The 72,089-nt window shown below is 33.5% G+C and overlaps 4 protein-coding genes and 1 pseudogene across 5 annotated transcripts; 3 read left to right on the forward strand and 2 right to left on the reverse strand.

Annotated features, from left to right (window-relative positions):
* Positions 1 to 7,677: 7,677 nt before the first annotated feature.
* On the reverse strand, positions 7,678 to 8,500 carry LOC124820501 (pectinesterase inhibitor 4-like). The gene has a single exon (XM_047292207.2). The coding sequence runs from the start codon at positions 8,466 to 8,468 to the stop codon at positions 7,818 to 7,820; it is 651 nt and encodes a 216-aa protein (XP_047148163.2). The 5' UTR covers positions 8,469 to 8,500; the 3' UTR covers positions 7,678 to 7,817.
* A 16,682-nt stretch (positions 8,501 to 25,182) lies between these two features.
* Positions 25,183 to 27,110, forward strand: LOC124819536 (pectinesterase-like). The gene is made up of 2 exons (XM_047291082.2): positions 25,183 to 26,172; positions 26,272 to 27,110. The coding sequence occupies exons 1-2, from the start codon at positions 25,266 to 25,268 to the stop codon at positions 26,964 to 26,966; spliced, it is 1,602 nt and encodes a 533-aa protein (XP_047147038.2). The 5' UTR covers positions 25,183 to 25,265; the 3' UTR covers positions 26,967 to 27,110.
* Positions 27,111 to 28,120: 1,010 nt separating this feature from the next.
* On the forward strand, positions 28,121 to 37,463 carry LOC124819537 (pectinesterase pseudogene; annotated as a pseudogene).
* A 3,830-nt stretch (positions 37,464 to 41,293) lies between these two features.
* LOC124819533 (NAC domain-containing protein 7-like) lies at positions 41,294 to 45,840 on the forward strand. The gene is made up of 4 exons (XM_088109123.1): positions 41,294 to 41,850; positions 43,732 to 43,915; positions 43,993 to 44,268; positions 44,910 to 45,840. The coding sequence occupies exons 2-4, from the start codon at positions 43,756 to 43,758 to the stop codon at positions 45,518 to 45,520; spliced, it is 1,047 nt and encodes a 348-aa protein (XP_087965249.1). The 5' UTR covers positions 41,294 to 41,850; positions 43,732 to 43,755; the 3' UTR covers positions 45,521 to 45,840.
* Positions 45,841 to 50,839: 4,999 nt separating this feature from the next.
* On the reverse strand, positions 50,840 to 55,589 carry SKS1 (SKU5 similar 1). Of its 2 annotated transcripts, none has more exons than XM_088109122.1 (9): positions 55,311 to 55,589; positions 54,268 to 54,377; positions 53,904 to 54,174; positions 53,660 to 53,798; positions 52,634 to 53,000; positions 51,902 to 52,267; positions 51,737 to 51,815; positions 51,279 to 51,466; positions 50,840 to 51,181 (listed from the first exon to the last, which is right to left on the reverse strand). In XM_088109122.1, exons 1-9 carry the CDS (start codon positions 55,449 to 55,451, stop codon positions 51,073 to 51,075), a joined length of 1,770 nt encoding a protein of 589 aa, XP_087965248.1. In that variant the 5' UTR covers positions 55,452 to 55,589; the 3' UTR covers positions 50,840 to 51,072. The 2 variants fall into 2 exon arrangements, with proteins under 2 accessions (XP_087965248.1, XP_047147034.2); XM_047291078.2 differs by having other exon boundaries at positions 51,267 to 51,466.
* Positions 55,590 to 72,089: the final 16,500 nt, after the last annotated feature.

Genomic DNA, 72,089 nt, shown 5'->3' on the forward strand with positions numbered 1-72,089 from the left:
TTCTTGACAAGAAAACTTCTAAGAGTTCTTACATCAACAAAGATATTCCCATACAATTTATTCTACAAAATACTTTTAAAGTGAATACAACAAAAGTCTTTTAGTTCTTCATCTTGTAGCATCATCAAAACCATAATATTTTCAAGACATCAATGCTCCTCATTGGTAATACATATACCATCTGACAGGACTAGAAGACTCGACCTAAAGTTCGTTTGATTACAAAACGCAACATGAACTTCCAAATGAAACAAACAAACAATTCGAAAATCAGCAATACTCGTTAAAGATGACCACAAACCCGACCCATAAACCCAAAGCATACACAATTCAATCTATATTTTGGATTGAGATGTAAAAAATTTATTAGATAGAGAAAGTATGTGATCAATATGATTTTATCTTACTTAATTTCTAGTTAATATCTATTTGTTTTTCATAATTTGTTTTTAGCGAAACATAATTTTGCATGTGATTGAAGAATAAGAGAACTTTTGTTATACATTTATGTGTCAACAAATATTTGAAATAATTTTATAAATTAAATGTTTAGTGGCGTATTTAAAAGTTTAGATACTACTTGAAGTAAAATTTATTTAAAATAGACCTATTATGCATAGACTACACAATGACTATTTGAGTTTAGGCAATGTTGAGATTTTCATGTAAGATTAAGTTGGTTGAGAGACATATATAATGAGTGTTGTGAAAGCCAACGGTGGAAGTATGTCACACGAGCTTATTTGTTGCATTTTGTTGGATGCATAATCTTCTTGAATAAGAGCACCACACCACATACATCTATGTGTCATACTGATTGCTCTTTAGAGACCTCTAGTCATGTTGCAAATATGCATGAAGATTTATTATACTTGTGCACATGTACGAGCATCTTGGAGATATTAGTTTTGCATAAACAAAACATTTGGCTGGATATCTGACTCTTGTACAATATATATTTTATAAGCACTTCGATTTCATTTATTGTTTCATTGTTGAAATACATTTTTACATTTTTTTTATAGAGTTGGATATATGAACACTTTCCTAAGATGAAAAAGAAATAATTTTATTAGATAGTTATGATAAGGCTAGAACTTTGGCGATATGTTTTGTGATGGGGAGACAAATTTCCAATATATATGAGGTTAGGGCATAATTAGATCCATTGGCATATGATGGGGTCATTTAGGTCTTATGCATGACATTGAATTAATCATTCGTGTCAGGTAATTTCTCTATTCTTTGGCTTCATCAAGGTAGGTTGCTTCATTTTATTTTGGTATGAAGCTCTGATTTACTTGTGATTCTATAAAACTTAAAGGATACTATTTCATCTTAGATACCAAAACCAAACCACTTACAACATCACATGAGCATAAAATACAACAATAATAACTAAAATGAAGATCAACACCAAATAAATAAATATAAAAAACAACAAACTATAAAATAAAAAATTAAAAATTAAAAAACTAATTTCAAAATTCAGATCCTTTCCTAACCACATTCAGATTTCGAAATTCGAAACACTCTTAAACCTAATTTCAAAATCTGATAAATTTATTGATCAAATTTCAAAATTTGGTGGATCCATGTACCAGATTTGGGTTATCAGAATTCAAAATTCAGTCAATAGAATTTTTATAACAATTTTTTGACAATAAATTACATATTACTATTTTATTGGTCTGTTTAAATTTATTTTTTAAAAAATATCGAACATTTATGAATCACCACGTGAGTGTTGTAAAAAAATTGTCAAAAAAACATTTTTCTAAAAAAAATTTACAAAATCTAGCCAATTATCGTTGGAAAACTCGATAAAGAACATAAACAACAGTATACATGAAATACATACCTTTATTTTAAACGATTACTGTCTTCTAATACCCAGAGGATATCTGCTTCAACTAAAAGCATCATTGAACAATAACTCCTTTCATTTGTGAAGAAGATAAAAAGAGAAGACATGAACTTAGTGAAGAAGAAGAAAAGACTTGGGGTGTGCTAGGAGAGTAAATAACAGGCAACACAGTGGATAAACAATACTTATCTAATTAATTTTATATATATATATATATATATATATATATATATATATATATATATGTATATATATATATATATATATATAATGTGTAGGGTAATGAATATTATAGTGAAAATTGCGGGTGCAGGAAAAAAACGTGGGGTGCAGGAAGAAGCCCCATTAGTCTATAGTAAAGCAAAAGCCTGCCCAAAAAATGTGGAGTTGTCCCTAAATTTCAAGGCCTTCTTATACCATTCTTATATTAAACTCCAAATGATCTTTATTTTTATTTTTTTTCTTCACAATTTTATAGAAAAGTTCGTGAGTGTTATATGCCAACACCAACTTTGGAACAACTAAGTGGCATCAGAATGGGAACCTTGCAACTGAAAAAAATAAAAAGTCAAAATAAAAAAAGGGTCGACGACACAAATAATACTTAAACAACCAAGTATATAATTTGTAGCCATATCCAAATTTCTTTATATAAATGAAAAGTTATGTTTTATAATTATAAAGATAGAGTATTTGCTTAGCTACGATGTCTTAGAGTTCGTATAAATAGGATATATGTTGTTCAAGTTACTGCGATTACACAATATAACATATGATAGTTGAATGACGGAAACACTATACATATTGTTTTTATACGGGTTGGGACCTTTCAAGCTCCATTATATACATAAATATTTACATTCTACTGATTTAAAAAAAACACACAATATGCATCAATAGAAAAAAGGAAAATGATAACTTTTAAAGTTGTTGTGTTATTTAAAAAAGTGTTATTATTTATATTTTCAAGGATCGTGAGAAAAAAAATAAAGAAAGTATAAGGTATTCTAAGGAAATTCAAAGATGAAAATAATATAATTTTAATATTTTAAGAGTGATTATGGGAATGAAAAAAGTTAAACGAAAATAAAAGTTTGAATGAATATTTTAGTATATTGTGTGGATTAGTGAATCAAATGAAGTCTCATGGAGATATAATCAATGGTTGAAGTGTTGGTAACATTTTTATTAATTTAATTGAACAATTTGATCTGATTGTTATAAAAGAAACTAAGAAATTTAAATCTCGATTTTTTAATGGTTGATAAGGTCATTTAAATTCTGCTACCAAAGATTTAAAAAGGTTGTGTGACGTTGACATTACAAAAATATTGAATTCTATCCGGGTTATTTTTTTTATTTTCGACAGTTTTAATTCCTGGTATATACATTTTTCATGGTTTCAATAACTGCCAGTAAAAACAGCGTCAGTAAATAATTACCGGCGGTTTTCACGAAACCATCCTTACTTATGGGTTTTTTAAAACCGCCTAAATTTGTTAGGTGTGGTTTTTCAAAATTGCCTAAATTTGTTGGGGTTAGACATCCAAAATCGCCGGAACTGCAAATCATTTTAATTTTTTTTATATTATTGAAATTATTTTTATTTAATTTTTTATATTATTAAAATTATTTTAATCCTTTTGGAGGACATACTCCTCGTGAGAAATTCCGGCTCTGGTAGAAGTTTTTCAACCTTTGTTTTTTCTTCTAGAGCCACCAAGAGTAGTAGCCAACGACCACCGCGAGTTCAACGCCTCGCCACCATTAGATCGACATTCGCTGTTCAGCCACCGCGCTAGCATCCATGGAAGCAACAACCAATCTCAGATCACACCTTCATAGAGACTCTGACCTGCAAATCACAAAAACACATGGAAGCAACAACCAATCAAATTATATTAATTTTTCAAAATTGAAACCTAATTGAAAAGAAAAGAATATTAGAAAACCAATTTAAATTTTTTTAACAAAAGGACCAAAAAGTGTATTTAAACCTACAAAAAACTAATGTTAAAAAAAGGTAATTTGACTAAAGATAACTCAAAGAAAGATAAAACAAATTTAAAAAAATCTTATTAGTATTTTATTTATTATTTTTATTAATAAATATTTTTATTATATTATGATCCATTGTTTTCTTTGATAGTATTGGCTTTATTATTAGTATTAAATTTATTGTTTTGTTATTATTAAGGCTGAATAATATTTTTTATTTGTAGTAATGATTTAATATTTTTTTATATTGATTTTTGACTCAATATGATATGTATTTATGAAGATTCTGTCGTAATATATTTTTAAAAATGACGATTTTAAATGACCGTTATATTAAAACCACCACAATATACATGATTTTTTGTTAATGTCATACTAACGATGATTAGTCGATATATTCTACAATACAATCACCACATGTATGGTCAAAAGATACGAAAGAGAAATGAAGTTAAGATTGATCCGATCAAAAACCACATTTAGTTAAAAATAAATAAAAATAAATTATTAAATCATTAAAAGCTTATCATTAATTTTATCATTGGGATTTTTTGTTTTATTGTTATTATTTATTATTCTATTTTGAATTTACTTTTTGTGATTAACATTTTCATTTGTATTATAATAAAATAATAGAAAAAGGAAGAAGTGTGTCAGAACCATTAAAAACACACCTAAAAACCCTCTGAACGGACGTCAGGTGTCAAGCGGAGGAGATCCGAAAATCAGATAGTGGAATGCAGGTGTCAGCAGGTGAGCGGACGTTCGTTTGACGTGGGAAGCAAAACTGAGTTTTTGAAAATTTACGTCACACTCTCTGCACGCACCTTCTTCTTCAAACTCTGAAATTCTCATTTCTCCTCCTTCTCTCTAAAAGCTCTCCCTTCTCTCTACCAAAACTCTCCCTTTTTCTTCTCCGATCACCGTTCAGGCACCGTAGAAGCACTTCCGACGTCTAGAGCTTCAGTTTGAACTGAACAGTTTCGAGTTCAGAACTGATAAGTTCTTTTTCTCGCTAGCCGTTCGTTATCTGGTACAGGCAAACCAAGTTCTGGTTGCATGATTTCATCTTGTCTGAGCCATTGTTGATCTTCTATTATTTGGTTTAGTTTGGAGAATTTTTGAACGTTAGGGTAGAAGAAATTGTAGTCAGGCGAGCCTTAATTCTGTCTTTAGGACGTTTGTTTACGCTCAGAGGTAAGGGAAACTTATTTAATTTAATTTGTATGTTTACTGTGCTGCATGAACGTTCGTTGAGTTGCTAAATTAAAGTGAAGTATGATTGTTGTGATATATGATGGTTGCTATGTTCTGATGTATGAAATATATGAAATTTATATGATATGGATTATATGAAGTATGAAAATTGATTATGATATGAATGTATAAAGTTATGAAACTATGTGTTAAGAAATGAGTTGAATATGAATGAATTCTAGATATGAAATTTCCCTATGATAGTGTACGTTCGTCACTGAACGGTCATTGACCGTTCGGTAATACTAGAAATCTTGGTTAAAATTGGATTCTTTCATTTGGAAAGAATCTTAGTTGAGGACGAGCGTCTTCGTGTGGTAGTACTATGCTTGAGAGTTCGGCCAATCATAGTTGTATCTGGGTATTCTGTGATAAACTTAAATTTGTAAATATATGTATTTGTATATTTTAGTTATTCTTAAACACTATTCCAATAGTATCTTATTATATTTATCAAGCTTTCTATTATAAGCTTAGTAGTGCTCGGTCTCACACCAAGCGCTCGTACTGAGTAGCGCTCGGTCTTATAACAAACGCTCGTACTCGTTTCTTGTATGATCTATCTTGATGAAAATAGCGTTCGTCCAACTTCAATAGGATTTTTTTCTCTACCGTGTTCGGTCAATGACTGACATTCGAATATCTTGATATAAATTCAAATAAACTAAGTATTCATAAGCATTCGGTTTCTTAATGTGAATCCTTCTAAGTATTATTCTCTGAATGTCTTGAAGTGTCTACATCCATTGGTTCCGGCTTAGAGCCTTAGTACTTGGCATGGTTCTTTCGGTGTTCGGTTGGAATTCTCAAGGGTCAGTTCATCTAATTGGCTCACTTTTTAAGTAACGTTCGTTCTAGTCGTTCCTGTTATATATGATTATACTCGGTTTCTTTCTCAAACCGATAGTAATCCCCTGGTCTTATTCTATTCTAGAATTGGAGAGCTCTCTGTCTCGTTCCAAGTGTTCGTCCTCGTTCTGAGGGAGGATTGAACGTTCGGTATCTGATGTCCTTAATAATCTTTGAACAAAGATGAAATTGAAATGATTGGAAATGAAAGATAAATTTGAGATGATTGATAATGAAAGATGAAATTGAGAAGATTGATAATGAAAGATGAAGAAAATATGATATGGATGAAATGTGTTGGATTATGAACGAGCGTTCCGGGGAGGAACGACTCATGAATGATTATTGAATTTGTAAAGTATGAATGTGGGCATGCTAAGCTGGCGGTTCATCCTGATGTTCTGTGAGTACTCGTCCTCACGTAGATGAGGGTAGGTCATGTGTGGGAACGGTAGGAGGTCCTAGTCTTTAGGGGTACTTTGGACAGATAGGACTAACCTCGGGTGGCAGCTATTGAGGGCATCCCAGTTACTACATCACCCAGGTGTACGAACGCCTATAGCTACACAGATTTCATACAGTCCGGACAGTCAGTCTAGTATTATGATTTATATGAAACATATGATGAATTATATCTTGTATGTTTGATTGTGTGAAAATGTATGTTTATACATGAATTAAATTACATAAGCTTACCCTGTGTTTCCTGTCTTGTCATGTTTTGTACATTCGTCTTTGTCATTGCAATGATCATCCGTGTGGATGTGAGCAGAAGGAGACGAGCTTCTAGAAGAGGCGCTAGAGGAAGAAAACCTAGTTGAGGTAGAAGTGAAGACCGAACAATAGGACGTTCGGTCAATATTTTAGTTTATAGTAGGGTGGTCGTTCGATCACCTCCCCTTTTGGCTGATATGACCGTTCGGTATTTTCTTTTGTAAACCGTTCGGTCAGAATTGTAATCCTGTTCAGTTTTAATTTCTCGGGCTGCTTTGTAAGGTCGTTCGGCCATAATCGTACGTTCTCTTTAGTGTAAGACTGATCTGAATTATTATTAAATGTGATTATTCTATTATATAGTTTTAAACTGTATTTTTGGAATGTTACAAAGTGCCATAGTTATTTTGCATGAAACTTCTTATCACTACAATTATATTTCTAAAATAATTTCACATTTTTTTTTCTCAAAATCCTCCCATTTTTTTTCTTTTTGTTTACTCCCTATCAAATATAGGAACAAATGTTGAATTCTTAAGGAGGACATATTTAAATATATAAACTATAAATAAACACACTTTTATATTAAATTCGGGGCATAAACCTCGAAGACACACTTTTGGTTTTAACTCTAACAAACAAAATTTCCTTTGTTTATAATAAAAATCATAAGAGATTGTCACATAACTATATGTATAAATTAAATGACTCCATAATTTGCAGCTTAAGGAACAACATTGTCTTGAAGAAGCTCCATAATCCTCTAACATATACTCCCAATAATTTAATCGGAGTTGACTTTGCTTATCTTTAAAGTATAGGATTCTAATATTCTTCAACTTCTTTAGCTTAGTTAAGTTTTCTTCTCTGATTCAATGTGACAAGAAGAGATTGTCACATAACTCTATTTTAATATATTATGCTGAACTTACCATTATTGACAGAACATGCTGCACGCTCAATGCATAGTTCATAGGAAAATTACCATACACTGAACACATAAGTTTTAAAGCAATTTCATCAAAAAATCAGTTTAAATACAATCAAAACATCACAAACAAAATACAATTGAAAACCCTTTTCAATCAAAGTAAAAAAGGAAAAGAAAAGAAACTTATTGTAATGCTAATAATCAGTACAAATTGTTGTTGATGAAATACAAAGCATTGCTGGTCTTCCTTGCCACATCCAAAACAAGGTTTCTGATTTTTTCTGTGAAAGTTGAATCCACATTCATCTCATCAAAGCCATCTGAGCAAGTTTGGTCATCGGTGATGGAAGCACTCACCCATGTCTTTATGTTGTTGATCTGAAACTTTCTGTCAGCACCATCCAAATGGCTCAAGGAATCAAGGGAATCTTTGAGCTCACCAATGGAGTCCTTCACATTGCCAAAGCAATCTTGCACCACTTGTTCGGCAATCCCTGTCATGTTGTTTTTCTTCAGAATCTTTGATATGGTGGAGGATGCACTTTTTGCTGCCTTATATGCCAGGGAGAGAGACACAGTGCACAGCTTCGTAGGATCTGCTTCAATTTTTGCAGCATATGGGGATAAACTGCTGTAGCATATTGATGGATATGTGGTTGAGTTGCAAGAGGTTTTGATGTAGTTTTTGAAGCTTTCTGTGGAAGTTTTTGATGGATTGCTTGTTTCTCTATAATTGATCTTGGTTTGGCTGAAGTTGGTGGAGATGGTAGAATTTTCACAAGCTGATGAACTCGTGCTAGGTTTGGCTACAAGAATGAATGCAACAACGGTTAGAATTTGGAAGAAAGCCATCGTTTAGATCTCAGCTCTTTCTATTTCTTCTATGTTTTAATGTTCTCTTGACCTTCATTTGCATGCTTTTTATAGGTGTATTTCTTTGATTATTTTATAAAGGAGTGAGACTCAAGAAAATGTGCCGGAATATATGAATTCTTCTATTATAGTTCATTTTTCAAAAGTTTAGCAACATAAGTTTATAACTCAGGAAAAATTATAATATAGGTTGAAATTTTAAACTTATTATTATAAAACAGTGTAATATTTTTATGCATAAGGAACTTTTCATGCTTTCACTGTAAAAGAGTTTTCCTCTTTTTTTTTTTTTAAAAAAGAAGTATAATATGAATAATAACTACTCATAATTGAGTAAATTAAAATTTGAGGTGAATATATCATGTAAAAGTGAGATAATAAATATTGATTTCAAGTTAGTTAGAGATGGTGTAATGCATATATTTTATATTGTTATCTTATAGGCTGTTGGTAATTTTTTTTTTTATTATTTCTTCCTTTAAAGTATGATAAATCCCTTTTACATGTAAGTCTTCGTGACAAGAGTGAATATTTTTTTATTGTTTTCAACAGAATCCAAACAATGACAAGTTATAATAAAATAGTGTGATTCTATGTAATGAAATCCTCATTAATAATTATATGGTAATTTATGAGGTTTATAGGATACTAACAGAGACAATACTATCAATATCAAAATAATCAATTTTGTAAGAACTGAGAAATTCAGAGAAAGTGGGGAAGACATGTGTATGCATCTGAGTGGACCGATCGGTTTTGACGGTAGTATATAAATGAACTTTTCAAAATTTCGTCTCATTCTCTGCATGCACTTCTTCTCTCCAAACTTCTGAGTTTTTCTTTCTCCTCCTTCTCTCTACAAATTCTCTCTAGATTTCCACTGATTCAAGCCGTGTTGTTCTTCCAACAGCTCAAATCTGAGTATCTCTGCAGTTTGGAGCTGTTGAATCTTCTCTCAGTTACCGGTTTAATCACTGGTAAGTGGTTTCTCTTGTCCTTGGTGTTTTCTGCACGTTTCAGTTGCATGCAAGCTGTGTTCTGCTTGCATGTGTCCTTCTTCACCTCCTCTGAGTGTAATTCTTAGTTCTGGTTCGGTGGATGGTGTTTTCTCACTAATCCAAAGATTTGTAGGTTGTGTTTGTGCTTGGGATAGCCAATTCAGTGAAGGTTTTTCTTTGGTCCAGCTATTTTAAGATAAGGGAAGCTAAATAATTTAACTTTTATGTTTATATGTTTGTAATGAATTATATGATTGATTGAAATGCATGTTGAATTTTTGTTTTCGATTGAATGTGAGGACTGAACTTTGTGGAATTGGGGATTATTATGCAGAAAAAGTGTTCAACCAGTGTCAAATTGAGGAAGTGAGAGGGTGAAAATGAGTGTTTGAGGTTGTAAGTGATTTTTGGCAGTGAGATGAGTTTGAACAAGTACATTGTGACCTATTAGAATCATGTTTAGAGGATTAGAAGTTGGGAAAAATATTTGGTTTTGGGTAAATTCTAGTGTTCTTCGTAATTCTGCAGAATTTTGCAGAATTATGCAGAAAGCGGAGTGTGCACAGTTGGTCGTTCGATCTTGGTCAAGCGCTCGGTCTTATACTAGCAGTTATGCTAGTGTTAGCACTCGATCTTATACTAGCGGTTATGCTAGTGTTAGCGCTCGGTCTTATACTAGCAGTTACGCTAGTGCTAGTGCTCGGTCTTATACTAGCAGTTATTCTAGTGTTAGCGTTCGGTATTATATTAGTATTTGGTTTAGTCTTGGTATTCAACCTAGTTTTAGTACTCAACTTTAATATAGTGTTAGGTTTTCCCTAGTAGTCGGTCTTCGCCAGTGTTCGATCAATTGTTAGGTCTTGTCTATTATAGACCGTTCGGTTCTGTCCTGGGTGGTGAGAAATTGTTCGGTCTCCAACGTTCACAGAGTTTTCAATCTTATGAGTGAGTATATGATTGATGAATGACATGCTATGTTAATTGATGAGGATTTATGTTTTCAAGTAATGTGGAAGAGAATTCCAAGGAGGAATGTCTCGTGGATGGTATTTGAATTGTAAAGTATGAATGTGGGTATCGTGTTAAGCTGACGTTTATCCTGATATTTGTGTTACTCATTCTCAAGTACAGAGGAGTAACTCATGTGTGAGAATGACAGGAAGTCCTTTAACCTCAGGGTATCGAGGTAATCTTCACTGGACTAACCTTGTAGGGTAGCTTGATGGGAGTCTTGTTGTTTCATAACCACAAGTGTAGGAACGCTTGTAGCTACACATTCATACAATCTGGATGATCAAGTTAGGTGTTCGGTCTATGCATGAATTATGGTGTTCGGTTATAACTACTTGATTATTTGATTTGTATATGCTTACTTGTATTCGGTTTTGGTATGTTGTAGTGTTCGGCCTTGCATTGTTTGGACTTGTGCGAAATGTATGTATGTATATACAATTAAATTACATTAACTTACCCTTATTTTCTGTTTTTGTCCATGTTTCCTATTCGGTTCTTCTTTTGCAATGATCACCCTGTGGGTGTGAGCAGTTGGAGAGGAGTTCTCGGTGGAGCAGTCCTTGGAAGGAGAGGACCCCTCGGCTTAGTACAAGACCGCTCGGTCTTGTGAATAGTTTTGTATGAACCGTTCGGTTATAATCCTAACTTGGTAATACCCGTTCGGTTATGTGCATAGTTTTGGAATAGTGTAGGACTTTTTGTAAAGTTTTAAATTTTATAGTTATTTTGTAATAACTGTAAGGTTAACTTTATTTCCAGTAACTGTTTTACCATATTATTAAATGATGACACCTGTATATAGTTTTATGTTATATTTTTGAGATGTTACAAATTTTATTCTCATTTGTAATTAATATGTCTTGATTAATAATCAATATTTTAAACAAATAAAAAATGTTTTACCCATATAGTAGTAAAGTGGCAAAGCACTCTTTTTTATATCTTTAATTCTTATTTAATTTTTAATTCATTAGTAATTATGGTATTAAGGAAAATAAAAATATCCAGGACTATTATTTTATTTCTTGAATTTTATAAATAAAAGCCCAACAATGTAGTAAAAAAAGAGTACCTGTATTTGAATGATTAAGTAATTAATCAAGAAAATCCAAACATTTAATATCTTAAAGTTCACTTCCCATTAATATGAATATGAATATATTTATATAATAATTAAAAATAATTAGAATAGAAAAAAATAAACGAATACATTTATCAATTATGCTGCTATATTTTACATCTTAACTCATATTATTATATTTATAGCCGGCATTTTAGAGGCTAAAATGAGACAGATAAGCACTTCCAACATTTACACGACACGTATAAAATTTCGAGAGTTTGAAAAGTCCTTAACCAGATTAACGTGCAGGCATTTCACGTTCGCATGCGTGAAACGCTGCACAAAGAAAGGAAATTAAGGCTTTTTCGATCACAAAATTTTCACTTAATAATAATTATTATTAATAATTTATTAATTATTTCAACAATGTGGGGGAGTGATGATGAACAAAGTTGTGCCTTGCGACTTCTTTGTCCTCTTTAATTCCATTCAATAAAACAAAATAATTCACTCTTTATATTTCTTGAGTTTATGATTTTTTTTCACTTAGAATTAAATTCGAAGATATTATATATATACTATTTCAAGTGTTGATAAAAAAAATAGTGTGTTTTATCAACAATTGTAATTAAAGCGTTGGTGATCGGCCATAATTATGAATTTGATTAAAGAAAAATAAAATACGTGCCTATATGAATTTAACCTAATTTAGCTTCGTCAGCTAAGGCTATAATATAATAGCAAAGTACCAAAAGTAAATATTTTAAAAAGGAAAGTCAAAATACTTGCTGCTAATTAACACATGCGTCCCCCTTTGATGTAGGTTGCCTTTTCTCTTCTTCTTGTTATTCTTGTTTACACACTGTTTTCCAGAACAAAAAATGCAAAAAGTGGAAACTAATTGATTTATGTCACGTCACCATAAAAGCACTGCTGAGTCACCTGTCAGCTTTCATAAATGCACCCACTACACACGTTCAGTACATTAAAAACCCACTATACGTTCCATGCATGCACGCCACTTGTCAAAATGGAAACTTCTGAAGTCAGTAGTGGGGGTGCAGGTGTCGACAGGGGAGACGCTAGTCCGTTTGAAAGTGGGATTGAACAAAATTGATTTTCTGAAAAAAAACCCTTTCACTCTCCTGCGCGCACCTTCTCCCTCCCAAAACTCAGATTTTCCTTTCCTCCTCCTTCTCTCTAGAACCCTCCTCCTTCTCTCTTCTGTAACTTACCATTCTCTACTCCGATTACTGTTTAGGCACCGTAGAAGGATCCCCGTTGCCTTGAGATTCCACCAGAACCGAACACTTTAGAGTTCTGAAACCGGTAAGTCCGTTTCCCTTCAAACTGTAGTTCTTGTGAGCATGCACGCCCAAACTCTGGGTGCTGGAATTCTTTAGTTAAATACTGAACCGTTTCCATCTATCTTTGATGATTGATTCATAGAGTAGTAAGCGTTGCGGGTAGAAGGAATTTGTAAATTTACAAGTCAAGTTGTGCATTGTAGGACGTCTGTTCACGTTAGAGGTAAGGGAAGCTTATTAAATTTAATTCCTATTGTTTGCACTGTACTGTATGCACGTTCTGTGAATTGTATGAAGTAGGATTTATGATATTTGATTTTTGGTATATGAATATGATCATGAGTTGATGTATGAAAATGATGAAATGTACTAGGGTATGATTAAACTGAAATATGAGATATATGATAAGATGAATATTCGAAAGTATATGCTGAGAAATGTGTAATGTAAATGAAACTTTGATTATGAATTTTCTTATGATATTGAACGTTCGTCATCGAACGGTCTTTGACCGTTCGGTGTTGTTGCCAAATTCATTTGAAAAGGAATTCTTTCATTTGGAAAGAATTCTAGTTGAGGACGAACGCCCTCTTGTATTAGAGCTACGTTTGAGCGATCGGCCAAACATAGATATCCTGAGTGTTGTGTGAGAACTTGAGAAGCTTATAAATATACATTTGGACTCTTAGTCAATTGGAATTCTAATTTCACTATCGTTTAACTCCCTACTACTTTCCTTTATTATGAACTCAAATCAGCGAAGGGTCTCGACCCAAAGCGTTCGTCTTAAGTAGCGCTCGGTCTTATACCGAACGCTCGTTCTTTCCCTTAATTACCAAACAGGTAGAAATAGCGTTCGTCCAACACTTCAATAGCGTTCGTCCAAAAGTTCAGTAGCGTTCGTCAAAAACTTCGATAAATATATATTACCGCGCTCGGTCATTGACTGGCGGTTGGTCTCTTTAATTAAATCGTGCTCGGCATAATTATCTAAACCATTTGTGGTGTCTCTATCCATTTGGATTCGACCTAGAGTTATTGTACTTAAATTATTCTAAATATTATTCGAATTGTTCTAGAATCAGTTCATTTAACTGATTCAAGTGGTCACAACGTTCGTCATCGGAAAGGTGTTAGTTGTCTCATGGTTAGTAACAAGGATTTCTCTCTATCGTGTTAACGTTCGTCCTCATTCTTAAGAGGGCTGAACGCTCATCCTTTTAGGGAACCAGAACAGAAGATGGAAATGATATTAAGATGAAATATTAAAATGGGTGAACGGTAAAAGTGATGAAATTATGGTTATGGATTTTGAACGAGCGTTCCAGGGAGGAACGACTCTTGTATGAAAGTTGTAATGGTAAAGTATGAATGTGGACAAAGCTTAGTTGGCGATTCATCCTGATGTTCTGTGATTGCTCGTCCTCACGTAGAGGGGAGTATGTCATGTGTGGGAACGGCAGGAGGTCCTAGTCCTTAGGGGTACTTTGGATGGAAGGGACTAACCTCGGGTGGCAGCTGATGATAAATGCCAGTTACTACACCACCTGGGTGCACGAACGTCGTAGCTACACAGAATTCATACAGTCCGGACAGTCAGTCTAGTATCAGGAATTGATTGAGTGAATGAATTGATTAAAGCATATGTTATGACTTATTTGATTTGTTTGATATGTTATGAAATGTATGTTTTACTTGAATTAAATTCAATAAGCTTACCCTTCGTTTTTCATTGTGTTGTCTGTATCTGTACGTCCGTCTTGTCCTTGCAATGATCATCCGTGTGGATGTGAGCAGAGGGAGATGCATCTCTGGAAGAAACGCTTGAAGAAGGAATTCTGGCTGAAGAGAATTTAGTGGAGATTGAAGTGAAGGCCGAACCGTAGAACGTTCGGTTATATGTTAGTTTATCTAGGTTAGCGGGCTGTTTTAGAGCGAACGCCCTTTTGTTTATGATCAATTTTGGAACGTTCGGTATTTTTCTCAATTTTGTAAACCGTTCGTTCTTATTACTTATTGAACGCTCGTAAAATTGTATGTAACTATGTAAGGCCGTTCGGCCAAGAGCGTACGTTATTTTCCTTACTGTAAGACTGAATTGATATATTAATATATGTGAATATTCTATTATATGGTTGATGACTGTATATTTTGGGATGTTACAATTTACATTTGTAAATTTTAGTAATATATAAATTAAATATTCCACGTTTTCGTAATTAATAGTAAAAAGTGTAAATAAGTATGAAAAGAGAACCAGTTTAATTAAGATAATGAACATTAAAAATTTAGAAAAAAAAACTAATTTAAAATACAAAATAAGAGTGATGTATTAAGCATTTAATTCTATAAAATTATTTACAATATATATATATATATATATATATATATAAATAAATGTATATATATTATTATATATTTGTTCTCATGCTAATTACATTATTTATACATTATTTTCTTAGTTACATATTTTTTAAAAATCAATAAAATTTAAAAACATTATTAGATGTTTTGAATATCAGTGCAGAAAGGGGAAACGACAACGGTTCTTTTAGGCCATAGACAGCGGTTTCTGAACCGAGGCATATCTAGGCGAGGTAAAAAGTGATAGCCTATTTGCCTCGGTTCTTGGACCGAGACATAAAAAGACATAATTTTGACTCGGTTGAAAGTTAACCGAGGCCGTAGGTTCTTTTTTTTTTATTCATTTTCTTCTTTTGTACACTAATTTTCCAACGATCTTATTCACGTGCACCAGCATCCACTCTACTCTTCTCATACTCTAGTGCTGCACATTTCCTTTTTGTCATTTTCCATGTGCCTTTGCTGTTGTTGTCCATCACGTACACACATTTCTGCTGGACATTCTACTCATTTCTTTTTGGACACCATCCTTTGCTGGCCGGAGCTGGAGCGTGAAGTGTAGTGTGCTTGACTTCCACCATGCCACCACACTCCTTCTTCTTCTCCACGGGACACTCTTCTTCTCCAAAGTTGGCGGTTGCTCTCCCTTCTTCAATCACCATTCAAAAACATCATCAACCAACCGATCCATCTTCTTCCAGCCGCTCCATCTTCTTTTGTAATTGATCAAGAGCAATCCAGAAGAGAGAACAAATAACTGATTTCAAAATTAACATACCCAATTGAACATCCGAAGGAGCAATTTTAACATACCCAATTCAATTCAAGATCATAAGGAGCAATCCAGAACAGATAACTGATTTGAACATACCCAATTCAAAATTAACATACCCAATTGAACAGATAATTGATTTTAACATACCCAATTCAAGAGCATCCACTCTCCGAGCTCTCTTCGCACTCATGTAAGTCGCACACCTTCTCTGCATCTTCTCTGCATACCCAATTCAAGCATCTTCTCTGCACTCTCTCATTCCGATCATCGCCACTACACGCACCTTGAAAGTGTCCGGAACCTTCACATGTGCCACCTCCACAAACCCCTCTCTGCTTCCACACCTGGACAAATTGCTCTTCCGCATGCAACCACCCGACCCGTCTCGAAGAAACCACTCCCTCTCGGACCTCGGTTCGAACCCCGACAAACAGTCGCTCCGCCTGAAGGTTGATGCCTCCCCTTCTCGCAGAAACGCCACCGCTGCAGGACGTCCTCGCTGCGACCTCGCTACAACCTCGCCGCCACCTCGTCGTGCCTCGTCGCGCTTGCCGCCAACATTGAGTCTGTCGTGGTGAAGAAAGAGAGAAGAAAGAAGATGGAATTTAAACCCTTTCAGGAACCTCACCGCTGCAGAAACGCCATCGGTCCAGGATCCCCTCGCCGCCACCACGTCGCCACCTCGCCGCGGTCTCACTGCGGTCTCGCTACGACCACGCCGCGACCTCGCTGCGATCTTGCCGCCACCTCGCTGCGACCTCGCCGCCACCTTGCTGCGACCTTGCCGCCACCTTGCTGCGACCTCGCCGTAGTCGCCGTACTCGCCACACTCGTCTGCCGCGGTGAAGAAGCTTTATGCTGCTTCTGGGTTTCGTAGAGGATGTTGCTTCTAGGTTTCGTAGAGGAGAGAAAAGAATGGAGATATACCCAAGTCGAAATTAGGGTAAATTACCCTTTTGATTTCGGAATATGCCTCGGTTGGTGAGAGGACCGAGGTAGTTGGACAATTTCAAAAAATTACAGGAACATTAGGTTTCGGTTTTGCTTTTAACCGAGTTAATTTTGCTTTTATGCTTCGGTTCTTTTGTAACCGAGGCGTATAAATTCGTCAAAATTTCAAAAATGCCACCGCCTCTAGATATGCCTCGGTTTTCTAAAAACCGAGACGTATAACCCGTTTTCATATCTCTGATTTGCACTAGTGTATGTTTGACAACTTAAAGTGAATTTTCATAATATTAAAAAGAGAGGAGTGAGCGTTGAGAAATAAATTCTAAAAAGATATTCTTTAATCCTTAATTTTAGTTTTATGATATATCTTTCACTTATGCTAGGCATTATAGTTGAGGAATCCGATGAAATATACTGCAAAAATATAATGTATTGGTTAAAAGCTCACACAAAACAAAAAAGTTAATGTTAACATAATCATAGGATTGACTTTGGATTACAAGTTTCTTAATCAATTATATTATTTGTTGATATTAGTAACTGTTGGAAGAAAGGTAATAGCAATGGAATACAGAGAAAAAAAATATTCAATTGTATTCAATGAAATGAACAATTTTATTACATGATAAGCTCTACTTATGGTGCTTACTAACTGATATAATTAACGGAGCATATAGAAACAAATGATACTTTAATTAACTCTAATAGTAACATATGTTAATAACATAATAAATTATGAAAATTAAAATGAATTATATTTCAATTGATTGTTTTAATTAAACTTTCTTCAATCTCCATATTTAACTTGTAATATTTGTTTCCACAAGTCCTTATTTTAAGTTGCAAATCACCATTTTCAATTGTTAAAAGTGCTTCGCTGAATAATCTCTTTTACGTCTATTCCTCCAACTTCTTTTGGTCAACACAAACTTGATCATCTCATCCGTGCTATTTTCTTTTCTTCTAAATTCCCACCCACACAAAAACTGTCTTCATATTTTTCTAATTTTCTTCAACACAAGTTTTAAGACTTTGAAGAAGGATAAGAAGAAAAGAGGGAGGGTTGTGATTTCAAATGTGATCAAATTTACTCTATAGCAATAAAGATATGAATGTTTTGTTTTTTCCAACATGTCAATATCCTTTTTATGTGTTTTTGTCATTCAAAAAATGTTTTTATTGTTAGAAAGGCAGATAAAAGGATTGAGTGCGCTATGTGACCGAAACCGAATGGTGTGAGAGAGCAACCGAGAGGCGTGATCGAACAACGTGAGTGAATGAACAAAGTGTGCGACCGGAACAATATTAGTGAATAACCGAACAAAATAAGAAAGAATGATATAAGCACAAACAGTGTGAGTAAATTTCTAAATTGTATTATCTCATCATTTGAACTAGAGGTGTAATATATTTATACACACAACATATAACGGCAAAAGAGAAACAAAATTAACAGAACTTCAATGTTCTAACTATAGGAGGCTTGAGTTATATATTCCCGACACTCTCCCTTAATTCAAGCCTTAAGAGATATAACCCCAATTTCCTTTCTCAGACACTCAAGTCTATCAATCTTTAGTGCTTTTGTGAATAAATCCGCCCATTGCATTTCAGTCTTGTAGTAGGCTAGTTCAATCTTCCCTTTGCTCACCATGTCCCATAAGAAGTGATATTTCACTTCTATGTGCTTGGTCCGACCATGACTCACAGGGTTTCTTGCCAGATTTATAACATATGTGTTATCCATTCTCAATTGCACTGAACTCTTCTTGAGTAACTTTAGTTCTCTCAATAATTCCTTAAGCCAAATTCCTTGGCATGTGGCATAACATCCAACTATGTATTCAGCTTCACAGCTGGACAAAGCAATAACTGATTGTTTCTTGGAGCACCATGAGATAGGTGCTTCATTTATGAAGATGTACCCGGACGTGCTTTTCCTTTCTACTGGATCCCCACCATATTTAGAATCAACATAACCTATGAACTTCAATTCATTTTTCTGTCTTCCAACTTGAAACAGTATTCAATGATTAGATGTTCCTTTGATATACCTCAAGATACGTTTGGCAACGAGCATGTGGCTCTTCTTTGGTAGGCTTATGAACCTGCTCATCAGTCCAACGCTGAACAACAAGTTTGGCCTGCTGTTGCAAAGAAAACGTAGTTATCCAACTATCTACTCATAAGTTGTCTCATTCACCTCCTCTTCGGCCTCATCTTTTCTTAACTTGGTATTGACCTCCAAAGCACTTTTAACCACATTGCGTGAGGTCATTTTGAACCTTTCAAGTAGCTCTCCAAAATATTTCTGCTGATGCATGACAATTCCAGCAGTAATTTGAGTGAACTCCATTCCTAGAAAGTATTTGAGCTTTCCAAGGTCAGTCATCTCAAACTCGGCTTCCATCATCATCTTGAACTCATCTATTTCCTTCAAGTTTGATCTTGTTACCAATAGATCATCAACATATAAACAAATTATCATTATATCTCCTCCAGGACTACCTTCCACGTACAATCCATGTTCTACAACACATCTTTCAAAACTGTCATTGATGAAGAAGGAATCAATTCTCTTTTTCCAAGCTCTCGGGGCTTGTCTCAAGTCGTACAGGGCCTTCTGAAATCTATACACTTTATGCTCCTTTCATTTTTCAATAAATCCTGGAGGCTGCTAAACGTAAACCTTCTCTTTCAGGGGTTTGTGCAGGAAGGCTTATTTTACATCAAGTTGAAACAATGACCATTCCCTTGTGTAGGCCACTACATTCATTAACCGAATGGTCTCTAATCTTGCTACTGGTGCGAAGACCTCACCAAAATTCACTCCTTGCCTTTGAAGAAACTCTTTAGCTACAAGCCTCGCCTTGTGCTTTGGGATTGTGCCGTCTGGATTCAGCTTCTTCTTGAATATCCACTTTACCCCAATGCAATGCTTTCCAATTGGAAGATCAACCAGTCTCCATGTTTCATTTTTCTCTATGGACCTTAGCTCTTCGATCATTGCCATTTTCCAAATTGGTTGTTGTAGAGCCTCATCCTCATCCAATGGTTCTGCTCCAGCCATCAAAGCTATGTGAACCAGATCTCCCTCATCATTAATTCCTGCATCAAAGTATATTTCATAATTTGTAAACCTTGGTGGCCTTGTAGTTTTCCTTCGTGGCCTTTGAGCTGTTGTAGAATCAACATTGTTTCTAGTGACATCTATGTTGTTCGATCCAGAAGACCATTGTCGTTCGGTGCATACATTCACTGTCGTTTGTGTGTACGTTCTCTGTCGTTCGGTGCAGAAGTTTCTTCCACTGTTCCATCGGGTTTAGCTTCAGCTCGAACAAAATCATTAGAAATCTCGTGCATCTCTGCCGTTTGGTGTAGAAGACCTCTACTATTCAGTGCAAAACACCTCTGTCGTTCGGTGTAGAAGTCTCCTTCCATTTTCTTCAGGCTGGTTTGTCTATGATTCTAGTCCCAGGTTTCATCTTCAAGCACAATCACATTTTTCCTCAACACCATCTTTTCTTTGATTGGGTTGTAGAGTTTGTATGCGCCAGTTGGGCGATATCCAACAAACACCGTAGCTTCGCCTTTATCTTCTAGTTTTGATCGTTTTTTATCTTCTAGTTTTGATCGTTTTTATCTGCTACATGACTAAAAGCAAGAGATCTGAACACTTTAAAATAATGAACTGAAGGTTTAGTACCTGACCATGCTTCCAAAGGTACTTTGCCTTCAAGCCTTCTGGTAGGACATCTATTGAGGATGTGAACAACTATCAAGACAACCTCCGCCCAGAAGCTTCGTGGCATACTCTTCTCCTTTATGAGACATCTAACCATGATCATTATTGTGTGGTTCCTTCTTTTCGGCACTCCGTTATGTTGGGGTATGTACGGTGTTGTCACCTCATGAACAATTCCACTATTCTTACAATACTCTTTGAATGGATGGGAAGTGTATTCTTCTCCCCCGTTAGCTTAAGGACTTTTACCTGTTTTTCACCCTCTATTTCTACACAGGCTTTAAATTTCTTGAACACTTCTAAAGTTTCATTCTTCATCTTGATGATATATACCCATAACATCCTACTATATTCATCAACAAACGTGAGAAAGTACTTGTTTTCAGCCAATGAGGGCACCTTAAATAGACCACAAATATCTGAATGCACAACTTCTAGGCATTCTTTTGATCTCATCTGCAATTGTGAGTGGAATGGTCTTCGGGTTTGCTTTCCTGTCAAACAAGATTCACAAACATTATCAGGAAGAGAGACGTTCGGCATACCTGACACTAAAGCCTTCTCTCCAAGTTGTCGCAGGTCTCTAAAGTTCAGGTGGGTGAACCGTAGGTGCCACCTTCGACTTTCTTCATCCTTCACAGTAGACAAACATTGTAGACTCTTTACTACATCCAGGCTAACTTGGAAATTTCTGTTCTTTGAGATCTTGCTAGTCAAGATCAACTTCTTGTTGTTGTCAAACAGTTCAACTCTGTCATGATTTCCCATGATCATCGTATAACCTTTCTTTACCAATTGTCCAATGCTGAGTAAATTGCATTTCATTGTTGGAACCAACAACACATTGGTGATGATAACATGTGGATCCATTCTTCCTTTTGATGACCACATCTCTCACTCCTTCAACCTTCAGGGCACTATTATATGTAAATTTTACTTTGCTTTTCTTTGTTTCATCAAGATTTATTAGTCATTCCTTATAACATGTCATATGATTCGAGCAACCAAAATCGAGATACCAAGACTTAACTTGAGAACATCAAGATTCAACAATGGTTGTTACCATTAAAGTTAAAGGCTCTAAGTCTGAGTCTTCCTGAGCAAGATGTGCTTCCTTATTCTGATACTTCTTCTTCTACTTTCCTTTGTTGGAAAAATATTCATACGAATAATGTCCCAGTTTGTGGCAGTTGAAGTAGTCAATACTTCTCTTATCTTTCTTCTTCAGATTTCTCTCAAATCTGCCTTTTTCTTCCACTGAATCAAATTTCTCATCTTGATTATCTGCACAATGATCATTCTTCCACTTACCTTTTTCTGATTTCCCCTTCCATTTCTTGAATTTCTTTCTCCCTTCATTCTTGAAATAATGTGCCTTCAGTGCTTGTTCGTCATTCTTGATGGGGTTTCTCTCCAACATTCGCATCTCATGTGCCTCCAATGAACTTCGAAGTTCCTCAATTTTCAGTTTTTCAAGATCTCTGGACTCTTATATTGCCACCACAATGTAGTCAAATCTTTGAGGCAGTGATCTCATGATCTTCTTGACTAAATTTAAGGTCACTAATTGACTCACCACAACCTTTCATCTGATTTGTAATGGTCAAGATCTTATTGAAATATTCACTCACCTTCTCACCATCTTCCATCTATAAGAGCTCGTACTGCCTCCTCAAGGTCTGGAGCCTTACCTTCTTTATCTTCTCTCCTCCTGCATGACACCTTATCAATATGTTCCATGTCTCCCTTGTTGTCACAACATTTTGAATCTTCTCAAAGTGGGAATCATCCACGCATTGATGAATGATGAAAAAGGATTTGTTGTCCTTTCTTTTGAATGCAGCCTTCTGATCCTCTGAATCACCAAGATCAGGCTCTGGTCCAATTTCCTCCACAACATTGTTGACATCTTGAAACTTGAACAAGACTCTCATCTATGTACTCCATCTTCTCCAGTTTTTGTTTCTGAGAATTGGGAGATTTATTGTAGGAACCTCCAAGAACTCTTCTTGAGAATGCCTGTACTCAAAACTCAGAGAATATTAGTATTTTTCAATTAATGTTAAAGAGTCAGGTCTCTAATCTGACTTATATAGAAAATCAGATTTTGTCGCAATTTAATTGATTATATTAATATCATAATCGATTATACTTTTTTTTTGTTTTAATCGATTATGTCACTTATATTATCGATTATATTGACAATTATACTTAATACTGCTTCTTTCAACTAACCTAACAGATTAGGTTACAAACATAATGTATTAGACTATTGTTTTTGTTTTAATCGAATATGCCAATTATGTAATCGATTAAAACTACACTATGTCTTGTTTCACTTCAATTTTCCTTCTCTAACAAATGTAATCGATTATGCCAATTATGTAATCGATTAAAATTATGTATATCTCTCTGTTTTAATCGACTATGCAACTTATGTAATTTATTATAATAGATAGTTTTGCCCTATTTTTGCTTTCTATGTATTCTGGCTTCTTTTAATAGATTAGATTACTTATATAATCTATTAATATTACCATAAATATAGATTCTTGATATGTTGGCCTATTCCATTCATCCTCTCATGATTAATACATTTAACACAAACATGATTAATGATTTAAACATTTGTTTATCAATTATGTTGTGCAAGAATTAATGATTAAAACTTTTTCTATTAATTATTAATCATTCATCATCCAAAAACCAATATGTGTGGAATCTTTTTATCATATTAATCCATTTTTTTATAAAATCCAAGTTTTTCTACCATATGGGTCTCATTTTACTGAATGAAAAGCTTTTTCATAATCTAATTTCAGGACCAAACAACTTTTCTTCATATCTCTTACCGCATAAATTGCTTCATTTGTCTAAAACCTTGGTTGGGTGTCATCTGTTTTGAGTACTTTCTTCGATCACTTGTCACCTTTGATATGATTTTACTATAATCAACCTACCAAATAAATAGATCGATATTCTTTTAATTATTATTTTCAATCCAATGATTCTTAGTAAATTTGAAATTGTTTAATCTTAAACTTTTACTCTTGTCACACTCCCAGAACCTCTTTTTTGTAAAACTTGATGTTGATGTCATATTATCATTTAAAGATAATAATTTTAAATGGCACACTCCCGTTCACTAATTTTTTTTAATTGTTTTTATCTGACTTATTTCCCCCAAGACCTCCTTGTTACTTGTCCCTTATATTTGTAGCTATTCCATAATCGTTGGATCAATTCATCATCCAATAAATTCATGCATCCAACATCCTAAAAGATTTAGGGTCCCAATTTATGTGATTTTTAAAATAAAACCACGATGTGTTTTATCAAGAACCCCTTATTTACTATTTGGCCAGAGATATTTATCCAATCATGAGAACACAAGTATCCTCTATCAATTCTGTTCATGGATATACCATTTACTTTATACCATGTATCTTCCAATCAAAGATAAATCCTTCTCTTCTATATTATCTAAGAATGTGTTGAACATTCACTATTCATTATGTTTCGAAGTTTGAATATGTAATATTTTTTAATATATTATATATAAAAGTATTTTTCTATTATATGTTTGTATCACGCAATATACATATATAGTGTAAAACTTAATCCTTATATATTTATTGAAATTTGGTCCCATACAAGCTGGTTTCGTCTCCTTTATCTTTCTCTTTGGGTGTGCCCACCATTTTTCATTTATCCATTTGAAAAGATCCACTTAAATTAAGCTTTTTTGCTCGTTTAGACGACTAAGCCAAAAAAAAGAAAAAAACAAAGAAACCTACCAACCAAAATATCGTTAAAAGATATACATAGTGCATATCTTAGCAATGCCATTAAAATATACAATGTTTTTTTTCGTCAAAATGGCACATACACAATTTTGCTTATTACTCAAACCACTGCACATGGGTTACCCTAAAATTTCAGATAAAACACATATGCTTGAAAATGAAGCATGCAAGTACAACCTCAGCAAGTGAAAATGATTTCTACGTTCAAAGAAACTACTCCTTCTCCTATGCCCAAACAAGTCTCCTCAATATAGGATAATATATTCAATTTTTCTTTTGCCACATCGTACATGCATGTGAAACCATAGCATACAACTTCAGACCAAATCAACCATATTATCCTCAAAAATTAAAGTTTAATGTTGTGCTTCTGTTGTCACAGCCGTCACCAGAACATTAACAAGTAAGCTTCGGAGAGATATCTCTCTGTCAAGATCACAAGACACTTGTTTTTCTTGCAAACACAGTTACACTTGAGCAAACCCTAATTCACTTGCACTGATATTCAAGCAATTGAAAAATAATGTTATGATCCTTTCATTCTTTCTTGCAACTGCATTTCGTTCTTCCATTCAGCTCACACGTTTACCCCTTCCACACTCCACATCCACCATGGAGATATATATATCCAACACAATCTCATCACCAGAACCATTACAAACCAAAAAACATATCAAACATTATCTTTTGTGAAAGTACTACAATTCTCATACATACAACTCTCATTGTTAATTTCTTCAATCTCCACCAGAAATGGAAACCCTTATTGCAAAAATAAGCATCACACTCCTATTCATGTTTTCAATCTTCTCATTAGCCTCATCAAGAACAACACCAGCTTCATCCAGCAACATAGATTGGTGGTGCAACCTAACTCCACACCCTGTGCCATGCAAACACTACATCACCACCACTCAAACGAAGAGCCACCGTTTCACATTGATCAAGCACAGAACTATCTTCCGAGGAATGCTCGTTGAACATGCCCTAAACCAGGCTCTCATCATGCAGAAAGAAGCACTTCACTCTGACCAAACCAGCATGCCAACAAAGAACCACAGAACCGTGCACGGTGATTGCGTGAAGCTCTATGGAAAAACCATCTTCCACCTCAATCGCACCCTCGAGTGCTTCCACGGGAACCAGAACTGCTCCTCGGTTGATGCACAGACATGGCTCAGCACCGCCCTGACTAACATTCAAACGTGTCAAGATGGAAAAATCGAACTTGGTGTCGAAGATTCCAACAAGAACAACAACAATGTGACTGAGATGATAAGGAACAGCTTGGCCATCAACATGGACTTCATGAAACACGATCATCACACGGAAATGGCTCACGAAGAAGCGTTTCCAAGCTGGTTTTCAAAGCCGGAGAGGAAACTGTTGCAGTCCAGAACGATAAAGGCTCAGGCAGTGGTGGCAAAAGATGGTTCTGGGGATTTCAGAACCGTGCAAGATGCTCTCAATTCTGCGGCAAACAGGAAGGTGAAGACGAGGTTTGTGATACATGTGAAGAAAGGGGTTTATAAGGAGAATATCGAGGTTGCTGTGCACAATGACAACATCATGCTGGTTGGTGATGGAATCAGAAACACTGTAATCACGAGTAGCAGAAGTGTTCAACAGGGTTACACCACTTATAGCTCTGCAACTGCTGGTGAGTGATTTTTCATCTTTTCTTTTTCTTCTTACTATTCCTTTTACGTTGTTCATAGATGAAAAATCCTAACTTTACTCTTGCATTACTGAATTTCAGGCATAGATGGTCTCCACTTCATCGCAAGGGACATCACCTTCCAAAACACCGCCGGAGCTCAAAAGGGTCAAGCGGTGGCGCTCCGGTCAGCCTCCGATCTCTCCGTCTTCTACCGGTGCGCCATCGTGGGCTTCCAAGACACGCTCATGGCCCATGCGCAGCGCCAATTTTACAGGCAATGCTACATCTACGGCACCGTTGACTTCATATTTGGCAATGCAGCAGTGGTGTTGCAAAACTGTTACATTTACGCCAGAAAACCCTTAGAGGGCCAAGCCAACATGATCACGGCCCAAGGCCGAGGTGACCCGTTTCAGAACACTGGGATTTCAATCCACAATTCTCAAATTCGGGCTGCCCCAGACCTCAGGCCCGTTGTTGACAAATACAACACCTTCTTGGGTAGGCCTTGGCAACAATACTCCAGAGTTGTGGTCATGAAAACTTTCATGGACACCTTGGTGAGCCCATTGGGCTGGTCCCCATGGGGTGATTCTAATTTTGCCCAAGACACACTTTATTATGGTGAATATCAAAACTATGGGCCCGGTGCATCTACAACCAATAGAGTGAAATGGCCCGGGTTTCATGCGATCACAAGCCCTGCTGAAGCGTCTCAATTTACCGTCACACGCCTCCTTGCAGGCCCAACATGGTTGGGCTCCACAACTGTGCCATTTACCTCTGGGCTTTGAGCCTTTGCTAGTTCAAACTAAGTTTTCACATGTTGTAGTTTGTGTAAAAACGCATATTGTTGATATTCTTTCGTACGCTGTTTATACTGTTATTTATTATTGTTATTCATTTATCGTTTGGAAACATTTACTATTTTTTATTTTTTATTTTAATTTTGTCTCATTTTTCCCCTTAACAAATGTTGTTTCATTAGAAAAATATAGGAAATTACTATTTTTTTCTTAGGAGTAGACTATACCACTTGATCTTAAACAAATATATACTAAAACAAGTTTAAATAAGTACATTAACTAAATAACAAAAAGAAACTCATAAATACAAGAATTGTCGTTTTAAACAAGACATTCGTGAACATAAAATATTCAAAAGTTTTTTTCACCTTTAGATAATATTTTTACATAATAAGCATAGATGGAGCGCTACAATTCATATTCTTCTGCTAAGATGTTTGATTATGTCAAAAGTGTAAGAAAAAAATGTAAAATGTATATAAATTTTGATTGTGAAAAATAAAAATACTATAGGAAGTACAATAATTAAAAAGACTATTATGTAAAAATACCCATTTTTAAATAATGTTTGAATTAATTGATAAACCTATAGTCAACCATAGAGGTATGTGACTGCCCTTTGGCATTCCCAAGAAATATGCTTAAAATGAAGTTATATATCAGTCAAAATCCGTTTAAACATTGCATTAACCACAGCCTTCAACGTTCTTCATGAGGTCAAAAACATAACTAATTTAATTGGAAACGCTGTGTGCATATATCTATCATATTCTTTCAAAAATTACCCCGTTGATATAATGGTTAGACATTTTACAGATATGTTTTACTGGTTTTGAAAAGTGAGTCAGAATACATTGTGTTTGAAAGATTTTCCAGTGTGGGTTTTATAAGTATATATATAATCTTCATTCTCATAATGTATATGTAATGTTTAACCAAATTTTATTTTTCTTTAATTATGGATGTTAAACCATCACTTTCATACATCTACAAATTAACCTTGCCGGCATCAAACACCGAATTGCTGTTGATTTTTGAGCAACTTTTAAACTATTTATACCTTTACATAAGAACCCTAATTAACAGTGTCACAAACATTAATTATGCCATTATTTACCTAGCTAAGAGAAAACTCAGCAACAATGGCGAAAAGCCTTACCTTAATCATCACTGTCTTCATATCCTTGTTTTCTCTGTCTTCCACGGCCCCTTCCAGCAATATTTTCCCTAACGCCATTGATTTTTGGTGCAACAAAACCCCACATCCTCAAACATGCAAGCATTATTTTTCCTTCATAAATCACGACCCTCATCAAGACGGTATCCCAAAAACTGCATTTCAGTTCAAGAACCTCATCCTCAGAATTGCAATGCAGCAATCGGTGGAAGCCCAGATTCAGATCACGTGGTTGGGAACCAAATGCAGAAGCAAGCAAGAAAAAACAGCATGGTCAAACTGCGTAACCCTCTACCAAGACACCATCAACCTTCTCAACCAAGCACTTAACCCTACCAAACAAAGCACAAGCTATGATCTCCAAACATGGCTCAGCACAGCCCTAACCAACATTGACACATGCCAGACAGGGTTCCACGAGCTTCGAGTTATCGACAACGTTCTACCCCTCATTCCCAACAAGAACATCTCAGAGATCATAAGTGACTTTTTGGCTCTTAACAACGCTTCTTCCTTCATTCCTCCAAAGACTCACAAAAATGGCTTCCCCAGATGGTTATCTCCCCATGATAGGAAGCTTCTGGAGTCGTCGCCACCATCGTTGACACCAGATGTTGTGGTGGCTAAAGATGGTTCCGGGAACTTCGAGACCATCAAAGAAGCTTTGAAAGTAGTCCCCAAGATGAGCCAAAAGAGGTTTGCGATATATGTGAAACGTGGGGTTTACAATGAAAACATTGAGATTGAGAGTTCCATGAAGAATGTTATGCTGTATGGTGATGGTATGAAACTCACCATCATTTCTGGTAGCCGAAGTGTTGGAGGAGGTTGGACCACTTTTGATTCGGCAACCGTTGGTAAGAAATTTGTTTTGTTTAAGAACAATATATATATATACCCAGTAATTAAAAGAGAGAATGATGATTAAAGTTGTAATTTTTACAGCGGTTAGAGGAGATGGATTCATTGGACGTGGCATCACATTTCGCAACACTGCAGGAGCAGAGAAGCATCAAGCGGTGGCGGTGCGTTGTGGTGGTGACCTCTCGGTGTTCTATCGGTGTGGCTTTGAGGGCTACCAAGACACTCTGTATGTGCACTCACAGAGACAGTTCTACAGAGATTGCTACATCTATGGCACCGTCGATTTCATCTTTGGCAACGCTGCTGTGGTCTTCCAATCCTGCAACATTTATGCAAGAAGGCCAATGCAAAAACAGAAAAACGTCATAACAGCACAAGGTAGAACAGATCCAAACCAGAACACTGGGATTTGCATTGAGAATTCACGTGTTATGGCTGCAGAAGACCTAGCCCCAGAGCTGAGTTCCTTCAAAACATTCTTGGGAAGGCCATGGAGGGAGTATTCCAGGACAGTGTTCTTGCAAACTTACCTTGATCGATTGATTGACCCTGCAGGGTGGTTGGAGTGGAAAGACGACTTTGCCCTTCAGACTTTGTACTATGGAGAGTTCAAGAACCTTGGTCCTAGGGCTTCCACAAGAGATAGAGTGAAATGGCGTGGCTTCCATTCCATAACAAGTTCAACCGAAGCTTCAAAATTCACAGTTGAAAATTTCATTGGTGGAAGATCATGGTTACCAGGCACAGGCATTCCATTTATCCCATGATTTTAAGAGAGTGTACGATTTTATTTATGTTCTTTTTATAATTTGTTATGATACAAACTTGTTACGTAAGCGTTTAATCAAATTGATTACTCATATAAACAACCAGCAGAATGAAAATTATTGATAACAAGCTGTTTGATGCTCTGTGCATCTTCGGTGTAAGTTCTATGTATTTAATTGCATTGAAATTATAACATCGGTTATATGTGTTTTAGTTCTTAAAGATGAAAATTAAGTAAAATGTCATTAAAAGCATGTCAAAGAAATGGTTATCAAAATACATAATTTTGGTTATTTTGTATTTGTGTATCAGAATACAAATATTGTTGAATAACCATGAATTTTCACAAAATTTCACACCAAAACACTAACTATTCTTGAAAACATCCTTCGGTCTCGGGTACAAAAACATCTATTACGTACTAGGTATTCTCTGGTAGATTTTGTTCTCAATCTGTCCAAATTGATGAATAAGGGAAGATATGAATTGGATTTTTCAAAAATCAGTTTAGATCGATCTAATAAAATTGATTGAATCTATAATATATATCCTTATTAACTAATCCATATCCATAATAATTACATCAACTAAATTTTTATTTTTAAAAAAATTCAATTTAAATTGGATTAAATCTAGATTTAATCCCCATTATTAATTAAATTCAATTCAATTAGATCAATTTAATATACTTAGATATTAAATTTATTAAACATGTGTTGAGCCGACTCGGCTTCACGTGTACCTTGACTAATTTATGTCAATCTAGGTTTGATTCACTAAGCTAGACTTTTAGTTAAGATTGAATTTGAATTTGTTCGAGTTTTGATGCAAATCAACTTCGTTTGACCTTTCAGCCTATGTCAACTCAACACGCCCTTTGGATTGGACCGACCTGATCGACCATCAACCATCAACCAAAACCAACTCAGATCAATTTCGAACGGTCAAACTCGGCTTGATCTTCGACTTGATCCGACTAACTATACTCAATCTTCTTGACATGACCCGCTTAACCTTTGACCCAACAAGACCTCCATGTCATATTATTTATAAGATAATAATTTGTATAACAATTAAATATTTTAGAATATTAGAATGTATATATTTATTAAATACATATTAAATATTTAAATTACTTGTAAATATTAAAATATTTGTATTTGTTTAGGAAAATATTAACAATTAAATTAGTATCAAATATTAAAATATCTATGTTGTAAAATTTAAATGTAATATAAAATATCTAAACAAATAAAAAATACTTAAAATTAAATTAAAATAGATCTTAAAAATAAAAACATGTAAGAAATTAATCGAAGAAACGATTTGTCTTCCATAAAATTTGGATAAGTTAAACAAAACCAATAACCATTTTGAAAATTAGTACTATTGATATACTGTAGTAAATAAAAACATAAATAGGCCTTATTTAAAAGTTTAATTAGTAGTTTAATTTTTATATTTAAATCTTTGATTCAATTTGGTTTTATATTTTTTTTATTCAATTAATACTCTATTATTTTTTCTATTACGTTAACCTCGTTTGAAAATGTTGTGTCAAAATATTAATTATTTAGTTTGAAAATGTCACATGTCAAAACCAAAAATATTTTAAGATAGATCACTCAAATTTTAATATATCAGAGTTAGATTTTGAGACTTGACACTTGAGAGTTCTATTAATTTTAATTTTGATTGCATTGAGTCTTTTTACAAAAGTAGAAACTTACTATTTAGAAATATCATGTGTTAAAATTTAGAAAACTAAATTAGTGTTAATTTCAATTTTGAATGTTTTTTTCCAAAAAAAATACTCAATTAAATAAAAAACACTAATGTAGAAAAAGCCTTTTAATATCTGTTATTTTGAGTTTTTGGCGTATGATCCCTCCCGGACGTCATATTGGGTGACGTCAATGGGACGTCAATTGCTACAAGGGACGTCAATAGACGTCAGACGTTACCCCCACAAACATCATATTAGACGTTGAATCTGCGTACAACAGATGCCATATGAGATGTATGATATAAGGGATCAGACGTCTACGGGCGTTGAGCGCCCTGGCTCGCGCCGAGTGTGAAAAACACTGGAGTGGTCACTAGAAGCCACTTGACGCCTACTAGTGCATTGACAGACATCAATAGATGTCAGATATACCATAATCGACATCTACTAGGTGTTTTTTTTTTAAAAAAAATAATTTATTTTTATAAAAAACAACACCTGAAAAACAGAAAATTATTCTACCACATCATAATATAATATATTCTATGCGTTTAAAGTTAACAAGATAATAAACTATCTAAAAAATAATTTGAAACTTAAACAATCAAAACTTAAACTTAAACTAAAGCAAATTAATGTTCAACATTAATAAAAGTCTTCCTAAAGGCATGAGCATGGGTCCTAAGTCCATCTCTTCAGAAGATAAGCTGCCCACTCTTGTTTTATCTTTTTAATTGTGTCATCTGGAATAGGAGATGTATTCTTGAAGCTTTGCAAAATGAAGAAAATTTTATGTTTTAATATGTTCAAAGATGAATTTGATTTGTAATGTATTGAAGGTAAACATCATTACCTCAATCCAATCATTTGTAATGTCAGCTCAAATGATGGTTTTAATATAAGATATGACATAGTAGCAACATTCGCATGAATCTAGCTACTTGTTACACTAGTAAAAAATAGGATTTTTAAATCGCATATTACGCCTCGGTTTTTTGAAAACTCGAGACGTATAAAAACGCGGTGGCAGAAATGTAATTTTAGAGACACTATACGCATCGGTTCTTCTAAACCCGCTGTCTAAAAGAGTATACTGCCTCGGTTGATTAAAAGACCGAGGCAGAAAACTGTGGTGACCACTTCAAAAATAATATTTTAAACTGCAGATCAGACATTTGCTTTTTCGTAGAGAAATATTGCACCGATTGCAGATTAAACGAAGTCGTATCACATTTATGCTTCGGTTTTATTGTAACTAATGCCTACATTAGGGTTTATGCCTCGTTTTTTCTTATAACAGATGGCTATAGTTGGGTTCGAGGGTTAAAGTTCAAAACTTTATTCACTTTCATTGTTCTTCTTCCCAAGTCTCTACACGAAACCTCTCTGCCTCGCCGTTCACCACTGCTCTTTGCTTCGCCGCCACGCCACTGCACCACCGCCCCCGTCGTCTCAGTTCCCACTTCCAGGTGCCCCACTACCGTCCCTGGCTGAACCTATGGGCGTCGTGGTTTAGAATGTTCTTCATCGTCGCCACTGGTCCTTGCCTCCCCGTCGTCGCCACTACCAAGTGCACCACTGCCGCCGTCGTCTTCGTCGCTGGTGTTGCTGATGTTCATCCGCCATTGGTGTTGTTGTTGTTGTCGGTCCGGTATGTTCTTCTCATCAACCACCGCCAACCCCTCCTCCCTCCTCCACTCCTCCTTCATCGCCCCCTCCTTTGTTTTCTAATTGATGCATGTGGTAGGGTTTGGCTGGACTTGATCTGAATCGATAAAAGTTTGAAGCTTTGGAGAGGGGAAGTATTTTTGGTGTTAGCTTTTGATTTTTTTGTTTGATCTTGAAGTTTTGTTTTTTGCTGCAACTCTTGGTTAGTCTTGGGGGATTCACCTCTGTAAGGTACTGAGTGAGGCTCTATTGAAGAATTGAAGTGGTTTGGAGCTAGATTGTGAAAAGAATGTTCTTTTTTCTTGGGGCTATTTGTCGGCGATGAAGGGATTGAAGGGGGATTTTGTCCTTTGGTGAAATGAAAAAGCATCTGGTTGTTCGATGAACACACGGTAAGGCTCCCTGTTTTCGGATTTTCGATGAACAACATCTGGGTTGTTCGCTAATGTATTGAACTGGAAGAGCTTTCCAGTTGTTGTCACCACCTCAGACATCCCCTTACTCAAAAGGATCCTCAACGACAGCCCTACATCGCCCTCTCCAATCTCTACCACCGCCTCACCTCCAGCGACATCGTCTAGGACAAGTTCATTAGCATTCGCGGCCACCACTTGAGGCCTTACGTGGCTGGTGACTGGTGCTTCCCTCTGTTGCCCTTTCTCCTCATCCCGTTCTCTCCCAACGGGAAGGGCACCTCGCGCAAAACCTGTTCGATGGAAGGCTTGTGAAGGGAAGGTCCATGGTGGAAGAACTGATACTACCTCTGTTCTAAGAGAACCGAGTCGAATCCTAGATACTGCTTCGGTTAAAGAGATTCGAGGCGAATCCTATTGACCTTTTACCTCGCCTGCATAAGCCTCGGTTTCTAAACCGATGCCTATGGCCGAAAATAACCGATGTTTATTCCTTTAACTGTACTAGTGTTACACTAAAATGACAAACTATATAGTCAATTATTTAGATCATTCAATAACATACAAAATTAATAAGAACTATAAATGACTTACAACCTTTGGATACAGGATTTGAACTAACTGACCTCGGGGTTTACCCATAACTCTGTTTACATTGAAAACACAAGGTAATAATATTAATATAACTATATCCATCATAAAAATTAAAAGTCAACATGAATTTGAAACATAAAAAGAGAAACACTTACCTTGAAGCATGTTTTCAAGTCATTTTTCATCCTCCTATGCAGCGAACAAAACCATAAAATTTTGCATTGTTTGGGAATGATGACCATTAATTGCCAATGAGACCTATCATGAATCATAAATAGTTAGTAAACTAATTAAGTTAACTTTAATGAAATTTTACATTGAACAACCCATACCCATTAATGTATGGCATAAGGTATACGTCTCTATTTGACTCAGTCATCCATGTTTGCAAATAATTTTGTTTGGTCTCGACTATGTTATTAGAAAGTTGAATGGTCTGAGGTTCAACAAATCCTTACATGGAAGACCGACCTTGGTCCACAATAATTGTGTTCATGTACCTAAAACAACAAAGTTAAGTTGTTAGGAACTAAGAATCTAAATATAACTAATATGGAAGACAAAATTGACTATCTTACATGCACCATAGTTGAAGGATGGAAATATTCAACATCTTGTCTCCCTCAATGACCTTCAGTCCATCATTTAATGTGATATATACCGGCAGATGGCATTGGAGGCCAAATACTCTCAAATATCAGTACAATTCTACTGGTCCTTTGTTAGAGGATCATCCTTCGCTTCAGCCATGTCATCATTTTCATCTATGATTGGCTCATGCATTGGCCCTTCTGAGGACGTTGAAAGTGGCATAGTTTACCATTATTTCAGTGTTGAATTAAGACGAAATATCAACTCTTTATAAGCTTATTGCCTTGTAAGTCCGAATTTTCTTTTAGTTTGTTAAGTGGTGGCACCTTAAGCTTTAATGAGATATTTTGTTCTTTAATCCTTGTTCTTATGTGCTTAAAGTAGTTGGAAGAAGTCTATGCATCAAATGAAGACACTGAACCCAAGGAAAGCAAGAAAAATAACAAAAATGAAGAATCAGAATTCTGCTGAAGCTAGCCTAGGCGCCTTTTTTCCATGGGCGCTTGAGTGTCAATGCACCAGCTTCTGAGTTTGACTGGGTCGCGCCCAGACGCCCACTGCATAGGGGCGCTTGAGTGTCATTTCCTCACTAACGCAAGCTGGAGCGCAAACTTGAGCATCACTTTCGCTGACATGGCAGAATTGACTTATTTAACCCTAAAGCAGAAGAGGTTCAACATCTTTGGGAACCCAAATGCGATTTCTCTCTACTGGAGAACTTGGAGGCGAGCTAGGATGTATAGTTTGATCATTATGAGATAAATCCTATGATTTGTGTGGGAATTCATGATATTGAGAATGTGTATGGATTTTTGATGTGAATATGAAACTATGTTATTTCCTTGTATTGTGACCGGTCATGGATGAGCTTTCCGTACTGCGCTAAGAATGTGATGGAGTCTCATGTAGAGATAGAGATTCGAGTGTCACTTCCCTCTACGTCGGTAAGTGGACGTCTCGCTCAAATGACTTCGGCTCGTGTTGCGTATAATGCACCAGTGGCGTAGTGGTGATGTTTTTACGCGTTAATTCTTGAGAAGTCGGGGAGATAGGTCGGAAGTCGCGATGGAAGACGACTTGAATCTCCCTGTTTTGTGAAACAGGTTATTACGACATTGGGTCATGAATGGTGTGGTTGTGATGTTAATGGTGTGATGAAATATGTTTATGAATATATTATTATGTGTTTAAATAATTATTGAATATTGTATGTTATGATATTCAAGTACGATCATCGTAGGCGGAGATCACAACCAGAAATATCACAACATACAATATTCAATAATTATTTAAACACATAATAATATATTCATAAACATAGTTCATCACAGCATTAACATCACAACCACACCATTCATGACCCAATGTCGTTTCCTTCTACTGTGTTGTCATAACTTGTTTCGCAAAATAGGACGATTCGAATCGTCTTCTATCGTAACTTTCGACCTATCTCCCCGACTTCTGAAGAATTAATGCATAAAAACACTAACACTACGCACACCAGTGCACTATACTCAACACGAACTGAAGTCATTTGGGCGAGACATCTACCTCCCCGCGCAGAGGGAAGTGACACTCAAATCTCTGTCTCTACACGAGACTTCATCACATTCTTAATGTAGCGTAGTACGAAAAGTTCATCAATGATCGATCACAGTACAAGAAAATAACATAGTTTCACATTCACATCAGAAATCCATACACATTCTCAATATCATGCATTCCCCCACAAATCATAAGATTTATCTCACCATTATCAAAATATACATAGTTTGAACAATATATGTTGCTCACCGATCATAAGATTTATAACGCTTTTCTCATTACATTTCATACATAGTCTCAATACTATATATTAACTCACCAATCACAACACAATCTCAATTTATTCAATACTTAATCTCAAAAAAAATAAACGTTAACTCATCAAGATTCTACTACACCAATATACTTATTTAATTCAATTAAATAACACAGTCAACTTCAAGTAAAACAGACAAAAAGCTAATTAAGCTTACTGATTGTGTCTCACACGAGCTAGAAAAGAATAAAAGAAAATAGATACACAAATCTACTACCTCAGCCACAAAAAAAAAAAAAACTTAAGTAAATAATAAAGAAACACGCCACTCTTCAGTACCTCGCATGTATAAAAAAAAAAACCATTCATTCATTCCCACTTACATGCTCCATGGGACCGACTTTCCAACTACGCTTCCCTCTTAACAAAACAGACCAGGAAAATTAATTTCCTACCCTGCCCAAAGTTTCATTACTCACCTCACTCACTTTATAATTGAATACAGAGAAAACAAAAGCTACAATCCTAAAGGAAGGCTTACTTCCAATTAACATAATGTGGGAGCCACGCGGTCCCTCGCTCTTAAAAACCAACCCTAGAATCCTCACGTTTCTAACCTTCTTCATATTATTTTTTTCTTTTCTTTTCTTTTCTAACTCCAGTATCTTAATGCATGTAAGGAAAACTCTTCGTTTAACTGAATTCAACCCCCATACATACATATATCTCTGGCATGCTTTTTATAAAATTTCCTACTTCCAAAACAACTCTCTCTTTCTATTCTTTTATTTCTTCTTCTATTTTATCACAAGGAGCACGTCCCTTCTCTTCCATGGAAGGAAAAGGAACCCAAAACTCAACACTTCCACTCTCTTTGCTTTGAGAGTGAACCCAAGACTCTAAGGTTGACGCAGCTGGGAGGGTTGAATAACTTCTCGGACCTAATGCATATACATAGAAAAATATGACAAATCGAAAAGATTAAAAAAAAAAGATTCATCAACACTATCCTCAGCACCATTCTCAAACTTCTAAACTCACGCAAGCATCCGTACAAACCCTCTCCCAACAACATAAAAGCACATACATCACTAACCCATGATCATCGAAAAGTAAAGAGGAACGCCCTTCGCTCTACAACCCCTCTTCCTAATCCATGCAAAACGAAAGGCACCCTCTCACAGCTCACGTCACACTCCCACTCTTCTCACACCATAACGGCCCTTTGCGATAATTGAAAAACAAACCAAAAGATGTGGGGCAAAATCATGTCCAGCCCAAGGAGGATCCACCACGGCCCAAGACTTTCTCATACTCTCAAATAACCAAGGCCATGTAGTTGATAGCATAATACAAACATCAACATATAAACCATACCTTAAGTAATTTCGAGAATTTAAATAAAACTAAAATAAATTAATTTCTTAATCACTTCCATCACATTTTCTTCGTTCAACAACACACCAAAATCAACCATGCAATACCGTAAAATATAATAATAACTTAAAAAGGTATATTCATTTCACACGTGTCTTACAGTTGATACGAATTTCTACTACTAGAAGCTCATTGAGCTTGCCTCCATCCTTGATTGGAAGGATTAGGAAAATGGTTATTGAAGAAATTTTTCCATCCTTGGTTTCCCATATAATTGATTTCTTTAGATTAGGAACTACTAGGAATTTGGCAATGGCCATTAGGATGGTTATCTCCACAGAGATCATCCATTTCACACTGATATTTTGCCACTCTCAACATAGTAACCTCCCCACAATGGCATATTTGGCTTCCAACGAATCCTCTGAATGAACCACCACGAGAGCTCCCCCATGAGCAAGACGAACAACATTGATTCAAAGACATTGTCAGTTCAAACCCAACGCCAAAATGAGACAACAACTGACCACAAACCACTTCGCCAACCAGACAACTACACTACTGTCAATACACAACACTCAAATCCAAACCCTAAACAACAACAGAAAGAAGAAGAAGACAAACAAGATCAACAACATCCACCACTGTACTGTGTTCGCAATGTAGGTGATGAACTTTGTTCTCTGGAAGAAATCAAAATGCCTTGTGCCCTAACTCAATTTTTCCCTAATTTCAATAACCCAATGTGTAGTATCCACCTCAACATCTAATTGTTTACCACGTCACCACACGAGACAACATAAAAATGACACGTTTACCACTATGTACTGTCCATATCATCAGACCATTAACTCCGTTTGTTTCTTTTTAACGAAAAGGGACGACATTAGCACAAAATTTGCTAATTAAGAACAAACTAGACACTTTTTTTTAAACAAGAGACCTAATTGACACAATCGAGCATAACTGGGGCAAAAGAGACTATTAAGCTTTTTTTATTTACGAAACTGTCACCGATCATTTTTAACGTTGATTTTTTGTGGTCGAACATTATATGCATGACATAACATTAAAGGTTTTTTCTACACTAGTGATATAAGATCAAAATAAATTAAAAGTATAAATATGAAGAGCAAATTACTAATTAAAATAAAAAAAGGTGAGTTAATTATGAAGTAGAATATTTTGAATGTTCTAACCTTTTTATAAAAAGTATTCAAAAAATCATACACTTAGAAAAAACAATCTTTTAAGACTAAACAAAACTCTCAACTAATACACAATACTAACAAAATATATCAATCAGAGAACAATAAAACACATGGATAAAGATTGTTGATTAAACTGATAATGTAAAAACAATCTTAAACTGCAGTAGGCTAACGAGATTTGGTCGGATGTAAAGGTCATAATGCAAAGAGCCTATATAATAATAACAAAATAATAAATAAAGGCTTTCAATGACGTCAAGACTATTTTTTTTACATGAAATACATAATTTTTTAAAACATTGAAGCTAATAGTTTTTTAAATATATTTTAAAACAATACACAAAGACCTATGTATGAAAAAAAAATTTGAGTTTAAAAAAAAAAAAAAACTCTATAAAGCCTTCAAACAATTGAAATATATATAAGAAGAAATTATGAGTTACATTACATGTGGATTACGTACTCAGCTACAATATGAAAGTATGAGTACAGTTAATTACTAACTTTAAAGTATTGCATTCATCTATTACTTTTGTCTCACTACAAGTTAAATAATTATGGGTTTAAGATTTTCACTTTTCTGAAGATAATCATTAATACAGGTACCATCATTCTAATTCCGCCTAGGAACCACCTTGAAAAATTAGGTGTCCGAAATATATGTGGTGTGCAAATGTTGTATCATTAACCTAATTATATGTCGAACAACCATCACTTATGCAGAATTAATTAGAAAGAGACATGAACAGAAGCTAGCTTTTCCATGAGATTCAGAGTCACTCATTCTCAGTATCATCATCACAACACTGTCATCACAGTTTAGAATTGAAGAAGATTGTGGAAATGGTAGGGTCTATGAACACAGTGGGAGCATAGGAGGGGCCACCATGCCTCATTTGTGTGAGAATTAATTAACTTTTTTTCCCTCAGACTGTGGAAGCTGTTTCATTACGTCAACACTGTGACAAGCTGATTAAAATGTTTTTTTTTTCATTGCACATGGAATATGGACCACATGATATAGCAATATAAGAAACAATAAGGAGAAAAGATAATAATGTAAGAAAATAGTCTCACTGTCTTAAGTATTTTTGGTTGTTTTATTTCAACGTTAAAGATTGGTATGCATTACTAAAGTGAAACTTAAATCTTATACATGCAAGAGAAAAATATACTTTTGCAAAAAATCTGTTTTTCTATGTAAAAGTTGAGGTGTGATTTTCTTTTCTTCATCACTGAAAATGATGAAAATAAAGAAAGAAATATAAATGGAGTCATTAAGGTGAGTGTAAAAATGAGGAAGTCAAATTGCATTTTTTTTTTTTTGGTTTTTTTATTAAAGTTATAGTTTCCCTTAATAAGTAATATAAGTAAAAGATTAAACTTAAAGGTTAGTGTATGAACTAACAAGATAAAACTTTAATGCTAATGGGAGAATGAGGAATAATGCTTACTACCACATATCATGGTGTAAAATTTATTTAAACTATAAAATTGAGAGTGAAGTTTATTAAATAAGGTTTGAGATATCTATCAGGAAAATAATCTCTTCTAGCCTATCTCCAATAAACACATAATTATACAAACTTTCTTTATATCTAAAGACTTATTAAATTATAGGGACAACTCATTAATTCCTCATTTTTATCACAATTTTCTTATATTCTTTCTTTTATATTACTAGGTGTAGAACTTCGGTAAATATTTACATGAAAATAATTCAACTTCAATAATTTTTAAGCAATATTTGATTTATAAAATAAGCTTATGATATTGCACATAAGGTTCTTTCTGCATAAAAAAAATGGAAAAAGGTTTGGTAACACTAAACTCTAAAACATTTGGAAAAGAAAAAAAGTGCAAATACAAGCATGTGATATGATGTAATAGAAAAAGAAAGATTGGGAAAATAATAAGTGTTAATGAATGGTTTAATAGATAGATATACTTATATGACATCACTCAAGAAATTAAGGTGTAAAAAGTTTATATGAATTGAATATTGCTATGTTTAAATTGGCATTTGGTCTGAGGCATTAGTTCCTCTTGTTCCTTCAGCATTTGCATTTTGCCTCTGAGACAAATTCACACACAGTGAAACTTGTTGGTGCAGAAACCTGATAAATAGACAGAAAGAAAAACCCTTTTGAGAGAGTTTTCCTTTGTTGCATTCTTCACTCTTTGTTAATTGGTTGTGTCTCTATCGGTTGCGGGTAGAGGTGGCAGCACAGAGACTCTTTTATTTTCCTTTCTTCTCTTCTCTTCTCTTCTTGGTCTGCCATTTTTCCTCTCAAAGCTTTCCCACCAATTCAGCTCTCTCTGACATTGAGATCTATCTCATCTCACACTTCCTATTCTTTAAGAGAAAACAATCCAAACAATCCAATAATCCAACAACAACAACTATATATACACTTCATCACTTGCTTTTTCTTTCCTTCACCATTTTCTACTTCCACTCTTCACCCTCACCTTTCTTCTGCCTCTTTCTTTCTCACCCTTTTCTTCTTACTACTAACTTGCTGCATACAAAATCTACTGTGTTATATATATCAGTTTGCTTAACTTGCATCATATATATTCACTGTCAAAGGCCAATTCAATTTTCTGAGAAACTCTCTCATCTTTGGTGGAAGATTTTGTACTGCACCACTTGATCTGCTGCTTCCAAGAGAAATCAAGGTAGATATTTTCATCTGTTGCTTGATCTGAGATCTTTCACACCACCCTCTTTCTGATTTCTGTTTCTGTTTTCTCTTTCACTTTACTTCTTAATTGTAGACTGTGTATGGTGCACATACCTATGTATATTGCTTTATTTCTCTGCACATACTTACATGTTTGTGCTGCAAATAGATACATGTTTTGCAGATTTAGAACTTTTGGTGTCTGTGGTTGAAGAAAAGACTGTGATTAATTCATTTTTGCGTTTTGAATCTCCATTTTCTTTGAGGGTTTCATGAACTTTATCCTTTGGGAGCATGGATTATGAATTAGTGGGAATCACAATGAGTGTCAATCACTTGTGTGTTCTCTTATTGTTTAGTGGATCGTGCATGTCTATTGAGGCATGTCTGCTGACTATGTAGGCATTTCACATGCATAATAATCATGGCCATCCATGCTTTTTTCTACATCTATCTATATCTATCTGTATCTATATATTTCTATAACAAGAATCAAATTTGGATCACATGTTTTGTTGAACTCGACCGGTTCCAACATTTTCACATTCTTTATTAAATACTGCATGGAGAAAAGTGCTATTCCCTACTCTCGCCTTGTAAATTAGGGAATTTTTTTTTATAGACCCAACAATTATTCTATTTTTCTGTTTCTACTCTTTTATGTTAATTATTCCGAGACATCTCTGATTAAAAATTATGGTGTTCCTCATCTGTGTTGCATAATTTAATTTTTTTAGGCTAATCTTTTGCATAACTAGCTAGCTAGATTGTAATTGCATACAAGAAATATGAGGAAATATACTTACATTTTATGCAAAGGAAATATTGAAACATTTAAGCTTAGTTATCTCTAACTATTGTTACTAACCTTAGATATGCTTTCAAACAAAAAAGAACATTTTATGAGATAAAAATGCAATATTTATTTTATGATGCAAGTAAAAATTGTTTATGAAAGTAAGTAATATATAAATATAATTCCTCAAAAGAAAAGAAGACAATTGCAGGTGTAAAAAGTAAAACCTTTTGTTAGAAAGTTAAACGAAATTATGGAAAGAATTTTATTTTATTCTCACCTCCTTCATGGTGAATTAGGTTAAAAAATTATCCTCTGCATGCTTCCAGAAACGAGCTAAGGAATAAACCCTAATGTTGAACATTTATCTGTCATTAAGCTGCTAGCAGAATCTAGATCTGCATAAAATTTATAAGTAGATGTTATGTTAAAATATTGAAAGCAATTTTTAACTGATTCTGACTTCTGATTATGGATCCTACAAAACTGTATCAGAAAGAAAACATTATTAGACAAAGATCACGTTGAGAAATTAATAAGAGAAACTTCGGAGTGCACTCTTTTTTAGTTTTTATCTTTTGATAAGCAATTTGCAGTGCACTCTTATTATTCATATGCATTAGTTCTTAAGTAGAGGTGATTATTACCTTCAGTGTCTAATATTGATAAATTTTATTAATGATTGGACTTAGAGGTTTTAAACCTTCTGCATGCATTTCTTACCCTTTGTTAGATTTATTTACTTAGAACAACACAAGCTTATGTTTAAAGATAGTAGCACACTATATATCTGCATGATCAATTGTGTTGGCTTTTCAGAAACATATACAATTTTCTCTTGTGCCAATTGTTCTATTGTTTTTATGGTACTATATTTATAATCAACTTGTAGAAAATGTGCATTGAAAGCCAAGCATACACACACACACATATATATATACAATGCATATAGAAGATTGGCTTACTTTTAACCCAAAATCTAGAGTGATTGGATATACAGATCTTTTCTATTACATATGAAACTTGAAACTTATACTTACATTTAAATTATTCTAAAATATATGTATTGTGTTCATGCAGGGATCAAAGTGAAAGAGGGAGAATATGAATAGTTTTTCTCATGTTCCCCCGGGTTTTAGGTTCCACCCCACTGATGAGGAACTTGTTGACTACTATCTGAGGAAGAAAGTTACCTCAAGAAGGATTGACCTAGATGTCATAAAAGATGTTGACTTATATAAAATTGAGCCATGGGATCTTCAAGGTAACAGTAAAATTGGATTGTAGAATTAAAACTTAACAAGAAAGTCACTGATATTTTGGTGTTTTGAAATTATGAAGAGCTTTGCAGAATAGGAACAGAAGAGCAGAATGAATGGTATTTCTTTAGCCATAAAGATAAGAAGTATCCAACAGGAACTCGCACAAATAGAGCAACTGCAGCAGGGTTTTGGAAGGCAACTGGAAGAGACAAAGCTATCTATTCAAAGCATGACTTGATAGGAATGAGGAAAACCCTAGTCTTTTACAAAGGTCGAGCACCCAATGGACAAAAATCAGATTGGATCATGCACGAGTATCGACTTGAAACAGATGAAAATGGCACACCACAGGCAAGTTTCAGAAATTATTACATTCATATATGACTGCAGAGAAAGAAGCTATTCTTCTCATGATTTAGTTTTGTTCAATAAAACTTAATCATGCATTGCTTTTTTTATTTTCATTTTTCAGTTTATTTTTTATATATGTAGTTGGTGCATGTATCAGACAAAACTATTGCACTTGATTGCACATGTTGAGTGCTCATGTATGATGTCTGTATGTCATGCTTATTTCTTTTAAGATTTCTTTAACTGGAATATATGTGTAGAAAACTTTATGATAAACATATGGGGTGTGATTGGATTCAAAATAGAAGTGCTTTCAAGAGTTTCTCTACTGAGAATACAAAGTTTTCTTTCTCTAATAACAGACTCAACTTTTCTAACTTCATATCCAAAAACATTCATAAACTTCAAAAAAAAGTCACTGAAATCACATTTCCAAAAGCACTTAAGTATGTGGATTTATGGAAGTAAGTGCAATTATTCTGATACTGTGTTAGCTTTTGTAACTCTTAAGCCATAACTTTTTCTTGTTTTTTTGGAGTCTTATGCGTGGTTAATGTAGTTTCAACCGTTTTTGTCTGTTTTTGAGTACAACGATTGATCATTGAATTGAAAAAAAAGAAATGTGATATGGTTTAAAGCAGGAAGAAGGATGGGTTGTGTGTAGAGTATTCAAAAAGAGACTAACAACCATGCGTAAACTGAGTGAGCATGATTCTCCCTGTTGGTATGATGAGCAAGTCTCTTTCATGCAAGACATGGATTCACCAAAGCAAAGCTCTCAACCTAATAATTTGCCCTACCAATTTCCATATCCATGCAAGAAAGAGCTAGATTTGCCATACCATTTGCCTCTCCAGCTTCCATTGGAGAACCAAAAACTGCTTCAATCTGCCTCCAACTCAATCTCACCATATGCTGTAGTAGAACAAAACCATGTCATGCACCAAGTTCAACACTCAATCATGCAGCAAGTTCAACACTCTGCTCAGCAACAAAATTTTCAGGCAGTGTTTGGAAACAATGCCAATGAACAAGTGGCTGATTGGAGAGCTCTTGACAAGTATGTTGCTTCACAACTCAGTCAGGAAGATGCACCCAAAGAGAACAGTTTCTCAAACACAGGCACCAACAACAACATGTTTCATGTGAAGAACAATAGCAACATTGAACAGTTGGGAGACATGGACAAGGAGGAAATGATGCCTGAAAATGCCTCAACTTCAAACTCAAGCTGTCCAATTGACATGTGGAAATAGTGCCTGCTTCAATTGATTTTGAGTTTATACTATTAATAGGGTACTATTAGTTAATATCAGAAAATCCAAAAAAAAAAAAAGAAAACTTACAATTTCTTGTACATAATAAGAGAAATGAAATACATGACATTAAAGCTAGTGCATGTGAACTCCTTGGCTTCACCTCTTGCTAGCAGCAAGTTGAAATTTATTGGAATAGAAAAATAATCTGTAGAATATATGATCATATTTCCTATGAGAGATAAGCTTTGCAGAATTTGTAGTTATTGTGTGGTTGGCTCTAGCCATATAAGATGATGTTATGTTTGTATTTTAAAGTCAAATCAAATAGTTATAGAATAAATGAATATTCTTTATCTTTTTTTATGTTGGTAATATTATTTTAAATTTTAATTAACGACTTATTGATTATTTACCTTCTTTATTTGTATTTTATTTTGTCCTTGTCTCTAATAAGGAATAAATGTTTCTATTATTTAATGGGGTGTATTGAAACCTAGTTCAAAGCGACAATTTTCTATAATTTTTTACTTTTTTATTTTAGGATTTATTGACATTTTTTTTTAATTTAGAGTACTTACTTCATATAGCTAGAGTGAATTTTGATTTCATCATTCTTGTAATATAATAACATAATTTTTGGAGAATTACCATGCCTACCTCTACCCATAGCTTATCATTTCATAGTATACTTTCTATTTTAGAATTGATTTAAAGGAAAATTTCAAATTGATTTTATCTGAAAAAAAGAAATTATATTTCTTAAGTTTATTTAGCCAAGTACAAAATTTTCCCTTGTATAAATAGATATCTACAATAAATCAAACAATTATTATTAAAAGGTGGCGTTTTATATCAATTATTAATCAAAATTGTTGTAAAAAAATGACCTATTCGCAACAATTATAAACTAAATCAATGTAGTATGTCCAATTTCTATACACAAAAAAGTGTTATTTTAGGGTGTATTTATTTACGTTAAAGTGGAAACCGATTATGATATATATATACTTTTTACATTAATCAAGAACTGATTTCAATTTTATATTTTTTACATCAATTAAAACTTTGAAAATAATAGATAAAAAATGAAGTTTAGCCACAAATCACAAGAAAGATGCATAATTTGGCCGTTAACAGACAACAAATATAACACAATTTCTGATAGATATTTAAATACGAAATATTTCACTGAATTATTAATTATTTATATTCACCTGAGCATGTGGTCACATCCTTGTACTGCGTGTTTCCTTTCCTTGGCAGCAAAGATAAAAGAAAAGGTATAATTATTAGTTACATTTGTTGGTCGAGTATCAAGCAACACTAAGACAAAAGGTTATGGAACCATATAAACACATTTTTTTAATACATCTTATTATAAGACCCATTTAAAGGGAAGAACGATAAATTAAATAATAAGATAACCCATGTGATAAAAAAAAACAAGTTAAATATAGAAAAGTGTAGGGTGTAAAAGAATTATAGTTATGAATTAACAAAGATATTTTTTCACCACAAGTTATATACATATGTACCAATCTTTAATATTTTAATAAATATGAAAAGATAGAAAGAGCGTAAAATTGAATGGATTTTATAAATAATATCAGAGAACCACTTCACATTTAGTTAAAATTATATTTACTAATATACATATAGTATATGTGAATAAATATTTATAGATAATTCAATAAAAAAATGACATGATCAGTAACAAACATTATTGAAATAGATTAATAGATTTTGATATTATATTAAGAAATCAATTTGGTAATGTGTTAAGCTAAAACTTACTTTCTAGTAGATCAAAGGGAAATATTTATACAGACAATGCGATAGTTGAATGTACTAAAAATTTACAGGATAATTATTTAAAAAAATTACCAATAATGAAATAATTGAAGTTGGTGTAAAACTGTTGTGTTAGTAAGAATAATAAAATTTGTTTTCAATATGACTTTTGGCCCAGTACCAGTAATGGTAACACATGCTTTGCTGCCAAGTCTCGCAATATATACAGACAAGTTTTGTAATCATATGCTTTATATAAAATCTCTTGGAGGTTTAGAAGGCAAGCAAAACATCAACCACACATTTTCTAATCTTCAAACTACAACTTAGTTCTCTAGTTATTTCATCTACCACCTAATCGTGTAAACAAATTATTAGAGCCATCATCATCATATTATATATATATATATATATATATATATATATATATATATATATATATATATATATATATATATATATATATATATATATATATATATATAAGGATCAAATCATTGTGAATATTTGACATGGAATGTAACATAGCATTGTGAGGCATAACAGGATTAACTAAATAAAAGTTTATATAAGTTGACTAAGATACACAGAAGTAACTGTTCCTGTCAACTGAAAAAGATACCAACTTTGACAACAAGACAACCATATTCTTGGTCTGAAAAGAGAATTCAATCATATAGATGAATGACAACATTCCCTTTCTTGTTGTATATTACTCTGAGAAGGAGCATGACTAGGTTGGTAAACAAAACAAAGAATAAAATATAACAAAGGTGATCACAAATATATAAGGTAACTTGAGCAAATTTTAAAACATAGCTCAAAAAACAACAATATAAGTGAAAACTGAAAGGAGAAAAGTAATTAAAGTCTATACATGAAATTAAATTGAGCTTAAGAAAATTTGTACTTTAATGAATTGGCATCATATTATAAGTGTTTTAGAGGAAGGAATTCAATGAAACTCAAAGTATTTGAGAGATATATCAAGAATCAGAGAGTAGACGAAGCAGTTTTGAAACTGATAAGAGGAAATGAAGAAGGAGTAACTTGGAAAAAAACAGAGGTATAAGTAGCAATTGAGCATGAAGTGTAAATAACCAAGATGGTAGATTGAGAGGAATGAAGAAATAGAAAGAGCCATATGGTGATGATCCGAGATGATAGATAGGAATCTAGGGTTTAATATATAAAAGAAGAAACAGAAGAATAAATAAATAAGTAAAGAAATCATTTTTTAATTGTTTTTATACACATTGCATTTGGTGCTTGTGAAGCCATGGTTGGTCATTTTATCTTCTTAAAAAAGCACTCTCAGACAACACACTCATGAGAAGAGGGAGAGAGATGCATAAAAATGGGAGACAGTAAATGAGTAATCAAATGGAGGAAAAAAAAAGTTAAGTCAAAGTTAATTATTTACTATAGTTTCACATGCCATCATTTCCTTTGATGAAATTAAGTTATTATATATGTATTTTCAACAACCTTGTACTCCTTATTTATGTCAATTTTTTTGTCTTATTACGGAAAGTTATTGGACTTAAAGGCTGCTTGATTATATTATATTTTATTTATTTATCAATATTTTAAATAAATAACAAAGTGATGTGGATGATCGATTGTGTGAGCTTAGGGTGTGTAAAGTATTTATTTATTTATTTATTATTACTATACATTGTTTGAAATTGAAGGAATGAAGGTTAAAACATCATTCATTCAAATCCAATTGAATCATATGCATGTGGCTGTTATGTATCCCTTAACCTACACAATAATCATCTGAATATAAATGCCCACTTAACTTTGTTGAATAATGTTACTACATCCATTGAATGATATAAATACATTCATATAAACTCCAAAAATGATAACCAATTCTATTCACATATTCATACAATTCATAATCACAATTCTTATAAGAATTAAATAAATGTAAAAAAGATTAGAAATTTCTAAAAATAGTTAGAAATTTGTATAAATTTTTAAAAATAATTAAATTTATTATATTAAGGTTTTGGATTGAAAGTGATGTGAATAAATTGAACTTAAATCATATTTATATAATTTATCTTTTGAATTTATCACTTTCCATCTTATATCAACTATACAACGATCTTTAACTTTACACCAAAATCCTCTATCAAGTGTTGTTATTTTCATAATATTATAGAGAATTTGGACGACATTGTTGTGCCATTTGGAACCTCAAATTCTCATAGAAAATGAAAAAAATTACATTGTGGCTTGCTGGAAGATTCCCAGTTGAATGAAACTCTGCACGTGGTGTTCCAAAAAAATTAATGTTAACGCATATGAAAAGAAAGAGAATTGAATCACTCATTTTGTTACATTATCAATTCATATTAATAAATCTTCATCTACTATTTATAGTGGTTGGTCTTATAAATTATGTCTTAAAAAGTTTGTATAAAATTAAAATTATTTGAGAATTCATAACACGGTCCATAACACAAACGTAAATGCTATAATATATTTTCTTATTGTTGTTCACTTTTTATAAAAAAACTATACCCATAATCAAAATAAAATATACTTCATCTGTTACTTAATATGTGATGTTTAAGGTTTGCAAATTTTAATAATTTTTTAATTTTTTTCAAATATACCTTTTTATCATTTAAAGTTCTTTTCTATAGTAGATATCACTTATCTTTATTTTTCTGCAATAAATATCTTTTTTTTTCATACAATATCACTTATCTTTAATGACTACCCACTAAAAATATCCTAAATTTGTTTTCCCCATTGAAATGAAAATAAATTTCTTTTCATGATTTTAATATGAAAATGTTATTAAAGATATTATAGAAAGACTTTTACTTCCAATAAACAATTAGTTTATACAAAAGATTCTATTTATATTATCGAATTAATATATTCAAGCACAATCTTATAGATCATAAAAGAAATACTTTAATTCTGTTGAAATTCTTGAAAGGTAATATAATTTTCAACTTTACAAAAACGTAAAATAAAAATAAAATTCGAAAGAAATCAACAATTAAAAATGAAGAGAGTGGGTAGTCATTATAGTGGGAATTGGATTTGGTGGCAATAAATGAAGGTGCATTGGGAAGTGCAGCTATAAGGACATTAAAATTTTCAACATAGTTGTTGAGTTACAAGGAGACAAAGACAAAATGAATGAAAAATTATGAAAGTGTTCCATGATATGCACTTGTAACCATGTCCTAGGTGGACCTCTAAGAATGCTTGTTACATTCAACTATATCTATATATATATATATATATATATATATATATATATATATATACACACACACACATAATTATAAACTATTTATCCGTAACTAATTATTTAGAAAAAATAATTACAGCAAAAACGAACAAAAGCCTGATACAAAATTATACAATGATTAATCTGTTTAATTCCAACATAGCCTCAAATCTCCTTCATGTTGACATGTAAAAAATGTCTCATTAAGAAAATACATTTTCTAAACAAAGAATTAAAATGCACCCAAATTTGAGTACACTACATGACAGAATTATAGCATGGATTGAAATTTGAAACTGACAAAATCCAAGTAGCTTTTAAATGAGCTTTTGGTGATAACCATCTAAACAAAGAAAATGTGTATAAAGCATGACATAGCTAAACAAAAACATTTGAACTTTCTTTAGACAAAGAAATTAGTAATCCACCCTTTTCACAATTCTATAACTACATGTTGGGAATCATAAAAATGTCAACAGAGCATAAGAACAGAATCTTAGCTAGCTTGGATGAGAAAAATCACAGCAGAAAAAATTCCCAGAAGCACTGTGAAAAGGTTCAAGCTATGCCCCAAAGTAGAAGCTGCAGAAAATTTAGAATTCGACCTGCAGGTAAAGACAAAGTACATTTAACAAGAGAAGACAAAAGGTAGTAAAAGAATGTCAATGCAGCATGAGAAATATGGTGTACGTCTGCAAGTACTTGAGGGCACCACAATATAGAACATTATCTGGTGCAGTCATCTCAGTATCACCCTTTTCTTCTGGATTGATGATCCTAAGATAGGTTTCTTGGCCTAGGTACCACCTGTCCAGGTTTTCTGCTCTCAGGTTCCATGATCCAACGTTGTCAAGGGATATCAGGATCGCTGTCCATCCTCCAGGAAAAACCTGTCCAATGCCAACAAACAACCATTCACATAGAATTCACTATCTACATCATATGAAAAACTCGAAACATTTAACACTTCCAAAGTGCAACTTATTGATTAGATATACAATTATATTATCACTTTCTGACTAAATCTCATACAAAGTATTATAAGCATTAAAGCTTCCAGTTTTCATGAGTATTGGAAAAATACATGAAAAACAACTTACTGTAGAAATAATCCAATCCCACCATATCACCCTTTTACATTTACAGTGGCAATTTCTTACCTGAGTTGTGCAGCGAGATATTGCATCCCACTTGTTATAAGAACCTCTAGAATTTTCTGTCCAATCACCGTAGTCCATGCTGGATTCAACAAAAAATGTTATGAACAGTGACCACAGACAATATTGTGCACTTCAAGAACAAAAGGAAGGAAAAGAGATTCTCACCCAACTACAAAAAAGGAGTAGCCATCCAGATGAAAGTTTTGAATAGAGGAATCATTGTTTTGCAATATAACCTCAATGAAGCCCTTGTACGTAGCATTGATAATTGATCTGTCAATTTTTGGTGTTCTGTTCATTGGCTTGCTGGGAAAATCAAGTTTATATATTCCTTTTAAATCATGCTTGTCAGCAAGCCGGAATGGAAGGTCAGGCTTAAGAAATGAGATTCCATTAATAGCAGCCCGATTTGTACCATTAATCGGCACCAGTGACGTAACCTTTAACACATAAGTATCAGTTATATTGATGGAGCCATACCGAAAGGATCCTTGAGGATTTGGACGAGCACCACTAGCAGATGTATTTTGCCTGCTCAACAGAACATGAAAGATTCAGTTCATACACAACTGTGTGTGAAAACATAAATAATAAACAAAATACAGAAACTGATGTTTATGTCCTTTAAACTTGTCATAATCTTTCATAAAAATGTTTTAGTAGTGGAAGAATTTGATGACACGTTAGCCTCATTGACAATGACTATCACGATGAATTTTCAATCCGTTTGCTGAGGAATCAGTTCATTTAGATTGAACACAATATAACAGAATGAAATATGTTTGCTTTATATAAAATACCAGATGAACCAAAAGACAAATAGATCAAAGGATAACGTTATTAGCTGCATTCACTGTGATTAAATTCTCTATGATATCCAAATTCTGAATGACAAACCTGACACTTCTTGCTTGGTTCATCGAAGCAGTCTTGTCATAAAAATCAACTGGTGGGGGAGGCAGAGGACCACTTGCTGGGCCCTTGGAATTTGAATAGTGTAAAATTGCAACACCAGTAACTTTCTGCCACAAAGACTCATTCACAAACCTGGCACTGGCAACAATATAGTAGTCCGTACTTGCATTCTGGTCAGTAGAAAGCAGAAAAGAGTAAGACTGGCCAGCATGAATATCGAAATTGGTAAAATTTGATTGAGTTGTGTAATGCCCCTCTGTCTCCACCAACAGTAGATTATGATTTTGAATTCGGAAATTCAAAGAAGTTGAGATCCCCACATTGTGGACACGAATTCGGTAAGTCTTGCCTGCCATGTACATTTGTACTTTCAGTCAATAATCAAACGTTCCACCACTAAGAAGATAATTTCTAGATGAAAAAGCAATGGTAACATTTAAAGGGGGTAAATAACTTGAAATGGATTTTAAGAAACACACGAAGCCAGCAGAGGCCGATCTATATTACCATGCTATACCACACCATTAATCACAATAGCCTCCAAAGTCATTAGTAGATGCAAAATATGGTTATCTTCCTGTCCTAAACTACTACAGTACACTATAAGAAAAAGGAAAAAAAAAAAAAACATACATTTCCTGTGCTAATAGAAATCATGCAGAAATCAAAAACAGGAAATGGTCATACATATTAACATATGATCCTTTTGAGACCGTGCAAATAATGTTACAAAGAGGACAGAATTGTAAGTAAAAAATGTAACAGGTGGAAGCAATGAAAGACACCAAATTCTCCAATAGTAAGTATACATAAAAAGGAAATGGTTAAGATGACAAATGCAAACTGAAAAGATCTTGAAAATAAGGAGAGAGAGAGAGGAAGAGAGAGAGAGAGAGAGAGAGAGAGAGAGAGAGAGAGAAGGTCACAGGCTTCAATGGTGACCTTAATGATACCTTTGAATTTAAATATAAAAGATCATTCGCTAAATAGAAGAGAAGACTAAATTACCTGGATCAACTGTGATTTTTTCATGATCAATGCCACTAGGAACAAGAGTAGTGTTGTACTGGAAGGGTCCCTTCCCATTGATGAGAACACCATCTGGTATCCCTAGGTCTTTTCCACCATCAAGTGTTGCTCTAAGGGCCTACACTTTCAAAAAGAATGCATAATAGGAATTGGAAAAATAATCACAACTCACTCCATCTCCCATATTCACAAAAGAAACATTTAACATAAGCCAATGACTAACCGTGTGGTTCTGAGTATACCAATCACCAATGATAATGAAAATATCTCCATCTGGCTGTGGAAAAGGAATTGGGATGATTTCCCTATTATTGATGACAAAGGGACCAAAGCCACCAGAGGCTCTTTGGAAATTAAGAGAAGGGAAGTAAAAGAAACTCCCAATTTGATCCTTGACTTGGAATTGGTACGTCCAATTCCATTTGGAAGGAATTGGACAATTTGTGCCACGGACTCCATCTTGCCATGAGTTTCGCCGCATTTGAACCCCCGGCCTACCATAATCATCAGTCACAAATTTGTCGAATTATAAAACACACAGATGATAAAGAAAGTGAAAAGTAACATAATATAACACTGGAACCAACCATGTCATCAGAAGTTCTTCATCCAATCCATTGTATACATTCACAATTACATGGTTATTGGTTGTAACATTGATGAGAGGTCCGGGAAACTTCCCGTCGATAGCTATGACCTGTGATCACATTTTTCCAACACTGAAATCAGCCAAATTTTTGTCTAAATATTATACTTGAAGTAAAATTAACTAAAGCAAAAAGGGGAAAATGTGTTTTAGGCTCCTCAGTTTCCGGTCAAAAATGGTCTTATTCCTAATACTTAAAAAGAATGATTTTGGTCGTTGTACATTTGACATTTGGTCAATTCCAATCTCACTGAAAAAGTTCTGGAAAGGAAAATTCACCAACTATAAAAGACAACCAAAACCTTAGTTTTCAAATTATAGGGAACTAAAACAAATTTTGACTGAAAATTGAGAGACCTAGAATATATTTTACCCAGAATAAAATTACCAAAAAAATTAACTTGGATGAAATGAAATAGGAAATTGAAGAACTGAATGGAAATGACAAAATAATAGAAAAGTAAAAAGTGGGGAAGAGAGACTCAAAAACCGTGTGTAAAATCTCCCAAATCTCAACAAAAATCCCACAAGGGCCACACCTCAACCCTTCCACCAGCTTCAATATTCACTCATATGGTGTAAAGCACGTATTTCATCAAGATACTAGTTTGTTTAATCTTTACTATTTCATATAGGGGACATTTGCATGAATGAAAACAGAAGTAAAACCAAAACTAAAAGAAAAAGAAAAAAGGTTTACAAAACAGAGACTACGTTTGACCCATTTTCAAGTTTAGCAGAAGCCCAATTCCATACACTGGTTTCACGTTTAAAGAATACTAACACACACATGAAAACGTAAGCTGAAAAGAGATCGTAATTAAAAAAATAAACTCGTGCGATTGATAAATAGTAGAAAAAGAAAACAAGAGCAACCCAAAAGAACCCTTCTAAGAAAAGAACCGGGTTCGATGATTTCCAGTGACCCAGATGAAAAAGCGACGCAATTTCAATGGGAAAGAAAGAGCAGAATGAAGAAGGAACCTGTTGAGGAACACCCAAAGGGGAAACAGTGGTGTAGGAGACGCGCAGTTCATTGTAAACCGTTGGGTCGCCACCAAAACAGAGTCTTGAAAGCAGAGCAATGTGCGCCAACAGAGTGAAGGCAGAGAGAACCATCTTCATGATGAGTTTCCAAAGTGTGTGCAAAACACCAGACGTTACCAATGGAAAACTATATCTACGATTTATATAGCATCATATGATTGTGAAAGTTTCTGGGTTTCTTCAAAATCAGAGAGAGAGAAGAAACGGCTATTTGCATATTTCTAACGCCTGACTTGTAATAAGGGAAAAAAGAAATAAATAAAAATAATAAAATTATATTTCAAAAAGATAGTGCTACTATTGGGTGGACTTTAATTAATTAATTTTTGACCAGTAATTGGTTGAGTCTGTTGATGTTCTTTTTGAAAACATAAATTCAAAAGTCTATATTAATACTTTGGTCTCTTCAATTTCTATTACTAATTATCATGTACAGAGAATTTGTAATTTTGATTTGATCTTCAATTTTATATGTTTTTATTTTAGTTTAATTTAATTTTTATTAACTATTTGATGTCTCTGAGCATGAAAGTTCTTATACCAAGTCATGAGTCTTATAAAATCTGAGCTGATATGGCATAAAAAAAAATAAGACTCACATAAAAATAATATTTTTATTTTGAAAATATATATTAATAGCCATAATTAAATAAATATTAAAAAGAGTGTGAAATTATAAAACCCTTTCATTAATTAAAAGTGATGTGATATAACAAAATTCATTAAATTTATATTAAGACAATAATGACTAGGAAATTAAGATATTTTAAATAATTAATTAATAGTATTGGTTTAATGTTCAATACTATATGCTTTTATTTTGGTTTAATGGAATAAAGCTGTAATACAATTATTAAAGGTAATATATGCTTGTAGTATTCTTTATATTATTCATTATACTTTTATCATAAATAATTTGAATCAATACTTAATTAAAAAGTTGAACTGAAATTATTGAAAGATTAAACTTACCATGAAAAACTAAAATATAAAATTAAATGTTAAAAGACGAAACTCTTAAAACTTTTGTCATGTTTTTAATAATTATTGTACATTAGATTCTTATTTCTAAACTTTGTGTTTAATTTTTATTTCTACTTTTTTATTAATTATTCATGTAACGATTTAAAAATATAAAACTATTATGAAGAATAATGATTTCACTTTCACTTAAGAAATCTCATTAATCTACACAGCAATTAAGGAATTTCAAACCATGAATTATTTTAACAAAACAAGGAAAGAATTTTTCATTAAACAAATTTAGCATTCTATAAAGTTAAAAATATCTCAATAAATCTCTCTGATTCCCTTCCTAATTTTATTAAAAATAGTATTCGTAATAAAACATTGCACTATTTTATTTTATTTCTTTGAAAATAGCTAGGATACAATTTTTTTAAAATATTTTATTTAGAATATTTATTGTCTTTTAAATTGAATACCAAATTTGATAGATTGAAATTTTTTTTTTTCAAAATTAGTTTGAATACCTAATTTCTTGAAGGACTAAAATTGTATTTCTTAAAATAAGATATATTAAAATAATTTTTTAAATTAGAAAACAACACAAAAAGTATTTCAAAATTTAAAGGTCAAAAAACATAATTAATCCTAAAATTAGTAATGTTTTTTTAGTAAATAATTAATTGAGGTCATCCATACTTAATTCCTATTTGAAAACATTAAGTTCAAATTCTATAAATGGAAAACATCCAACCATAAAAGTCAATTTTCAGTATATGTGGAATAATTTAAAGAGGACTGTAATAATCTGATACATATTATTACTAGAAAGAGAGTTATAATTATAAAATACATAAATGGTATTGTAAAAAATAATGATGCAACAGTGTAAAAATAGGTTTGTAATGAATGTATATTTTCTGTTTTTTATGTTGCCTATTTCCTGTGTCTTTTGATATATTAAAAAGGTTTTCAATATTTTTTAAAATATTAAAATTAGTCTATTTTAAAGACATAGTAAGAAAACAGCACCAAAAATGTAACATCCCAAAATACAGTAATTACCATAATTCAGAATTAATTACAATTAACAGTAAGATAAACAGTCTTTACATTAAAAAAAAACACAAGCCAAAAACCGAACGGCTTAATGTGCAGATATACAAGAGATTAGGACGAACGGTTTTACAAAATAAATAACCGAACGCCCCTTTCAAAAACGAACGACTAAACAAAAAGGAAAGACGGACGTCCTACTGCTCCGCTTTCACTTCAACTTCGACTAAATTTTCTTCTTCAATCACATCTTCTAAAGTGGCCTCGCCATCTGCTCACATCCACACGGATGATCATTGCAAGACAGGACGAACGTACATATACAATGGACAACACAAGGAAAACGAAAGGGTAAGCTTATATAATTTAATTCATACAATCAACATATACATTTAACATTTCAATTCACACATACAGCATACAACTTAACATAACGTAACATAGAAATTTATATATACTAGACCGACCGTCCGGACTGTATGAACCGTGTAGCTACAAGCGTCCTTGCACCCGAGTGGTGTAGTAACTGGGATACACTCAACAGCTGCCACTCGAGGTTAGTCCGTTCTTACGTCGCCCATGTTAACTTATGGACTAAGGACCTCCTGCCATTCCCACACATGAACTACTCTCCTCTACGTGAAGATGAGTATCACGGAATATCAGGATGGACCATGCCAGCATTAGCATAACCACAGTCATACTTTACCAAATTCCATAATCAACATATATGAGACGTTCCTCCCTGGAACGCTCGTCCAAAATCCAATATCATAATATCGCTCCATATGGCGTTCACACTTTAATTTATCATAATTCATCATCTTTTACATCTTTAGATTTAAGAGCATAAAATGACGAACGTTCAGTCCTTTGAAGAGTTAGGACGAACGTTCAAGTAAGGTACGGGATGGACGAACGTGACCATCTGGTTGGTCAGTTAAATGAACTGACTCGATTGAAGGTGTGCTGATACTTAGAAAAATTTCGTGATAAAGACGTGGACCAGATCCAATGTAAAACGGAGAGTCAAGAATACTTAGAATTTTTCCTTAAAGAAGTTTGCATACGGAAACCGATGCCAGAAATTGAACGAACGTAAAGAAAAGTGAATATTTTAAAACTTGAACGAACGCTATTTTATCCAAGTGGTTATTCAATAATACGAGCGCTTGGTATAAGACCGAGCACCACTGATGATGAACGTCAGGTAGATGACCGAGCATCATTGATGACGAACGCTTGGTATAAGACCGAGCGCTATTTAGGACGAACGCTTGGCATAAGACCGAGCGCTATTTAGGACGAACGCTTGGTTTAAGACCGAGCGCTATTTAGGACGAACGCTTGGTATAAGACCGAGCGCTACTTATTTTAAAGTATAAAGGTGAAATTTAATATTATTGAATTTAAGGTAGACGACATCTCTATGCTGAGCCGAACGCTCAAACCTAGTAATTCAAATGAGGACGCTCGTTCTCAAACCGAATCCTTCCCGAATGAAAGAATTCCACTCTAAGTCATTTTCAGGGAAAACCGAATGGTATAAGACCGTAAGATGACGAACGTACTTTAACATAGGGAGTAATTTACATTCAGATTTTTCATCTATAACAGATTCCAGATTTCAACATTTCAGTTCATACATTATACTTCAAATATCTGACCATTTATAAACTTCATAACATTCATTCTAATTATTTCATATTCAACATCATCATACAGATTCATTTCATACACCATCAATATCCATGTTCATACTCATACATCTCAACCATCATCCATCATGCATTCATATACATAATGCATACATACATTCATTCATTCATCAACATGCATTCGTTTTCATCAAACATACAACAGTGTATGAATTAAATCAATAGCTTCCCTTACCCGGATCAATGAAGGAACGTCCTAACACAAGATTTTGGTTTCGTCCAGCTAACGTTATTCTACCCTCAATGCCTCTTGACTCTTCTTAAAACAAATCTAATCCACAGAAAATGAAATCCTTTAGACTACACATTTGCATGTAGCCAAAACAACTGGTTTCCAGAAAACCTAAGGACGAGCTACTGAAGGAGAACTTACCAGTTTCAGTTCTTGAAACTGTTCGGTCCAGCTTGTAGCTCACGGTTCCGCGAACGTCCCTACGGTCTCTGAAAGTTGATCGGAGAAGATGGTGGTGAGTTTCAGTAGAGAGAAGGTGAAGGTTTCTAGAGAGAAGGTGGATAAGATGAAGGTTTAAGTTCTGAGGAAGATGAAGAGTGCGTGCAGGTGAGAGAGAGAGTTTTTCAAAACTCAGTTTTGTAAATTCCACGTCCAAACGGACGAGCGTCTCCTCTGCTGACACCTGCACCCCCACTTCTGACTTCAGAAGCTTCGAACGTGACAAGTGGCGCTCGTGCATGCAGCGCTTAGTGCATTTTTAATGGTTCTGCGAATGATGTGGCGTGCATTGATTGTGATTTGACAGATAATCTATAGTGTTGATTTTCTAGGGTCTTACAAAAAATCTAATTGAAAATTCAAATTCATTTATAATAAGCCAATTTGAAAAGTTGATAAATAGATTAAGTCAAATTAAAAAAAAATAATTATATAATATAAAAAGGTACTTTTAGTCTAATTTATTTGGTATCGAATGAAACTAGTTTGGAAGTAAAAACATGTGAATTAATTTATTAGATTAAATATGTTTTTAATTTTCAATTTTTTATATCAAATCAAAGTTTGTTTAAAAAAATATTTAATATATTTTGATCTTCAAAAAAATTTTTAAAATAAAAAATATATAATATTTTAATAATATAACGTGTCAAACAAATTTTATATTAATATTTGAATTATTTCTATTATTTAACACGTTTTAATTTTTAAAAAGTATATTCTTTAAAATATAAATATTTTTTTTAAAAAGCCTGGGAGAGAAAATGACAATAAATCATTTTTTAAAATATTATTTATTAATTTTAAAAACCATATTTTTGTTGTTAAAATAAACTAATAATTTGTCAAACAAACATCACAAATCTTAACAAATCACTTAATCATAAATTCATAAACTCTACACACATTATGGAAATTCAATTTCTTTAAATTTACAGAATATAAGATGAATTTGGAAAATAAGCTTAAAGTGATAGTGGTGATAAAGATGTGGAAAACTTAGGACTGGTAAGAATGATGACAAAAATCGTTTAAACTTTTTTGGGTATTAGAACTCTGAAAAAGGGTCAACATCTTAATATATTAATTCCTTTTCTAACTTTTATGAAATAAATAATTTAATTTTTTACATTTAACTTCCATACTTACAACGTACTTTCTATTTTTTTTTTTTCAATTTAATTTTGACACGAATTATTTTTTGTCATTGGAAATAATAACTAATAGGCTTAAGCATCAGTTGCTTTGAACCCAACATCATCGATATAGTATGATTTGAATTTAATATTTTAAAATTTATATCTAATTATTTAATTTATTGAGTTAGTCAAATATAAATTATTTAAATTACAAATTTAATTTGAATAAGTTATCAGGATTCTGGATTTATATCAAAGAAAAATATTTTGAATAAATAAAATTAATATAATAAATCGTTAACCTAACAAAAATTACGTACGATTTTAATAATAATTATTACGATGAATTACGTTTCTATATACATTACTATTAAATTTTAACAAAAAGTTATCATAATAATAAAATAAAAATAAAAATTCAAAATTATTTACAAATTTATAAATGTTAAAACATCATTTTCATATTGAATCATATATCCATAACATTTTAGTTTATTATTTAAATTCATAAAATTCTAATTTATTATTTGAATTCCATACAGCTATTCATTTTATTTAATTTTATTTATTGACCTAATCCAATCTAAACATGTGTTTAAACTTACCTTAAAACTCAGGTCTAACGATTAAGATATTCAAATTGTATACGGTATTTATGTTTTTAATATAATTAGTATTAAATAATTGACTTGTTAAACACGCAGTGGATTATTTAATCTGACTTATTTATGATAATGATGTATTGATTGATGAAGTATGAGCATTGATTGACGGTATTTGATAAACTTGAGACTTGTTATTTTCAGTAATTCCAATCTTTCATGTTAAATATGTAATTCAATTCATACCAAATTCATCAACTTAATTACCCATTTTTAATCGAAACACACCCTCAAATTCTATGCATTAAAGGTTTTTCATATGGATAATTATCACTTTTTATTTAAGTAATCCGTACTAATAGTAGTAGCATGACCAAACACAATAATATGTTATTAATTCTATTCATTAAAAATAAAATATATTCACTGACTCTACTATTTAATTTTGAAAAGAGTCACTGAATAAGTGAAACTATTAGAAGGTATATTATCGATGTTCAGAAATTAAATTTGAATTCATATAAATATATTTGATTAAAATGTTTAAATTAATTTATCTTAACATTTTTGCATTGCATAAATAAATCATTTCATAAATATTCTTTTCTTTAAATTTATTTTATAATCATTTTCAATAAAACACAATTATGACATATTAGTATTTAGTTATATAACTCAATTGTTTTTCTTTGCAGTCGTATCAATCTTATTTATTATATTTTTCATTTCAATTATTTTCTCTTTTTTTCTTAAATCAAAATTATTTTATTTATATAAGAATTTAGAAAATCGTGTTTTAAAAATGTATAGTATATTTAAAATAGTAGAACTTTATTATTTTAATATTAAAGGTGAAAATACAAATTAAATTTTGATAAATAAATTTTATTATTTTAAAATACACATTCTCTTTAAAAAAATTAGTTTTTTTTTCATTTTTTTTAGGTTTTCTCTTAAATCAAGATTCACATAAAAGTTTATATTGATTTGACTCATTGAGTCTACGTTCAATCTTCTTTCAAACAAAATGAGTTTGGAAAGAATTTCACTATAAAGATGTAGAATTTATGGATATATAAATCTACAATTGCAATCTTAACCTCTAACAATCAACAATGGTTTTTTATTGTGATGTTACATGCAATCACCTTTATCTCTTACCTACACAATAAGTATACACAACAATTATCAAGTTTACAATGAATGTAAGGAAAATAATACTCCTCAAGTGTAGATGGCACACTAAAACTATAATAAGTCACCACTTAACTACATTCAACCATGCTTGAAGACTTATTAACTTGATTTTCAAGTATTAAAATTCTTTGTTCTCCCATAATGCTTGCTAGCATTTTTTTTTCTTCGCAAATCAATGTTTTGGGTAGCACACACTTATTGCATAATTGAGACTAGACTCATTTATATACAAAAACATGTTACTAGTATTTGTATCGATTATATTTTAACATAATCATTTTAAACAATGAGCCTATATTTTTTGTTTTGCATTTTAACAAATTTAATAATCAATTAAAGTCTAGCATTTCTAACTTGTTCAAGATAGTTGGGACATAACAAAAAACATATCAAGCACGTTTAGGACATCATCAAAAACACATTACTAATTAATTTGCTCTTCTTTCAACCATTTTTGCTCTTTTTTTTATGATGTCCAAATTGTGTTCCTACATTTAAAGGTTTTCCCTCTTTTGATACATCGTAAAAAACACGTTACTAATCAATTTGCTTCCCCTTTCAACATATACAAACAATATATACATAAATATATATATATCTCTAATTTGATGATTTTACTCTTATAACTCAACTATTTACTTATATAATTAAGTTATTCTAATATAAGAATTTCCATATTTACAACAAGAATCATGGGATATAATTCACTTTCCTAACATGTTAAGGACATTATTAGGTTAGTTAAAATTATAGAGTGGTCTATTGTTAAATTTATAGCTGTAAGAACCTAGAAAATAGACTATTAGAGTAGATAATTAAAATAATGAGACGAGCATTTTATTTTAAAATAATTTGATAATATAAATAGAATTTTCTAAAGTTCGGTTCATTATTAAAATCACCTCTATCTCTCTTGAACATTATTCTCCTTGAGTTCTCTCACTTCTCTCTAACCTTTCTCACTCCTCAATCATCTGTTCAACTATCAGGAAGTGCCTAAGCGATCCCTGAGGCGGAGGCTACTTATATATCCGATCAGATTTTCCATTAGAGCAAGTAAGTTTCGTGCTCTTTTTCTTAATTTTCCCAAATCAGTGATCATGTCAAGAATCTGTTCTTGCATGTATTAATATGTGTTCTTCTTTAGTTCTTAGCTCAATTTAGGTTCTAAGGTTGGTTTTTCCTCATCAATTGGTGAATTAAAGGTTTTCTAGATTTTTACTTGCGGTGCAAGTCTCGGTTGGGATTTTATAGAGTTGTGCAGTATTTCTCTAAGGTAAGGAAAGCTAGAGTTGCTTTGACTTAGAACTGTTATGAATGCATGATGAATTTGTGAATAATGAGTTGGTTGAACTAATTTCTGTTTTAACATGTATGTGGTGTATAATTTGAATGTTGTACTGTGCAAATTGATGATCTGAGTAATTACACATGACTGGGTACTGTTAGATCTGTAATTAGTAGTATAAAATGTTAAGGAAACTATGAATGTGTTGATTTGGTTTTGAATGTATCCATATGGCTGTGGTTATGGTGAGTTTTAGGAAGTGGAGGAGTAAAAATGAAAATTTGGGGTTTGGTGCGCATTTAGTTAGTGGGGAAGGTTTTGGTAAGTCAAATATGACTGGTTTGAGCTCTTAAGTTATTCAAAAACATGTCAAAAGTGGTAGAATTAGATTTGGGTTTCTAAGTTGAGAAATTTAGAGTTTTGAAGAGAGAATTGGCTCTTAAACACTTTAGATTGATGGTAGGAAGGGTTAGAAATGTTTAGTCAAGTCCAGTTATGTATATTATACAATTTAGGAGAGTTATAAGTTGGGAAAAATAGTTAGAATTAGTAAACTTGGGTTGAGTCGCATAATTCTGCAGAATTTGTGTTGCAAAATTATGCAGACTCGTTGAGCGAATGGATTCGCACAACGAGTGGTCATGGTGAGTTGTTCTCTGTTTAAGCAATTCGCATAGCGAGATGATGTGTTGTGCGAATGGTTGTGGGGTTTGCTCTTTGTTTGATGATCCGCACAACGAATCAGTCCGCTGAGCGCCTAGAGATGGTCTAGGGTCACTGTCAGCTTTATTTGAATGGCGAAGGGGTGCGCACATCAAGTGTTTAGGAGGTCTGAACCACTGTCTAGACTTTCGCATAGTGAATTAGGACGTTATGTGAGGGGTTGAGGTCTGAAACCACTGGGAGTTTATTCACACAGCGAGAATGGTCGTTGTGCGAGAAACATCTGGATTCGCTCAGCAAGGGTATGCGCATAGCGAATGGTACATGTTTTTATTCACTCTTTTCTTCTTTGTTTTAAGTTGATCTAAATGAATTGTTGAGTGCATTATGAAGTAGGTTTGAGTGTGTCTTACAACATATATAATTGATTATTGTCATGAGTACGTTTCCAAGTGAAGGTATATGAATTCTAAGTGGTGAAAGTAAGTTTCAATGTGGAGTCTCTTGTGAGATTCCAGTTTGTTTAGAATGAATGCAGGAGCTCAGTCTTAGGAGTTATCTTGAAACTCCAATGGTCTTTCACTCTCATATAGAAAGGATTGATCCATGTCGTGAGGAGTAGTAGGAGGTCTTAGTCTTGCAGGCTTCCAGTATGCCTCAAGGCGTGGTACAGACTAACCTTGTGAGTGTGGTAGGGTGAAACTCGTTGGCAATGACTTTGCAAAGCAGTAGAGGCCACCACAAGTGCACAACCCGTCATAGCTCGGTAATCATTCTAAGTTCGGACGGTCAAGTCTAGGTTATAACATGTTAGGATGTTTGAACTGGTTTATCTTGCTTGATTAATCTTGAGTATGTTATATGATATGCAATTGTATGAATTCTTTTATATCTAGCTTACCCTTTTATTTGTGATTGTGTTTTGTATATTTGATATTCTTCCTTTGCAATTATCACCTTATGGGTGTGAGCAAAGGGATATGAGGTGTCTCTAGAATAGACTCTAGATGGCGAGGATGCTACCACATAATTGGACTTTAGAGTAACTTATTGTATAGTTTTGATAACTCCTTGTATCTAAAGTTTTAAATTTTATGATTATTTTGGATGACCGTAAAGTTAATACTTTATTTGCTAGTCTGTTCTATCATATTATTTTGTGACTATAATATAGTTTATGACTATATTTTAGGATGTTAGAATAACTAAGAACATAATTGTTACATAAAATTATATAGATATCCTGAAGTAATATTTGATTTTACGAGGATCAAATTAGAATTATTTAAGTATGAATGTGAGGATTATGATTCTAATTGTAAAAAAGGTAAACACACCATATTAAGGTTTTGTTTTCTCTCTGTTTCACTAAGAAATATAATAAGATCGATGCTTAAGACCTTTTTATATTTGGAAGATAATGTAGTCGTTGTTAATTCCATCATCACATAATTTCCCATAGCAAACTCATCTACACTCACGTTTTTATAATGAATTAGGTTATAGATTCATTAAAAATTAAACATATGATTGTGCATTTTGGATCAATACGGGTAAAAGCATGCGTTAGATGCAATTTCCTTTATTTCCTTTACTGGACCTTTTTAATATAATGCAGTTTAGTTATTATTTTTGAAAAATTATAAATTTTTATTTGAAAAATATAAAAAATATTTAAAATTATAGAAATTTTGTTTAGATAAAAGTTTTATTTAGAAAAAATATATAAAAATAGAAAAACTTGTGAGAGCAATACCACTTGATTGGTACAAAAATCTCTTCCTTGGTATTCCCATGGAATAAAGCTGAATTAACAATGGATTCAGACAATGTTTTTACAGTCTCGTACATGAATAAACGTGTTCTTTTGTCTCGAAAAACTCAAAGGGTGTTTATGTCTCGGCCTTAATGAAAAAAATTAAAATTTAATCCAATTTGAATTTCATATTTTTTTCATTTGAAGAATTTAGTTGTTTCTAGAAAGACACAATTTGCCATATTATAATATTCCACAGCTTTTTTTCTTGTTTCAATAAATTGACCTTTATATAAGCCACTTCCTTTTAGTTACATTAACATATGTGTCAGATTGTGGCACTTCTTTTTACACCATTCATTAAATCTTATTACAGTTATTATTATTATTATTATTATTTTGGTATATTTCATAATTTTCCATTACTTACAGTCATTATTATTATTTTTTCATTTTAAGAAACGAGTTTTAAGGGAAAAGTTTCAAATCCAAAAGTATAACAGATGTTATTGTAAATTTAATACTAAAATGGATAATATTTGAATTTGTTTAAATTATGTGGTATTATTAATTATGCATTTGAATAGGCATGGATGTTTGTGGCGTGGTGGTTTTGGGGGAATGTTAGGCATTAAGGAAATGGGTTTCACTATCATGGTGAGTGTGCATGGAGCAATAACATCTCAATCAAAATCATTAATCAATGAAAACAAAGAATGGTGTTAATAGGCCACCATGTTATCATGATAAATCTTGGTTTCTTGAAATTCTTTCTACTAAAAAGTTCCTCTCCAATAATGGATTTTATCCATAAAAAAAGAATAAAAAATACACCAATCTTACTTCTTAAAAACTATGTTTCAATAAAGGTAAATCAAATTAAATTTAATTGATTTAATGTTAGGTAAACAAAGACGAATAAATGAATACAACTATATGATAAATAATATAGGGATTTTAACTATTTTATAAATTTATTTTTTCATATAACTTTCTCTCCCATTTTTTTTTCTTTCTACATCTCCATATATAAAATATCCTTGTCATAATGACATCATAATCATTCCATTGTGTAACGTTAAATGTTTTTCGTATTTCGTGATAATAAATATAGGTTCTTATTGCATAATCTCAAAATATTATGGATTACCTAATTCAGACTATAATTCTAGAAAAAAACTTTCTTAACTACCCAATTCGTAAATTACTACTAGTAATATACTTTTAGATACACTATTCTAAATTTTCTAAAATATCTTGAATGTATTCAAGAAGAATGAGATTTTTTTATTTATTTAAACAATGGACAAATGATGTTTTAATAATTCTTCTAAATATACGGGTGCAAAAGTAAGGTATGAGAGTGGTACGTAAGTAAGTTAAAATATGGCTGGCCCAAAGTAGAAGCCCGTTAATAAACCTTTGGTTGGAAGTTGCTTCCTGCACCCCATGTTTTGTTTCTTCACCCTTTCCATCTCCTCAACACCCACATTCCTAACATACAACAAATACCAATAGAGAGAAGCAAAAATCAGAAAAAGAGAAAAAAAAAAAAGGAAAAAAAAAAGAAGAAAAGAGGATTGGTTTACATGAGCCACTTTTCTACAAAGAACAGAAATCGAGAACCTGAGGAGAGAGCAAAAGTGATGAGCACTAAAAATCAGAGACCAAAGGGCATCCAAATGAAAGAAAACATGGGGTGCAGGAAGCAATGATCCCCTTGGTTCTTGGCCAGCGGCTGCAGAGACAATGACTGGATTTTGTATTGTTTCAATACATAAAGAGACAAATTTGGTCTCATGTCTAAAGAATGATTTGGAATAGAAAGAGGGTGTGAAAGAAGGAAATCTTGAGCTTAGTTAAAATGAATGGTTAAGGTGAGATTGAACTAAAACTAAAAGAATCTTTACCATGGTAGTATGTTAAATTTTAGAGCTATAGCTTAAAATCTCTAGCACTATCATTGGTGATAAAATCTTGGGTTCTTCTCGCCAATACTTCGCAACTTTTCTCTCGCTTTAGTCTAATGGTATATGGCTGTTGCTTTTAGAAGGAATACAATTTTTTTTTATAACGTGTAACGAGGGAAGACCATGAAAACATGAGGGTGGAAGAAACACGTGGAAGCAGGCGCGTGAGGAAAAAGAATATTAGACTCAATGATTATGATTGGACGGGAATTCATTAAATAGAAGTTTGTTAGAGGAGGGAGGGATGTTGTCATTTACGTATTCTCTGACTTCTTCTTTTTATCCTATGCATTTCTTCACTGCTGCCATTTTCTTTTCTGTTATATGAACTTTTATACTCAGAATATTTGGTGGACGTTTTTTTTACAGAGGATTACGAAAATCATTATAACGTCATTTCATTCTTCTTCCCAAATTTTATTACTGTTATATTGCTGTCTTACACTGGTGCTTTCATTCTCTGAACTATGGCCGAAAACACGAGACTGAAAGAACTAGCTACTGAAATAGCTCGTCTCAAGGACCTTCCGGCAGAAGTTTGTCGCATCGCGGAGGCCATGGAAAGACGTGAGCGAGAGTTACAAAAGTGGATGGAACATTTGACATTACGGGAACAAGATACAGAAAACAGATTCCAAACACTTGAATCTACGTTGGGGTCCTTGCTTCAAACGAAACCACCACCCTCCACTGAGCCACCACCGTTCCAAGTGCGTAATGTTAAAATTGATTTTCCTCGCTTTGACGGTACTGACGTTCTTCAATGGATCTTCAAAGCAGAACAGTTTTTCAATTACTACCGCACAACCGATGATCAACGTCTGATCATAGCTTCCATTCATTTGGAGAAAGAGGTAATCCCTTGGTTTCAGATGCAAAATCGTGCCAATGCCTTTCCAACTTGGGTTGCTTTTACTCGTGCTTTGGAAACTGAATTTGGTCCTTCACCATATGAATGCCCCAGGGCCACCTTGTTTAAACTCACCCAAACATCATCTGTTCATGACTATTATACGCAATTCACATCTCTGCCCAACCATGTCCAAGGCATCACGACGGAGGCTCTCCTAGATTGCTTTGTAGGAGGCTTAAAACCAGATCTCAAACGTGATGTTATTGCCCAAAACCCCACTTCTCTGCTGCGTTGTGTGTCCTTAGCCAAATTATATGAGGAGAAGTACATTCCCAGAACCAGGTTACCAAACACTTCCTATTATCCCAAAACACAAGCCATAAACACCATCCCCACAACCTCACAATCCATACGATCAACCCCCTTACCTCCCTTATTATCCTTACCGCAGTCATCTACATCCAGTTCCCACCCCAAACCCAACTTCATAAAAAAACTTACTGTTGCAAAAATGCAATTACGCAGGGAGAAGGGCCTCTGTTTTACATGTGATGAGAAATTCACCATGAATCATAGGTGTCCCAATAAGCAGTATTTTGTTTTACAAGTGGATGAAGAGGTTCCTATTGATGTTCAACATGACCCTCCGGAGGACATTGTGGAGGCTGAACCTCCATCAATCGTGGAACAACACCTTTCATACAATGCATTAAAAGGGTCTTCAGGACTTGGCACGATGAAATTTAAAGGGTCTATCAATGGCATGATGGTCCAGGTTTTATTAGATAGTGGAAGCTCAAATAATTTCCTGCAACCCAGAATTGCTCACTGTTTGAAACTTCCAGTCGAGCCTATTCCCAATTTTCAAGTGTTAGTGGGCAACGGTAATGCCTTGGTAGCTGAAGGATTCATCAAGGACTTACAAGTTAAGATTCAAGGTCACTTGCTGCAATTGCCAGTATACTTACTTCCCATTTCAGGAGCTGATTTGGTGTTAGGAGCCACTTGGTTGGCAACTTTAGGACCTCATGTCTCTGATTATAGCAGCTTATCTATCAAATTTTATGTTGGGAATAAATTTGTGACTCTGCATGGAGATCATTCATCCCTGCCACAGCCAGCTCAATTCAACCACTTCAAGAGAATGTGCCATACCAAAGGAATTGCTGAGTTATTTTCCTTGCAGGTTCAAACCTCTCCCACCATACAAGATCAATGGCTGGATCTTCCAAAGAATATGGAGCCGGAAATTGTATTGTTGCTCCATCAATACAAAACAGTTTTTGACCTTCCAACAGGACTACCCCCTGATAGGCAACAAAATCATTTTATTCCCTTAGTTGAAGGTGCTAAACCTGTGAAGGTACGTCCATACAGATACCCTCACAGTCAAAAGTTGCAAATTGAGAAAATGATTTCAGAGATGCTGCAGGAAGGAATTATTATTCCATCCACCAGTCCGTTTTCGTCACCAATCATATTGGTTAGGAAAAAGGATGATACTTGGAGATTTTACACAGATTATAGAGCTTTGAATGCTATAACAGTTAAAGATAGTTTCCCTATTCCCACTGTGGATGAATTACTTGATGAGTTGTATGGGGCACAATTTTTCTCTAAACTAGATTTAAGGTCTAGGTATCATCAAATATTGATTAAAGAGGAGGATAGGCACAAAACAGCTTTTAGAACTCATCAAGGGCATTATGAATGGTTGGTCATGCCATTTGGTTTAACCAATGCCCCTGCCACCTTTCAAGCCCTCATGAATGACATTTTTCAAGGTATTCTAAGAAAATTTGTCTTAGTCTTCTTTGATGATATATTAGTATACAGTCCCACTTGGGAAGAGCACCTCCAACATCTTGAGACAGTCCTACAGATTTTACAGCATCATCAATTATATGCAAAATTATCAAAGTGTGCTTTTAGCCTAGAAGAAGTTGATTATCTGGGTCATATAGTATCTGGAAGAGGTGTGACCATGAACAAGGACAAAATTGAAGCTGTGATGCAATGGCCAGTTCCCACCAATCTCAAGCAACTGAGAGGGTTTTTGGGACTCATAGGTTATTATAGAAGATTTATTAGGCAATATGCCTCTATTGCTGAACCTCTAACTAATCTTCTAAAGAAGGACTGTTTTATATGGAGTGACGAAGCCACTCATGCTTTTGATGCTTTAAAAGCTGCTGTTACTCAAGCCCCTGTGCTAATTCTTCCAGATTTTTCCATTCCTTGTGTTGGAAACTGATGCTTCAAGGTCAGCTATTGGAGCAGTGCTGATTCAAAACAAACATCCCATAGCATATTTTTCCAAGAAATTGAACCCCCACTTCAACGCCAATCTGCTTACGTAAGGGAGTTTTTTGCCATTACTGAAGTTGTAGCCAAGTTCCGACATTACCTTTTAGGGCATAAATTTGTGATTCGAACAGACCAAAGAAGTTTAAGAAGTCTCACTGAACAGGCCATTCAAACACCGGAACAGCAGAAATGGTTACATAAATTGTTGGGGTACGATTTTACGATAGAATATAAATCGGGCAAGGACATGTGGTTGTTGATTCTTTATCCAGATCATTTCTTATGGCATGGTCACAGCCCCAACTAGATTTCCTACCAGAATTACGAAAGACTCTAAATACAGATGAAGAAGCAAAGAAAATCATTACGGATTGTGTAGCCAACAAGCAGGTTGCTCCACATTATGCAGTCCATGATGGCTTACTTTACTGGAAGGACAGGATAGTCATACTTGCATCTCCTGAATTAGTTCACAAGTTGCTTAAAGAATTTCATAATTCTCCTATCGGTGGGCATGCAGGAATCACGAGAACATTTAGCAGACTTGCTCAGCAATTCTATTGGCCTAGAATGCAGCAGGATGTGAAACATTTTATTTAGAATTGCCTGATCTGTCAGCAGGAAAAATCAATTAATTCTCTTCCCTTGGGGTTACTACAACCTTTACCGGTGCCAACTCAGATCTGGGAGGATGTGGCAATGGACTTTATCACCAGGCTGCCAAATTCTCAAGGCTATACTGTGATAATG

The sequence above is a fragment of the Vigna umbellata genome, chromosome 3 (genome assembly GCF_029865625.1).
Source record: "Vigna umbellata cultivar VRB3 chromosome 3, Vumbellata_1.0, whole genome shotgun sequence".
Taxonomy (NCBI): Eukaryota; Viridiplantae; Streptophyta; class Magnoliopsida; order Fabales; family Fabaceae; genus Vigna; species Vigna umbellata.

Excerpts from the sequence above, each read along its gene's own strand:
- LOC124820501 (XM_047292207.2), bottom strand. The coding sequence starts at position 8,468 with ATGGCTTTCTTCCAAATTCTAACCGTTGTTGCATTCATTCTTGTAGCC.
- LOC124819536 (XM_047291082.2), top strand. The coding sequence starts at position 25,266 with ATGGAAACCCTTATTGCAAAAATAAGCATCACACTCCTATTCATGTTT. Across the intron at positions 26,173-26,271 it reads TTATAGCTCTGCAACTGCTG|GCATAGATGGTCTCCACTTC; the intron begins GTGAGTGATTTT and ends ACTGAATTTCAG.
- LOC124819533 (XM_088109123.1), top strand. The coding sequence starts at position 43,756 with ATGAATAGTTTTTCTCATGTTCCCCCGGGTTTTAGGTTCCACCCCACT. Across the intron at positions 43,916-43,992 it reads TGAGCCATGGGATCTTCAAG|AGCTTTGCAGAATAGGAACA; the intron begins GTAACAGTAAAA and ends GAAATTATGAAG. Across the intron at positions 44,269-44,909 it reads AAATGGCACACCACAGGCAA|AAGGATGGGTTGTGTGTAGA; the intron begins GTTTCAGAAATT and ends TAAAGCAGGAAG.
- SKS1 (XM_047291078.2), bottom strand. The coding sequence starts at position 55,451 with ATGAAGATGGTTCTCTCTGCCTTCACTCTGTTGGCGCACATTGCTCTG. Across the intron at positions 54,378-55,310 it reads CTTTGGGTGTTCCTCAACAG|GTCATAGCTATCGACGGGAA; the intron begins GTTCCTTCTTCA and ends ATGTGATCACAG. Across the intron at positions 52,268-52,633 it reads AACCAAGCAAGAAGTGTCAG|GCAAAATACATCTGCTAGTG; the intron begins GTTTGTCATTCA and ends TCTGTTGAGCAG.